This window comes from Alligator mississippiensis, chromosome 7 (assembly GCF_030867095.1).
Source record: "Alligator mississippiensis isolate rAllMis1 chromosome 7, rAllMis1, whole genome shotgun sequence".
NCBI lineage: Eukaryota > Metazoa > Chordata > Crocodylia > Alligatoridae > Alligator > Alligator mississippiensis.
Genome location: NC_081830.1, coordinates 9,341,981 through 9,413,841, shown reverse-complemented (window position 1 = coordinate 9,413,841; position 71,861 = coordinate 9,341,981). Strand labels below are relative to the sequence as shown.

The window sequence follows — 71,861 nt, the reverse complement described above, 5'->3', positions numbered from 1 at the left end:
GCTGGAAGTTAAAGCCAAAGATACTGAACATAGAAAATTGCCATAAAAACTGGGGGTTCCTGCTCAGGGAAGGGGCAGTAGCTTCTCCAAAATCACCTTTCATCACCACTCCCAGCCAATCTGGGCAGCATGGCCAGTACTCCCCACACCCCAATCCCAATTTATTAAAACATGAGACTTTCTTCAGTTTATTTCCTCTTATTTCTTTTTTGATTCTTCTTTTTTTTTTTTTTTTACTTTTTATTTTATTCAGTGGGTGACTTCCTTCATTTTCCCACCCATCCTCCATCTCCATTTCCTTTCCACATCCCATTTCATTACTCACCCCATCCCATTAACCTTCTGCTTCCCATATTCCCATTCGTGCCCTTGAAGCCCATCGCTGTAACACCCCCCACCTAAAGCAGGGATAGAAGCTTGTCCTGGCTCACCCCCCATGCAGCATGGGGTAGTGGAGGGCAGCAGGGATCATCCTCCTGCCCAGCAGCACCCGGTGAGCACCGGCACTTTTCTTTAAAGTACTGAGCTGGGGCAGGGGCGGGGGGCAGTCGTGGCGGGGGGGGGGGTCTGGGGTAATGGGTGGGGGTCAAGGGAGGGGCTGGAGGAGTGGGGGGGTTTGGGATGTTGGCAGGGGTCCCCCTATGGTCCACTCCCCCAGGCCCCCTTCCCCCACCTGTAGTACTTACCAACTCAGAGTCAGATTCAGACATTCAGAGAGCTTCAAAGATTCAGAGAGCTTTGAATTGATTTGGACCTTTAAATTGGTCCCCTGATTCAATTCAGATTCGGAGATTTGGCCACTAAATCAGGCCAAATCTCCTCCGAATCGACTCACCACCTGAAGCTTTGCACAGCCCTAATAAGTGCCTCCCAGGTATTTAAAAACTGTTATGAAATAGTCCCCCGTCTTCTCTTTGCTAGACTAAATACCCTGAGTTCTTTCAGCCTCAGCTCATAAGTCATGCTTCCCAGGCCTCTAATCATATTTTGTTGCTTTCTGCTGGATTTCTTTTCAATCTGTCCACATCTTTCTTGAAGTGTGGGCCCAAAACTGGATGCAATACTCCAGGTGAGGCCTTGGATAAGCATCAAATAGAGTGTAAGAATAAAGGCAGAGGAATAAAGAAGGTGGTGTGGCAGACTGCAGAGGCAATAAACAGAAAAAAAAAAAAAAAAAGACTTCTTCCAGCTGTATAAGTGATCTCCTTGGCATTTAAACACTTTCTGTAATTCTATTATCCATGCAGCATGGGCATGTAAGTGTACATGTGTATACTGTGCATGCTCAGTAGGCTACACTGTGTATTAGGGCTGTGCGAGGCTCGGGACAGAGCTTCGGACTGACTGTGTCTGCCTTGGGGCTTGGGAAACACTACTGCAGGCCTGCTAAGCTCCTGTGTTACCAGTTACCAATCAATCATGATTCACTCAGGGACCAGCTCAATACACAGGACCTAGCTGATGTAGCCAGTTAATTGACATCAATTAGCACCTCCAGAACCAGGCTAAGGAGAGGACAGAATCAATAAAGACAATCAACTGCCCCAAGACAGACAGTCAGCCTCACAAGCACCCATGGCATGAGTTTGTCTGTCAGCAGCTAGGGGTGCAGGGCCCCAGAACACCTGCACCGATCTCCTTGACAGCTGGCAGGCTTCGTGGCCTCAGCAGGGCCTAGCAGCCAGACCTGCAGTGGTTTCCCACCCCTCTGCCCCAAGACAGACACAGTGGCACAAGCACGCATGTCACAAGTTTTGCCTGCTGTGACTAGAGGTGCAAAACCCAGAACCCCTGTACCTATCTCCTTGACAGCTGACAGGCTTCATGGCCACAGCAGGGGCTAGCATCCCTGCAGCTTTCACCCTGCTGCGTCTTAACACACACACAGTGTCACCCATGTCATGAGTTTTGCTTGTCCGCAGCTTGAGGTGCAGTTCCCCCAAACCCCTGTACTTATCTCCTTGAAATGTGGCAGGCTTTGTGGCCTCAGAAGGGGCTAGCACACCTGCAGTTTTGACCCCACTGTGACTTTAACACGTACACATGACACAAGTTTTGCTTTCAGGATTTTGGGGTGATGTTTCTCCAAACCCCCTACATGTACCTGCTTGAAACTTGGCAGCCTTTGTTACCTCAGCAAAGGCTACTATAGCTGCAGTTTGACCCTGCTGTGGCTTAACACATACACATGACATGAGTTTTTCTCTCATGATTTTGGGGTGCAGTTTCTCTGAACTACCTGCACCTATCTTCTTGAAACATAGTATGCTTCATGCTCTCAGAGGGGGCTACCATTTCTGCAAGGTTCATCCAGATCTGGCTGGAAACGACAAAGTTATAGCCTGTTTTGACCTTCCCCGTTATATCCTGTGGGTGAAACATTGAAACAGGGTCAAAATGGCAAAACGTTTCAATGGAACAGAACAGATCAACTGTTTCGACTCGAAACAGAAGTTGAAACAGAGCACTGTTTTGCTGAAATGTCGAAACACTGGTCAAAATGAAACACTGCTGTTTCACACAGCCCTAGCGAGTGCCTCAGCCCCTCAGGACAGCACAGCTCCATCCTGCTCCACGCTGTGCTCTGCGCCCGTGGTGCGGCTGGGCCTGGCTGTGGGTGTGGGTGCTGCTGGTCACCAATGCTGCGCTCCAGCTGGGGCTCCTTCAGGGTGCCCCGAGGGGCCACTGCAACTGAGCCGGAGTTCAGCTGAGGAACCATGCCTCTTGTACTGCCTGCCCAGCCCCCCGGGGCCAGTGTTGCAAGGCCCGGCTGGGCCAGCACAGAGCTTTGCTGCCAGGGACAGCCCCTCATGAGGTTAAGGAACATCTAAGGCCCAACCCCTACCATGGAAAAAGCTTCCTTTTAATAAGGGGGAGGGCTCCCAGCTAAGTGCCCAGCACAGCTCCCAGCGCCCACAGTCACACCCTTTCCCAGCCGGCCCTGGACCCACACAGGGCTGCAGCCCAGCCCCTCTCCCCACCTGCCCCCCTCATGGGGCAGCTCTGCACCTGCCATGCAGGGGACTGAGGCTTGCTGTATGAATATAGGGGGGAGGGAAGGCTGCTGCTCTCAGATTGACTCTGCCCCTGGCACAATCAGGAGAGCGAGCTGGGGTGGGGGTGGGGAAGTGCTGTGTGTGCAGTGTGGGGCTGGCAGTGTCTAGTGCATCCCTCCTCCTTCCCATCCCCTGGGTAAGAGATGAAGTGCAGGAATGCGCCAGGGGAGATGCCACTACTGTGCCCACCCAGAGTGCACTCCATCCCCATAATCTGCCTGCCCTCCGTACCCGCTACGACCTTTCTAAGTAACACCTGCTGCACCCTGCCATCCTCACTTGCCCTGACTCAGGAGGGGTCACTGCATCCTAGGATGCTGGAGGACCGCAACTCAGGATAAGTACTACAGAAGCTGCCTAAAATTACCATGTAACAAAACTCTAACAATAACACTACAGGTCAGGCACTATTCTCTCCCTTTTGCAGAGCTCCTTTTGAACCTGAGACTCCAGCATACTCACTGGAAAAACTTAATGACTGCAGTAAAGAGGCAAGTTTCTGCCCCAGTTGCAACAAGAGCCCAGGCCATAACCTAGGACCCCCTTTTTTTACAAGCCAGAAGTCACCTTACTAAGCCACACACACTCTGTCTTGCTTTTCTTTTCCTCTGGACATGTAAATGCCAAAAATGCCTGGTAGATAACTACAAAAGAATAGAGAACTTACCACCTCTTACAACCTATCCCCACATTTCACTGAGTATGCATGAAAGAATTTCAGAGAAGGGGGGAGAGGTAAGGAATTAATTTTATTAATTAAAAATTAAACATATATATATATATATATATGTTTAATTTTTAATTAAACACACACACACACACACACACACACACACTCCCTCACACACGCATGACTTAATCATTGGGCCCTTTTTATCGCAGGGATGTGATTTAAAGAATGGGTAAACAATTGAATTCCCTGCCAAGAGAGGCAAAGATTCAAAGCCCGTCACTTGGAAGCTGAGAAGATTCAATGTGGTAAATGGCCCCAAACTAGAATAAAAAATGAAGGCAGGAAACAAAATTTTGTTTAAATCCATTAGGATTTACAGTGAGCTTTTTCAAATTGAACTAAAGGAAGATGTCAAGTCACACTGTCTTCTGGAAAGACTTGGGCACCACTGTATCTAAGGTTTTTTTTCTTTTTTTTTGTTTAACTGAGTAACTTTGTGGGAGACCAAAACTATTCCAGTAGGATGAATAGGTTAATTCAGAGGTGTTCAACCTTTGGGCCCTGTGGCTTGCATTAGTAGTGCAGGGCCATTCTGTAGGTCACACTGGGCCCTGTATGCCAGGATTGGGCTTGTGCAGAGGAGGATCCAGAGGGGGTGTAGCGGCATGGATACAACCCCCTTTTGGATTACACCTCACCACAGTAGACTCTAGGGACTTTTAAAAGTCCCTAAAGCAGGTGAAAATCTGTCTTCCTTTCTCTTTTCTGCTCAAAGGTATAGTCCCTCTCCACTCCTTTCCCCCACTTTCCTGTGTGCCTTTCCCCACTGTCCTGGGGACAGGGAGGCATCAAAGCCCTTCCTGCCCACTGTGAGGGGGCTCCGCTCAGCTGGGGATGGGAACAACTGCATCATGGATTGCTGAGGGGTTCCCCTTCTCCTCTTCCTGGCCAGGCAGGTGGGAGGAACTACTCTCCAGCTGTCCTGTTGCCACTGTCTCTACAGTGGGGATGGGGGAAAGAAAGGAAGGGAGGGGGCATGACTCTAAACAGGAAGGGGAAGGAGTGGGGCTGGGGGTGGTATTCACCTTCTTTAGGACTTTAAGAAAGTCCCTAAAAGCTCCCATTGAACTATCTACCTGTACTGGTAGGGGTGGAGGAGGTTGGGAGCAGGAGGTAAAACCACTTCTGCCATGGGGGTTGTTACTCCTGGACCCACTTTGAGAAATCCTGGATCCACACTTGGTCCTGTGCTGCTTCACTTTGGCTCCGTACCAGGATTGGATGAGGCCCACATCACCTCTGCTTGGACCGTTGATCAGCCACATGTCCCCCGTATTCAACCCTTCATGCCAGGATTGGATCCTACACACTCGATCTAACACACAGGGCCATGCTTTCAGGCTTGCAGGAATCACTGAGGTCCTGGACATTTGGCAGCAGAAAGGCAGCCACTGTTCCCCCACTGTCACTTTTTTGGAGCCACAGGGAGCCTTGTGAGCCAGATGACATAGCTTCTGAGGTCAAATCTAGCTCATGTGCTTAGGGTCAAATACTTTTGCTTTAATTTAAAATGTGGATAAACATCTTTTGAAGACACCATGATATTTCATTTAGATTTTTTTATAAATGGTGTATTTCAATTCAGAAATGCCAAACTGTTTTGTTTCAGTATTTCCTTAAATGCTTCCCCCCTCCCCCCCCACCTTTAGTTTTGAAATATCATTTTTCTTTTTTTGTTTAAAACAAAATGGTCCAACTAGAATCAATAAAGATTTCCTTTGAAATAAATGTATTTTTTCTCCTCAGTTCTGCCAACATATATAAAAAATCTATTACGTACCATTAGTATTTCTTTGGAAATCCTAGCTTACTTCCTCACCAAAATTTTTAGCACAACTTTCCAGAAGGCTCCCTTTACTTCTTTGTTCCTTAGGCTATATATGATAGGGTTAAACATCGGGGTGATAACTGTGTAGATCAGAGAAAGAGATTTATGGAAGTTTGGGGACTGCTTAGCCGATGGTGCCACATACATAACAATGATGGTCCCATAATACAGGCTTACCACCAGGAGGTGAGACGCGCAAGTGGAGAAGGCCTTTTGCCTCCCAGTCGAAGACGCAATTCTCAGGATGGCTGACAGGATATAAATGTAAGACACAACAATGAAGAGGAAAGGGGCCAGGGTTACAAGGGAGCAGGTGACAAGGACAATCTTTTCTGCCAGAGGGCTTTTAGAGCAGGACAATTTCAGCAGCTCCTCCATGTCGCAAAAGAAATTATTAATTTCATTGGGGCCACAGAAATGTAATTGGGGAAGCATTCCTACCACAAAGGCTGTGGCTAAGAAGCCCAAGAGCCATGAGGTAGACACCAGCTGGGAGCAAATCCTTAGGTTCATCACAATCTTATAGGTGAGTGGGTTGCATATGGCCAAGTAGCGGTCATAAGCCATGACCGCCAGAAGGAAGCACTCTATGCAAGCTAAGGAGCTGAATAAAAATAACTGAGAGATACATTCCCCAAAGGAAATACTCCTGTCCTCTGTCAGAAACCCAGCCAGCAATCTGGGAGCAATGACTGAGGTGTAGCAGGCATCCAGGAAAGATAAGTTCCCCAAGAAGAAGTACATGGGGGTGTGAAGATGCTGATCAGCCACAACCAGCACAAGCAGTAGGATATTCCCAACTACAGTCACAGTGTAGATCAATAAGAACAACACAAAAAGAAGATTTTGAAGCTCATTCAGGTTCCCAAATCCCAGGAGGATGAATTTGATGATGGATGTTTGATTTTTCCATTGTACATGGGCCATGTGCTCTCTGAAAAAGAGGAGACAAGCAAGGTGCACAGCTTTGCAAATGAATTCATACTGATAGAGAGAACAAACATTTGCTTTCTCTTAATCTGCTATCAAGGCTATTAAAGTCAAAAAAGTTGCAAGGAATGTAATTTGCTGTATATAAAGAACAGGAATAAAGTATATTAAAATACATATGGAGTGGAATTCTACTTTCTATTGTGTTTCTAAATAAGAGCTTTCTAGACACGTAAGTGGCATTTTTTGTACTTATGCATAAATGTCTATTCTATTTCCCCTGCACTATCAATGAGTAAGAGTTTACACATAGACTGAGCATTGGCATTAGGCAACACACCATCCAGACAGGTACACAACTATGAGTATATGTTAATTGTAGACACACACCTATGTCTAAGCCCCCCAAAATTCTAGCCAGCCAGATTCCTAAAACTAGCAGGCATTGAACTCTGGAGGAGTAAAGTATTTCTGTCTATTAATACCAGAAGCTGAGGGCTGTAGGTCTTTTTGTTAAGCTAGATAGTAATTAAGCAAGGCTCTGAAAAGGAGCTTGGGAAGAACAGGCCTCACTGACCTCTGAATGGTTTGATAAGAGATGTATAAAAATGAATACATACTAATGACTAGGGAGAATGGTGTAGTAGGAGCAAAGTAAAATTAATGAGGTCAGGTGCTGAGATAATGGAAAAACTAAAGGGGCCAGGTATGAACTTGCCAAAGAGAAGTAAAAATGGATATCTTGGCAAAAAGATAGATAAGCATTAGCACAAAAATGTGGCTATTTGGGGTATGAATATAGGTGCCACAAGACTTGTTTGTTTGTAGTGGTCTAGGGGAGCACAATTTTGCATGGTATTCCTCCTATTTTGTCTTGGGCAGTTTTGCTGATGTGGGCTGACTGCTAAACAGACTAGCTAGTGTACTGTCCAAGTGACAATAAACCTTGTCTAGCTTTTCACCAGCAAACATTAATTGGAGTTGTTCTTTCTGCATTGCACCTGGACTCCAGGTGCTCCTCAGAGTACACAGACCCCAGCTTCCTGAACACCACAAACAACAGTGAGCAAGAGGCCACCCTAGTTTAATCACTGCTTAGCATAACCAAAGGCTTTAGATTACTAGTTTACAAAGAGGCAGTATGCTTAGGAGAAGCCAGTGACCATACATTCATGAGGCCAGGTATTCCCATCCTTGCATTTGACTTACTGTGGGTTTGGGGGAAATCGCCTTCCAGCTGCTCTTACCCATGAGGGTTTGGAAGTTGTATCCTGATTTTGCAGCTCAGGACTCTCATCCCAAGTTTAGCCATCCCCAATCCATGCTCTAGCCCTCTTTTTGAAGCTGTCTCCCAGGGAAACCAAGAAGGGGAGGAAAAAGTAGGGCCAAAAAGAAAAAGTAATGGTTGGGTTATGCCAAACCTGTGGTATGGTGGTAAGAATGCTTTGCTAGGAAGTCAGAATGACACCATCAGACACCTGCTCTCCTCCTGGTTGGAGGTAGGGGGTGGTAAAAGCTGGGTCTCCAGCTTCCTGGATGGATATTTATGTGTGCATAGCACAAAGGGAGCTCTTCAATGCAACATGTAGAACAAGATCCAGTTTCTGGAAGCCCAGATAATTCAGGCTAGAAATAAGTAACATGTACTTACTTATAAATGAGTTAATAAACTACTGGAAAACTTACCGAAAGGTGCTGTCAAATTCCATCACTTGGAAAAAACAAATCAAGAGAGGGTGTTTTCTTTGTAAAAGATGCACTATATTTCAGGCACAAGGCATAAACTTGAGGCAGCAAAAAAGGCTGGAACTCTGTGGCTAATACTATGCAAGATGTCAGAGTAGATTATTATAACATTTCCTTCCATTTTCAAAAACTATTATACAATGACTCAATATATATTCTCTACCTTGCAGATCACTTTATGCTAGTTTACAAAGAGGCAGTATATTTAAAAGGAGAAGCCAGTAACTAGACATTCATAAGACCAGCCATCTATTCCAATCTTTGCATCTGACTTGCTGTGTGTTCTTGGGGAAATCACTTTCCAGGCTGTCTCTGAATTTCCCTAACTGTAAAATGGAAACAGCTGCTTTTGTAACTTATGAAAGAATGAGACAACTCTAAAAAAAAACCACAGGTGCCTAAGTCCACTGTCTTAAACAGCATGTCCAGCTGGATTCAGCTGACCTGCGAAACCTCTCTTTTGGAACTTGTGAAGAGCACTGAAACAGTGACTCAATGCAGCCTTTTACAGGTTTGCAATTACTCCACTATGGAAGCAGCAATCAACATATATTAAGACACATGTGGCTTAGCTCAGCAAACACTCAGATTGGTAAAATAAGGACTCTAAAGTAGACAACTGTGCTTATCAAGATGCCAACAGGTCTGAGAGACAATAATATGTATACATAGCTCATGTTTTTTCCCCTCTCTTGTGAGCTTCTCAGGCAAAAAAAAAAAGTCTTTGACCACTTTAAAACTCTTTATAACTGTTTTTAGCCTGTTGACCTTCCTGTCTGGTGTTTTCAGCCAGAACACTGAACCCTAGGACATTGGAGATAAATCTTAGAAAGGAACTGACATTTGGGAGACTGTCAAATATCAGAACATGTTCTATCTTTAAGCATCTGCTTTGCAGCCTACCTGCTGCCCACTTCTGTCGGAATTAATTCTCTTGTAACTATATTGCAAATGGTGCAATAGCAATCAATTATACAGACAGAACATATTATAATAGTATAACAATAAAGATAGCTCCCAAGTCCATTGCAGCCTTCACCAGCTGTTCATTCAAATGCTCAGTTTGGAACTCGGTTGCTGGTTTGCAGCGATGCTGGCAATTTTAGATAATGTTCCTACCCACTTATGTGCTTTTCTCTCCTCATTGACTAAAGAAGGCTGTTGTTTTCTTCTTGGCCCTATCATTGGTTGCTTTATATTGGTTTGGTTGCCCAAACATAAAGACAAAAATAGCTACCCCCTGTATCATTACATAATCCCAAAGTAACAAATGAACCCCAGGAGGGTTATTAGTTTGGCAAAATTTCACTGGCAAATAATTCTCCAGAAAAAGGCTCCAGTATTCAGGACTGTCTGAAGATGGACTCTATTTTCACATTGTGTCATGTTACACTGAAGTGACTCTAGTGAAAAAGACACACAATTGAGCTCAAACCATTTGTGCTTCTCTTTATGTGAATGTTTCAGGAGACAGGATGAAAGGAAGACATATGAAGAAGTCCTGAAAGATCAATGGTAGTTTTTGCTTTTCCCACTCACAATTTGAGAGTCTATTTCATCCTGCGGTAAAACAGAATCACCGTACCCGTGTCCCTGCCACCTGTAAAATAGAGACCACCAAACCACACACAACTCAAACATGAGTGATAACTATCACTTAGTAGGCTTTTTCACCATGTGGAGCGGAAGTGCAAAGCAAAATTGCAGAGGCCCTTCTCATCAAAAGCAGCAGCCCTCTTCCTGAGACACATGCCCAGGAAGTGGGATGCACAAGTTCTAGGGCTCCTCCCTCTGCTGCAGATTGCATCTGCAGCCTTGGCTTCCCTCTGAAGTATTCTAACTACCAGGCCACAGGCTAGACTTCATCCACAATGTCCTACATGCCTCCTATCAAAGATCTCCAACCTGTCAGACCTGGACAGGTTGGACAAATGGGCAGAAAACAACAGAATGCAATTCAACAAGGAGAAATGCAAAGTGCTGCACATAGGGAGGAAAAATGTCCAGCACACCTACTGCCTAGGGAATGACCTGCTTGGTGGCATGGAAGTGGAAAGGGATCTTGGAGTCCTAGCGGACTCCAAGATGAACACGAGTCGTCAGTGTGACGAAGCCATCAGAAAAGCTAATGGCACTTTATCGTGCATCAGCAGATGCATGACGAACAGATCCAAGGAGGTGATACTTCCCCTCTATCGGGCGCTGGTCAGACCGCAGTTGGAGTACTGTGTGCAGTTTTGGGCGCCGCACTTCAAGAGGGATGCGGATAACCTGGAGAGGGTCCAGAGAAGGGCCACTCGTATGGTCAAGGGCCTGCAGACTAAGCCCTACGAGGAGAGACTAGAGAAACTGGACCTTTTCAGTCTCCGCAAGAGGAGGTTGAGAGGCGACCTTGTGGCTGCCTATAAGTTCATCACGGGGGCACAGAAGGGAATTGGTGAGGTTTTATTCACCAAGGCACCCCCGGGGGTTACAAGAAATAATGGCCACAAGCTAGCAGAGAGCAGATTTAGATTGGACATTAGGAAGAACTTCTTCACAGTTCGAGTGGCCAAGGTCTGGAACGGGCTCCCAAGGGAGGTGGTGCTCTCCCTTGCCCTGGGGGTCTTCAAGAGGAGGTTGGATATGCATCTAGCTGGGGTCATCTAGACCCAGCACTCTTTCCTGCCTATGCAGGGGGTCGGACTTGATGATCTATTGAGGTCCCTTCTGACCCTAGCATCTATGAATCTATGGTTGACTGGTCAGCCAAGACAGGAAGATATGTGGAGCCATGGGGCAAAATGCAAACTTGAGGGCGAGTGTCCCAAGTACCACCTAAAGGTAGAAGGTCATCCTTTTCCATGGGCATCTAATAGATGTTAATAATGATTTTCACCTGAACAAAATGTTGAGACTTACCCAAGTTTATGGGAGTACCTGGGTGATTATATTTCACCATGCAGTTACTGGACCGGTAAGGAGGTGCCAGGAGCAGTAGGAAAGTAAGAAACAACTGGCTAACCAGAGGGTCCCCCCTTCATCCCTTCCTGACCCCATAACTCTCATGGCTCTGCTGGGAAAAGCAGAAGCAGGAGCACTCCAGGAGAGTGGAGGTCAAGTGCACAAGAGAACATTACCCACCATGGGCAGGTGTGGGGTAGGGGAAAAACTGCAGGTCAAAGCAGCTGCCATGAGACAGGGCAGTGTAGTACGCTCCCTATCAGTGAGGGCTCTCCTGAAAATCCTGCCTCCACTCTCCCAGAGTGCCCCCACCCCTAGAGGCACAGGGGGACATAGTGCTTCTGGTGCCCTGCTACTGGCAGGGAAGAGAGTAGTGGCAGATGGCACAGAAGAGCGCTCACTGACGGTTCACACCACTCCATGCATCCCCATAATGAAACAGAGCCGTGGGATGCAACTGCTGCTATTAGGCCCCCCAGCTGGAGAAGACGTTGCAGCACATAACTGCAGTGATTTTGGAGAACTGTAGCTGGGGAGTGTGGTAGAGGGCTGTACACCTGTCTATGGCAAAAGAACTCCATTTCTGGAGCATTTCAAGATGCAGGTGCACTGTGAAGCACTTCAAATGTTACATTTGTCCTACCTTTATCTATGTTCTCCTATGCTAACTCCTAGGAAAGAAGAGGTCATTTTACCAAGGCTAACATCACCCTGGATAAAGGTGTCAATGTGCATCTTAATATGTCTGCCTCTAATTTCATCCTGAGTAAGCTGCTCAATTCAAACACGCTATTGCCTCCTCCCTGCCCGCTCACTTTTATTCTCTAGTCTCTGCATATTTACAAAAATGGCAATGTAAGAGTGCTGTAGCCATGATGGCCAGAAATTGTGTGACAGGCAAGAATTTCTTAGGGTGGTATCTTTTATTGGACCAACTGTGTAGTTAGAGATGCTTTTGAATACAAGACAGGTCCTTGATGAAGTATGTTTCGCATTTGAAAGCTTGTCTAGCCTTATCCCAGGTCAAATAAAAAGATATCACCCTAAGAAATCCTTGCCTCTCACATACTTAGATAATATCATTAGCTGCTATTATAAGCATCCCTGAACCTGTCAGCAGATCCAAGCGTGCCAGAAAGTGGCTACATGACATTTTTCAGCACTAGATGTGTTTGGAGTAGGAGTGAGTGGGTGGGGCATGTTTGCCATGGTGATTTTTCTTTCAATCAGGTGCACTGTACTTATATCATAGGCTCCACTCTCATCTCTCCCATTGGCCAGTACTGTGATGTTTGGTAAGCTGGTTCATCTCTTTGAACAGAGTTGTGTTATTATTAGTCACCAATGTATAGAGGCTGTCTTGTTTGTCTTATTTCTCTTGAAAAGAAAAAATCTAGACAATTGAGGAGCAATTCAAATATTAATACTGAATCATAAGCTCATGGAGGTTTCAGAGAGATACTACATGGAAAAAATATCTCTTTTATGGTTCTGAATTACAGTAGAAATTCTGAGAGTGTCTTATACTTTGCATGCTTTATTTCTTCAGAGATACCTCTGAAGGAAACCTACTCCAGCCAAGAGTTCACCCAAGAAGTTTTTAAAGTAGATTCAAACACAGAACCTCTGAAGACTGCAGAAGGCAAATGATTTCTGCTTAAGGTATATTATCTAACTTATTTTGACTGTTGCTTTTAAAAGTGGCCTGAAATTTCTTAAATTTTCAATTCCACTTGATTATCTGGATCAACTAATTGATTTATGTACCTACCCACATTTCCCTTGGCTTTTCTATATTGTTCCCTCCCCAGGCTTTAATCTTCTCTTTCTGCCTCTCATTATACAATGCTACTTTCAAGGCACTGATAGTCATGTACCTATATGATTACACAGACAGCTTCTACTACAATGGTCTTTGAATGGGAACAGGAAAACAACACCACTGTGACTCGTTTCATTATCTTGGGACTTTGTAGAAACCCACTGTGTCAGATGCTGCTTTTCCTGATGTGTTTCATTCTTTATACATTCACCCTGCTTGGAAATAGCCTCATCCTGCTCATCACAATGACTGAACCAGCTCTTCACAGTGCCATGTATTTCTTCCTGGGGAACTTGTCCTTCCTGGAGATCTGCTACAGCTCAGTTACCCTCCCCAAGATGCTGGCTGTCTTCCTCACTGGCGATAACACCATTTCCTTCATGGGCTGTGCAGCCCAAATGTACTTTTTCCTCCTTTTGGGCTCTGCTGAGTGCTATCTCTTGGCTGCCATGGCATATGACCGCTATGTGGCCATATGTTACCCACTGCGATATACACAAATTATGGATAGGAGGTCTTGCATCTGGCTGGTAGTTAGTTCATGGCTGAGTGGGATCCCTGTTGCTTTCACTCAAACTAGCTTGGTCTTTACCTCACTATTCTGTGGCCCTAATGAAGTTGACCATTTCTTCTGTGACCTGGCTCCAGTGCAGGGACTAATTTGTACTGATATATCCCAAAATGAAATTTCCAACATGGTGATTACCATAGTCTTCCTTGCCACTCCATTCACCTTAATCCTTGTCTCCTACTTCCACATCATATCCACTATCCTGCAGATGCCCTCTGCAAACAGTAGCCATAAAGCTTTTTCTACTTGTTCCTCACACCTTGTGGCTGTGACACTCTTCTACGGCTCTGGCATTGTGATGTATTTACACCCCAGATCCAGCCACGCTTTGGAGCATGGCAAGGTTGTATCCCTCTTCTATACTGTGGTTACTCCCTGCCTAAACCCTATCATATACAGCCTTAGAAACAAAGAGATAAAAGAGGCCTTGAGGAGGAGGATGGCCAGAAAAAGGACTTCTCAGGTGGCATAAAGGCTCGGTCTTTGGCCTTCTCTGCAGTGCAGAGCCTCTGCAACTCTAGGAGGAAAAAATAATGGTCTGGAAGTATGCACCAGAGGTCTGTGCTGATCCAGCTTTGCTGGTAGAGCTAATGTAGCTGCACTGCCTCCCTGGATGACATAAACTAAAATTATATATATATATATATATATTATATATATCTAAACCCCAGTTATAAGGGTTAGATATAAGCAGTATAAGCAAAGGGCATAAAAGCACTTTCCTTCCACACAGAGTTTGTAAGAGAACAAATATATTAAATACTCAGATGGTTCATATATTATAGTAATGGAAGCCATATAAATGAAGTATCTAGCTAGCAAGAAAGAAATATAAATGGGTTAAATGTGTCTCTCCCTTTCCCTCCTCCCTATCCTCCTCCCTATCCCTGTCCCCCGGGAGAGTCCCTGAGGCCACCATGGACAGAGGGCACACTGCCAGCCTGTCTCATCCACCGCACTGGAGACAGGTGTGGGCCTCAGCATCCTACCTCCAAGCTGATGACATGCTGACATCTGACACCTAAGAGAGAGCCTCAGAGTGAAGATTGCATCCTGGCCATATGTATCCTGACTCTGATGACAGTTCTAGCATTTGGAAGATATATAGAATTGCTTGATTGTTTGTATTGCTTCTTTTCTGCTGTTACTGTGTATCAATAAATTTGCCTATTATCAAATAGAAAGGTTGTGGTCCGTCTGAGGCATCTGGGTCCTAAATCCAGAGCCTTCCTTATGCCCAGAGATCTCCAAGCACTATTTAGTCCAGACATGCACTGTACCTTATCCCTCCAAATCCCCACCCCCCCTTCCCCGCAGTATTGCTATGCAGACCTACTTATTCCAGGTGTTCTTGTCTTCCTCCAATTTTGAACATTTTTTGGGAAGGATATCCAGTGTCCACTTTTACACCCCCTCCATTTCAGCACAGCAACCCAAAACCCTAAGCACCTTCACTCCAAAGGTATGCCTCCCCCCACTATCCCAGAAATGCCACTGCTAGACCTTTAGGACCCTATAAGTCCAGAATACTCCCCTGCCTCTGCCCCCACCCTCCCAACATACACACACTCCCCATTATCTCAATGCCCATCTGGACCTGCAGCCTCCCCTTATTGAACTACAGTGAAATTTTCCCCCACCAGTTACTCAGTCTTAAAAACATGCTGACACATGTAGCAGAAAAGAGGGCAGGGGAAAACAGCAAAGCCCAGGAACATGGGAAATAGCAATAGTAGAACATAGGCATGGCTATGCTTAGATCATTCCCCAACCAGTAGCTGTCCAACCTCTTCTTGAACACTTCCAGTGATGAAGAGTCCACAACTCCCCTAGACAGTCTTTCCCACTGCCACACTATTCTAACAGTGAAGACGTTTTTCTGTATATCCAATCTATGTTAACTTTGCTGCAACTTCAAGCCATTGGTCGATAGCCTCCTCTTTGCAACAAGAGAGAAAAGGTGCTTTGTCTCTTCTTTATGACAGCCCTTCAGGTATTAGAAGCCTGCTATCGTGTCCCCTTTTAAGTGTCTTTTCTGCAAGCTGAACATGCCTAGCTCTTTCAGCTTACCCTCATATGACTTGCACTCCAAGTTTTTTTATCATTTTAATTGCCTACCTCTGGACACCTAACTTCTCCACGTCCTTTTTAAAATGCGGAGCCCAGAACTCCACACAGTTTGGCTAAACCCATGTCAAATAGGGCACTTGTCCTAGCCAGTGTCAAGTAGGGTGCTTGAACACATGATGGGGGTTTAGTCCTCAGGAGTGCATTCTATGTCCCCTAAATTGACATGATGAGTTGTTAACTGAAATGGTAGGTTTTATTTTGTGTCACCGTATATATGTCATTGTCCTGGTGGCCGCAGTTGCCTGCTGAAAGCAGAAGTAGTGAAGGGCCCAATCTTTTTTTTTTTTCTTCAGTGGAGCCTACCCACATTTCCTATGGCCAGGGGAGCATTAATCTGTCAGCTCACCACTCCTGCCGGCTGTGGGAGAGGTAGGCAGGCTCTCCCCACAAAAAAGGGATCGAGCATCTCATCATTTGTGCCAGCAGGCACTTGCAGCCAGCAGGATGCCTGAGGCCACCCGAGAATGGGCTGGCTTACTGCAGGGGCAGCACGGGGTGGGGGGCCAGGTGGCAGGAGGGCAACAGAGTGTGTTGGGGGTGGGAGAAGGTGGTAGGGATGGTGTGCAAGATGCTGAATGCCCAGGCAGGCTCCAGGGAAATTGGATTGGACACCTGTGAGCTAGAGTAGCATATGCTCAGCTGGCAGACTGCATGGCTGGCCCCGGGAGGTACTGCCACTGTGGAGGAAAGGACCAGGGCCCCCCAAAGCTCAGGGAGGGGGCTGGACTCGATGATTTTCTGAGGTCCCTTCCAGCCCTAATGTCTGTGAAATCTGTGAATGGTTGGCCTGGGGGCAGATCACACCCTGGCCCTGGGCCAGGCAGGAAGGCTCTGCAACAGGAAGGATTGGGCCCTTTGCTGCTTCTGCTTTAAAGCAGAAGCAATGAAGGGCCCGATCCTTTTTTTTCAGTGGAGCCTGCCTGCCTCTTCTGTAGCTGGGGGGTGAGCTGACTAATGGTTGCTATGTCCCAAGTTGCAATATTGCAAACTAAACCACACTGGGATATCATTTAATTTGCAATAATGCAAACTCATTTTAAACCCCCAAAACTCACATGCATGTAATATGATGCCATTAAGCCACACACAGGGACATTTTCATCATGTGTACATTGTGACGTCGTCACATATACAAAAGCCCATAGAGACAGATTATCACCTCCCATGTCTTGTACCTAATGCTTCTAGTGATGCATCCCAAAACTGCATTTGACTTTTTTGTGGCTGCATCACATTACAGCCATAGTGAGTCTGTGACCTACCAAGCCTCTAACATCCTTTTCCATAGTGCTTCCATCCCGCTAAGGGTTACTCATTTTATATTTGTGTTTTTGATTACTCTTCCTAAGGTATAGCACCTTATATTTATCCACACTGAATGTCATCCTGTTGTCGTAGTTTCAGTCATGCTAGGCCTTAGTTATACTAAGCTATAGTTAAACTAAGGCACTGCAAAAGACCTTGGGAGTAGTAGGATTAACTGACCATTGGATAAACTGATAAAAGATGTGGTGATCAAAAATGTTGGAAATGCCTTAATTTGGCAGATGGGAGCTGAATTTGGCAAGGAATGAGCTTCAGGTATGTAGATTTGGCAAAAAGCCAAGTAAAAAACAAAGGACATTTGGACAGAGAGAATGAGGTAAGAGTTGGTACAAGGTGGTGGTCACACAAGTAGAAATACAGGGGTTGGGATACTTATCCCACTCAGTGGATCTCCAATCTATCAAGATCCATCTGAATTGTGCTCCCACCATCCAATGTGCTCACAATCCTTCCCAGTTTTGTGTCGTCTGCAAACTTGTTTCTATGACAGCATATAGTGGTGAAGGAATAATGGTGAGGTTGTACATCAGGGCTGAAGTTTGCTTAGAGTTCTGGGTAGGGACTATTTAGAATACCGGGGTGGCATGCAACTCTGTGCCAAGGGGTTTAGGGATGCAGTTTTGTAGTCGTTGGAGTGGAATAGGGAAGGGGCCTCATATCAGGTCTGAGGTGAATTGGCATAATCAGTCTGGCACTAAGAGTGAAATAGTGTGGAAGGAGGAAGGCATAGGTCAGGGCTAAGGTACTTTGGCCTTACTGAAGGAGAACAGAACTATACAATCCAGGGATCTGCAGCTCTGGCCTAAGAATTACTAACATAACCTGATGCCATCAGCTGGTGGTACTCTTTTGTCAACAGATTCAGCTGTGGTCTCTAGTCAGAGTTCTGCAGATTGGGTTATTTCTGGACATTGTTATCACTGCTGCTAATCCATTCCCAAAAGTGTCCTCTTTCCAAAGCAAGACACAAGTGATGCAATCTGTTTTTCTGTTCAGTAATTTCAAGCTATCCAGGAGGCACAATTACAACTAGTTTTTAATTAGGCTGTAATTTGCCCAGGGCTTTGTTAGCAACAGACAACAGAAACCTGAGAGACCAAGAGAATCCTTCAACTCCCAAACAGGAAAAGCCACTAGGAATCGCATGCAAACTTTGCTGGAGTTACTAGAGTTTTAGCAACTGCATTACCTGACAGGGATAGACACTTTCAACTACACAGGTGTGATAGGATTTCTCTGAACTCAGTACCCTGGTTTACTGCTGATATCTTACCAGAACCCCAGTTAGATTCAACCCCTGCTGTATCTTGTCCTAATCAACCATAGATCAATATTCAACTATTATGTAAGAGTGACCCCACTACCATGGACTTTCCCACTCCACCAAGTTGGTCTGTGTTCAGTCATGCTAATTTCATGGACTAGCTCAGCTTCCCCTAGCCTAATGCATACAGCTCTGGCCTAGTCACCCCACACTAACCAGCTGTCCACCACATGATAAGCACATGCCCATGTTAAGCCAATGATAAGGCCTAGTCTACCCATGGTAACCCATTGCACTAATCTACTCCGCTTGAACTCCCAGAGCCTTGCCCCATTCAAGTGCACTTCAGACTATCCCATCACACTAACCTGTCCACCATGCATTGGCTTTGCTTAATACACCAATACCAACCAAATACCACGGCCTGATCTACCTACTAAACCGTCATCGCAGACTGGCCCTTGCGGGCTAACCCATGGCCTTTGTTGGTCATCCCATACTATCCAGTTACCTTAGCCTAGTCTGCTCCACACTAGCTCACTTCTCTGCCATGGTTAATTCTTCTGGCTTACTTCACCTATCCTAATCCACTGTCCTCATCTGATCAGCATTGTGGAAAGAGCATATCTGGTCTATTCGTAATACCATTGACACTGACTTGGTTGACCCATTGCACCCTGGCCTACTCCACTCTATATGAAGACAGTTCTAAGGTCTAGTGTACCCACAGTAATACTCCACTATCATCCTGCTCTACCTATACTAGCCCACAGCCTTGGCATGCTCTGTCCAATCATAATTCACTATCCAGGCCTGGTTCACATGCCCTAACTCACTGCACTGGCCACATCCATCCATGCTAATCAGTTGTTCCAGGATGTTCCACCCACACTAAATCACCCATTGCTCCAACCATGCTAAACCATAGACTCACTGTGATGAACAGCATATTAACCAATTTAGCTGGTCTGAACCATCCATGTTGTCCTGCTCCACTTGACTTTAACTTGATACCTAATCCATATACTACAGTGACCTCATTTACTGGTACTAATGTACGTGTCTTGGCCTATTCTACTCATGGGTGGGTCTGCTCTATCCAAACTAAGCAACAGCTCCATCTACTCCAGTTACACTAGCTCACTAACTTCGTTTGCTGCATCCTATGTGGCACAGATCCCCCAAGGGAAGACTTCCTTGGGACCCCCAAATTCACACAGTCCTTAGATTACCCTCTGTCCCCAAAGCCAGGCCAGGTATAACTGCTAGAGTGGGTGAACCCAGACTTTTGGTTCCTGACCCTCTGATTATTCATGGACCCCTCAGAGAGGTGCCTTCTGACCTGGCTTAGCTCCTGGCAAGGGGCTTTACCTCTTCAAGTGAAGATAGCATGCCCAAGTCGTACATAATTAAGTAGGCAGCTCTTCTTAAGCCAAAGAGCAGTTAATGACAATATGGCAAGCAGAGCCATTGGGCCATAAGGCCTAGACCAGCTCCTAAGCATAGTCTGAGCCTTGGCTGGGCTCTTTCCAGCCTCCCAGATCTTTTTTTTTTCCATCCCCTTTTTTCCCCTTATTTCAGGAAGACCCTTTTTCAGGACAGTTTTTTTGTGCAAAGTCTTCTTTGAAGTTTGTCTCAGGCACCAGAAACAGAATGGGCCTGAATTCACAGGTGTTCCATTCGTTTTTCTATACAGTGGTTCACATTTTCTTGGTGGTTCACTCCCCCGTAGCTGAAAACCAGGTCTGTTTCAAAACACTAATAACCCATTCTTTTCCAGTGTACAAAGCTAGTCAGGGCAATGGAGGCACTCAACATTATTGTAACATACAAACATTTAACTAAAAAAGATTACAAATAGCATCATCATCTGTCACACACAACTAAAATATTGCTCTAGTAAGGTCCACTTATGCTAACTCAGTCTGCTCCTAACTCACTTTCTGGGTCTTCCCAGTTGAACCCACTGTCTTGAAATGATCTACTTCAAACTAACCTCCAGCCTTGTTCCTATGGCTCCATACTAACAGACTGCCCAACAAGCTCCATCCAAATTAGATTTCTGTACTGAGTCCCAAGTCAGTCCATACACAGCATTAATGCGCTTTAACACCTTTACATGTAGATGCCTGCCTAAACCCACTTAAGATAATGTGCATTAAATTTAGGTGTACGTGTAGACATGCCCAGAAAGTTCATCAAAGTCAATAACCATGGAATCAGCAAACCCTGGCAGGTTTGTTGCTTGTCACTCCATGTTTGTTCTTACTGAAGAATCCCACAGCCAGTCTGGTCAAGAAGACACTTACATAGCTATATAACTGCAGTTGTTAGCACTTATTCATAGAGTGGATACTATTTCCACCTATGGCAGGTTAAGTGGGTGGGCACAGGTACAAGTGTAGCAAGCAGCACTCCCACCTTTTAGCCCAATAGCCAATTTCATAGGGCACTTGCCCAGGGAATGGCAGGGGAATGGCATAGGGCACTTGCCTGAGTTAATGGCTGCCTTCACCCAGTGGGTTTGGCAGCTTCTCCCACTTTGGTGCCAAGAGGTCTAACCTCTAGGCCCTGGGTTAAGTGTAGCACAAAGCTTTCCCATTATACGTCCTCTTAAAGCTGGTCAGGGTAGTGTGGCCCACTGAGATGTATGCTGCTATGGAATGGAAGTGGATATCACCCATGGCTCAAATGAGGGAGAAATTATTCCACAACTGTGTATACATTTTATCCAATTAATATAAATGAAAGGTTCCAGAAATCCCTATGCCTGGAGGAGGATGCGCCATCCACCATTTTGACCAGTGTCCAAGGTTTCAAAGCATTCCTTGGGGGTGTGACAGATCCAGGACCAATTATATCATCTACCTGAAAGCATTTGAATGCACAGTTCTCGCCTCCCTGCAAAACCTTTGGCTGTAAGTGCAGGAAGTCTGCAAAGTGGGGAAGGTCATTCACTTCTGTTGAAGTGTGCCATTTTTAATGGGAGGATCACTAGGGCAACAAAAGAGACCTCCCCCCCACCCTTCCCCCATGTGTTATTAGTGACAGGTGCCCTTGACTAGAAAGGTGAAACCTGTTTCAAAGGAGGTTCATGATCAAAATTTCTGATGCATTAATTATATATTGTATTTTTCTTAGCCCAGAGGAAAAAAAATCTCTTTATATTTGTGTGGCAAATTCGCATACGCAGTTATGATACTATGGTTACTTGTCTATCAGACTGGAGGTTTTTTTGGATGATATGAGAAGTTGTCCAGGCTCTGAAAGATAGATGGGGTGAAGATCAGGCCTTCATGGCAACAAATTACAACTCTTTCCTCAGATAATGCTTGGACAAGTGACTGTTAATCGATACCATTTAATTTGATAATCAAATCTGATTGACAGACATTTAGATTAGGCTTTCTCTGAAGTTAGCAGCAGGTTGTATATTGTGGAGTAGCTTTCATCCTTTGATGTATTTACAAGCAGCAATGTAATTGCTAATTCCCTTGCATGCTCAGAACCATAGATGCTCCAGGGGTTTATATCCCAGAGGTAATGGCACAGTATAGAAACAGCAGCCAGAATCGCTGAGATTCACTAGCAGGTTTGTAGGAGATGGAGTCATAGGACTCGCATAGACCATCTGTATTGTAAGTGGGTTTTAGCATAATGATCTTACCCAGTAATGCAAAGAGGGCAGCAATCATAAACCATTTTGGGTAGGAATTTTTGTTTTCAAGCATTGTAACCACGAACTCACCATCTAGAAGTATCCTCAGATTATTTCAAGAATTGAAAGGATGATAGACCATTTTCTCTCTCTCTCCCCCCCCTTCCCCTTCTATATGTCTGTCTCTCATCACTTTGTCCTATCAAAATAGTTTTCATCATCTATCATTATAAACCTTTGTAATTTGGAGGACTTGACTCATACCTATATTTTTAGTGAGTCATTTTAAAGATACTTAAAATAAGATCTATTTTAGTGGGTACTTTGAAAGGCACTAACATCAGATTGAAGTCATCATTCCTTCATATTGTCATTTAAGATCTTAATTTCTCTCTAACGTTTTGTCTCTTATCTGTGCATTTAATTCTTGTTCATGGAATTCACCCTTTCAAAAGTATGGTTTAAGGGAAGAAAGTTATGTTGAATGGGTGGGTGGTCTGTGAATGCTAGTATTGTATGTAGAAATGTCCCTGGCAGGGTATGTCTGCTATATGCATAGAGATGAATGGTTTACCACAGCGGGTAATTCCAATCTAGCAGAAAAGAGAGAGTTACATTATTGTAATGGTTACATAAAAGCTTACAGTTAAAACTGATTAAGGGGCAATGCCAGTACAATAGCTTCTAAGAACTTGAAGAGAAGAGATCAGTCTGAGAAGCCAACAAACTGACCATCTCATGTACACCTTGACACAGAAAGACTTGGGCTTGTTTGCTGTTTGCATAAAACGGCGCTGTGTCCTTGTTTAGAGGAAAGTTATCTCAAGACTGTTTGATGTTTTAAATCTAATGTTGTAACCACAGGCTTACCTTCCAGAAGTATCCTCAGTTAAATTATTTCAAGAATAGAAAGAAAAGATGAAGTAATTTATTCTCTCTCTCCTTCTACAGCTCTGTCTCTCATCTCACAGAGTAGAACCAGACATCACCAAACTTAAGCTGGTTAAATGTTGTGGGACACATCCCACCACAGCTGATTTGCTTTATTGGGTGATACACATTATCTATTGTCCAACATCAAGCAGGGACCCAATGCATGCATGCATCCCAATGCATATTTCTTTTGTATGGGGATTTCACATGTCCTTCACTTCCCTGTACTTCCTTGCCAGGGACAGCGCTGGGTCCTGTGTGGAGCCCCTCCATGTGACTAATCATCCTTGTTGCCCTTCTCTATAGCTTCTGTAGTCCTACATCTTTTTTGAGGTGTGGGGACCAGAACTGGGAACAGTATTCAACGTGTGGGTGCATCATGGATTTATAAAGGGGCATGATGATGCTTTCTGTTTTGTTTACCATTCCCTTCTTAATAATCTCCAACATTTTGTTTGCCTTTTTGATGGCTGCTGAGTGCTAAACTGATGTTTTTAGCAAACTATTCACAATAACTCTCTGATTTCTTTTTTGCATGGTAACAGATAATGTAGAGCCTACCCTAGCGTAGATATAGTTTGGTTTATTTTGCCCATGAACATCACTTTACATTTATCGACACTGAATTTCATCTGCCATTTAGTTGTCCATTTGCTCATTTGTTAAATCCTTCAGTAATCCCGTACAGTCTGCCTTGGTCTAATCTATGAGTGGATGTTTCTAATTTCTAATCCATGAGTGGCTATTTCATGTAATCCTATGACTGCCTAATTTAGCTAAGGCAGACAAGGTTCCTTGGGTGAATTTGATATCTTTTATTAGACCAACCCAAACAGTTGGAGAATAGTTATTAAGCAAGCTTTCGAGTTCAAAAACCCTTTGTCAGGCTAAGGAAGTTTCAGCAGTTGGTGTGTGCTCTTAGCTAAGAGCATTTGATGTGGGACTTGCCCATGGCTTTTTGGGAGTCCACATATACTATGTCAACTGGATTGCTCCCATCTACTTGCTCATTGCCAGCCTGAAAGAACTCGGGTCCACTGATGATGAGGCACGATTTCCCTTTGACAAAGCTATGGTGATTACTCCCCAGAAAGCCATGTTCATCCATGTGCCTCAAAATTATTTTATTATTATTATTATTGTTGTTGTTACCAATTTTCCAGGAACAGAACTTAAGAAGTTAGGCTCGCTGGTCTGTAGTTCCCTACATCCATTCTAGAGCCATTTTAAATATGGCAGTCACATTCTAGTTATCCAAAAGAAAAGCCCATCAAATTTGCACTGAGATCAGATGTGTCGTGTGAAACTGTTTACTGGTACTGAAGCTTACTCATGGCAATCTGACAATTGACTCTATTAAAAGTCAGCTCACATCAGTTCACCCTTTGCCATTGAGGGCGGATTAGTGTTCTCCCAGCTACCTGTCTTCAGATTTTTGAAGGGCCTGGCTAAGATTTTTACATAAGCAAGAAATCCAGTCCGGTAGTAGGTTCTGAAATTAGTCCTCATGTCCATGGGAAATCCAAACACCCTTGATTATTCCTATAGATTGTTTTCTTAAGATTTTTGTTGTCTCTAATGCTTTCACCCTCCTCATTGCACGTCATTCTCATGAATGGAATTTACCCTTTCAAGAATGTGGTGTAGGGTAGAAGTCCTAACAAATGTGTGGGAGATTTGTGGTGTCTGTTTGCAGAGGAAGGGATATTTAACTAAAGTGGGGAATAGAGCCTGTCCATCTAAGAGAGAGAGAGAGAGAAGTGACCTACTCTAAGGGTTGCTTAAAAGCTTACTCTTAGAGACAATACCAGAACAAGTAGATTCATCACAGGGGAATGAATCTGAGAAAAAAACAAACTGAGCATTGTACATGCACACAGATGCACAGGACTTAGTAGTTGCATGTAGAAAAATGGAACAGCCTGCTTGCTTGTAGAATGGAGCAACCTTTCTTGTAGTGATGCATCATATAGACTGAGTCAAAGCTATTTCCTATTTCAGTCTATGTTCCCTCAGTGCTTTGTTCCAACCAATAGATAAATCAATAAATAGAAAGCATTTGATTTTTAAGAAGTCTTGATCATCATTGCTAGTCACCAGTTCCTGAAGAAAGGCTATAGTTCTCCAAACTGAATGTGGCTTCCCATAAGATAGGCACTTAGCGCCCTAAACCATGGGTTACAGTTGCAATCCAAGAGTATGGAAGTCATAAAATTCTACCCTTAAAAGTAAGGGCCAGAACGCAGAACGTACTTGTAGTTGGGTTGTCTCAAGGCAACCTTTTGAAAGAGTTCCCAACTCACATTTTGAGACTCATAAACAGAATCCTTTAACTGCTCTTGTGTACAATTCAAGTTCACTATATTAGTCTGGGTTTTTTTTCATCTGATAGGTGCTTTGTATGCCATGCCAACCCTTGTTTTATCTGAGGTGTTTATATTTTAAGGAAAAAATATGGAAGAAAATCTAACCAAAGTGACTGAGTTCATCTTTCTGGGCTTCTCAGACCTCCAGCGCCTCCAACTCCTTCTGTTTGTCTTCGTCTTACTCATCTACCTCATCATCCTGATAGGAAATAGCCTCATCATTGCTGTCACAGTGGCTGACATAAAACTCCACACCCCCATGTATTTCTTCCTCAGGAATCTATCTGCCTTGGAGATCTGCTACACCACTGTTACTGTACCCAAGATCTTGTCTGACTTCCTGTCAGAGCGACATACCATCTCCTTCCTTGGTTGTGTAGCCCAAATGTATTTCTTCATCCTCTTTGGCGTCTCAGAGTGCTGCTTGCTGGTTGTGATGTGCTATGATCGATATGCTGCTATTTGTAACCCCATGCGTTACCCCCTCATCATGAACAGAAAGGTCTGTGCTAGGATGGCAGCTGTGGTTTGGACTGTAGGCAATGTGGTGGCATGTGAACAAGTAGCAGCCATATTCTCCTTGCCTTTCCATGGGTCAAATGTCATCAACCATTTCTTCTGTGATGTTCTCCCAGTACTCAGGCTGGCAAGCACAGAAACATCCTTGAACGAGCTCATCACTACCATGCTTAGTGTGGTGTTAATTCTCATCCCTTTCCTCCTGATCATCGCCTCCTACATCCGTATAATGTCCACTGTCCTGAAGATGCATTCTGCTGAAGGGAGGCACAAAGCTTTCTCCACTTGTTCCTCACACCTCATCTCAGTCACCTTGTTTTATGGCAGTACTCTGGTCACCTATCTGAGGCCCAGCTCTGAAGGGTCTACAAACACTGACCGAGCCCTCTCCCTGTTCTACACGGTTGTTACCCCAACCTTCAACCCAATCATTTACAGCCTGAGGAACAAGGAAGTGAAGACAGCTCTGAAGAAACTTGTGGGCAGGAGTATCGGTTTGCAAGTTTCATAATTGTTTTTATATTATTTCATTTTTTTCTTGGGCTTGAAGCTGTACTGCAGGTATCTTAGCTGGGGTTGATACCTAGAAATCCAAGCCTCCTTTGCATTCTGCGACATACTTAACAAGTCTATTATTCTATAAATTCAAAAGCTGGAAATTCTTATGCTCTTGAATCTCCCAGTTTCCATGGACTGTTTGGGCTTCAGTTCTTGTCTATGGGAGTTAACTATTGTATTCCTTTTTGCTATTATATTCCATTTCCAGGGGATGATGGGCAGGGGGGAAGAGGAGAGAGATTTTCCATGGCACAGCACAGATAGATGTTAGCATCCAATTTTCATTTATGATCAGTGGGATTAGACACTTGTACTATGGTTCAAAAAAATTCCTGAATTCTGCTTTTGGCCATTTTTAGCTTAACTGCCGAAACCCTTATTGATTGATCATGAAAATCCACCCTCGGATGAAAAACAAGGAGCAATATCATTGTTCTTTTTTTGGACGTTCAGTTTCAACTGACAAGAGATACTGGCAGCCTGTATCAGATAGCTGCATATATATCCATGCAGGGGGTGTCTACACAAGAGGCTTTACTGTGCAGTAGACTAATTTACTGCACAATAAAGGATCCCTATCTACTAGGGCTCTGCTAAATTTCACCACCAGTTGTGATTTGCCACTTTTTTGACCCTTTTCAAGGTCAAAACAGCAAAATCAAAATGGAACAGATATAGTTGAAACAGCCTCAAAACAAAACAAGGCAAGTCAAAATGTTTCGCTCTTTCGATGCTATTTCAACGTTTTGCCCATAGGCTATAATGAGGAAGACAAAAAGGCCTATAACTTTGTCATTTCTGGCCTGATTTGGATGAAACTTGCAGGAATGGTATTCCCTTCTGAGGGCATGAAGCCTGCTGTGCTTCAAGGAGATAGGTGCAGGGGGTTCACAGAAACTGCACTCCAAAATCTTGAAAGCAAAACTCCTGTCATGTGTATTTGTTAAGCCACAGTGGGGTCAAAACTGCAGGCATGCTAGCCCCTCCTCTGGCCACAAAGTCTGCCTCTGTGCTGACAAGAAGGGAGTTCCCCAGCCTATAGGTATGCTGCTGGTTCTTCCTCCCCAGGTGCAGCACCCTGCACTTGTCAGTATTGAATCCCATCCTGTTCTCATCCGCCCACCCCTGTAACCTGTCCAGATCTAGTTGTAGCCTGTCCCTCCCTTCTAGCATGCCCACTTCTTCCCACATCTTAGTGTCATCCGTGGATTTGAATAAGGTGCTTTCCACCCCCTTGTCCAAGTTGCTGATGAAGATGTTGAACAGTGCAGGCCCGAGGATTGTGCCCTGGGGGACCCCACTGCCCATATCCCTCCAGGTCAAAAATGACCCATCCACCACACTCTCTGGGTGCCGTCCTCCAGCCAATTTGTGACCCATCTGACCATGTAGGCATCAACCCCACAATCTCCTAATTTTTTTAATGAGAATGGGGTGAGAAACAGTGTTGAAGGCCTTCCTAAAGTCCAGAAAAACTACGTCCACTGCTACCCCTGCGTCTAAGGATTTTGTGACCTGGTCATAGAAGGCCACCAGGTCTGACAGGACCTGCCCTTAATGAACCCATGTTGGTTGCCCCTAAGTATAATCTCCCCTGCTGGTCCCTCGCAGATGTGCTCCTGGATAATTTTGTCAAAGAGCTTCCCCAGGACCAAGGTAAGACTAACGGGCCTATAGTTTCCTGGGTCTTCCTTCTGTCCTTTTTTGAAAATGGGAACCACATTGGCCCTTTTCCAGTTCTCTGGCACCTGGCCAGAGCACCATGAGTACTTGTAAAGCAGTGCCAGGGGTCCCGCAACGATCTTTGCCAATTCCCTCAGCACCCTGGGGTGGAGATCATCTGGACCTGCTGATTTAAACATGTCCAGCCCCACCAGAAGTTCCCTAACTAGGTCCTCTCTGACCCTAGGCCTGGGCACACCTCCCTTGGGACCTACGGGGGTCCCGGTGTGGGGGTGACCTGGTCCCTGCTCAGAAAAATGTAGGCAAAGAATGCGTTAAAGAGGTCAGCTTTATCATCTGGTGCAACCACCAGATTGCCAAGTGTGTCCTGGAGGGGCTCCATGTTACCCGGTGCCTTCTTTATACTCCCTATGTATTTAAAAAAGGACTTCTTGTTATCTTTGATCTTGGTCACTAGTCCTAGTTCTGTCTCCACCTTAGCCTTCCTAACAGCCCCCCTACAGTCTTGAGCAATGGGGGTATAATCCTCCTTGGTGAGGGCCCCTCTCTTCCACCAGATGTATGCCTCCTTTTTGGCTTTCAGGCGTTCCTGAATGCCCTTGGTGAGCCATAGGGACTTTTGCGCACTCTTGCCCCCTTTGATTCGCGTTGGGACTGTCACCTTTTGGGCTCCAAGGATAGTCTCCTTAAGGAACAAACACTCATCTTGGACTCCCAACTCCCCTACCCTCTTGGACCTCAGTGCCCCCCCAACTAATCTCGTTAAATCATTGAAATCAGCCCTCCTGAAGTCAAGGGCTGCTGCCTTGCTGCAGGCCTTTGACATCCTATGCTGGATGGTGAATTCCAGTAGGTGATGATCACTGTCGCCCAGGTGGTCGAGAACCCGCAGTCCCTTCACCAAGTCATTGCCTGTAGCCAGGTCCAGCAAGGCATTTCTTCTGGTGGGACTGTGCACCTCCTGTGTTAGATGGAGGTCCTGTAGCTTGGCTATGAACCTATGTGAGTGGTCAGACTTGGCTGACTGCTCTTCCGAGCAGATGTCCGGGTAGTTTAGGTCCCCCATGATGACCACGTCCCTTGACTTAACTGCCTGTGCAAGCTGACCTGAGAATTCCCGGTCCAGCTCTTCCCCCTGGTTGGGTGGCCAATAGTAGACACCCACCATTAATTCCCTTTTCCCATGACCCCCTTGTATTCTAACCCAGAGCACTTCAGTCTTCCCCTCCTCTGACCCAGTGCTCTTTGTTGAGGACGTGTATTGCTTTTTGATGTAGAGCGCCACACCCCTGCCTTTCCTCCCCGTTCTATCCTGCCTGTACAGTCTGTAGCCCTTGATGTTTACTGCCGAATCATGGGTTGGATCCCACCAGGTTTCAGTGAGCCCCACTATGTCCGGGTTTGTGTTAGCTAGCAGGAGGACAAGTTCCTCCTGCTTGTTCCCCATACTATGAGCATTAGTGTAGAGGCATTTAAGACCTCCTATGGGTGCTTGCACCACCCCCTTGATCCCAGGACTATCCAGACCCCTGTCACTTACTTAGGTACTTCTTGTGCTCATCACCTGTCTTGGCTGGGAAAAGTTCTCATGTCCCCCTGTGGCCCCACCCCTTGGCGAAGCTAGTTCAAAGTACACCGTATGAGATCAGCCAACCTGGAAGAGAAGACATGCTTGTCTTTAGAGGAGAGGTGAAACCCATCTCACCTAAGCATGCTCCCTGTGTGAAAATGTGGGTCATTTTCAAGGAACCCGAGGCCTGCCTGGTAGCACCAAATCCAAAGCCGCCAGTTGACCACTTTGATGCAGGCCTCATGGCACCATCCACACCTACTTACCAGGAGAATAGAGGAGAATACCACCTGCACTCCTATCTCCTTGAGCTTGGCCCCCAGAGCCTTGTAGTCCTTCATAATGTGGTCTGGACTGCTCCCCACCGCGTCATTTGTTCCCACATGGATTAGGACCGTGGGGTACTGGTCCAAGGGTTGAATGAGGTCTGGGACCATGTCTGTAACATCTTAAATCTGAGCCCCAGGCAGGCAGCAGACCTCACGTGCCATGGTGTTGGGTTGGCAGATGGGACCCTCTCTTCCCCTCAGGATGGAGTCTCTGATGATGAGGACTTGGTGTTTCTTCCTCATGGTGTTCCATCCTTGTTCAGACCGTGCCGTGCATAGAGTGGCACCGTCCCCCCGGAGGCATTCACTTTGACCTTCTCCTCTAAGGCTTCCAAGGCCTTGAATCTGTTCCCCAGTTGTGCCTGGGGCACTGCCACCACACTAGCCCAAGCAGTCCTGGTTCTGGTGGTCACCTTCTGCCATTCCTCTGCTGTGTGTCCTTCCCAGGAGGTCTGTCTGCTGGAAAACTGATCCTGCAGAGAATGGAAATACATGTCAATTTTGTCCTCCATGTCCCTGATCCCCCGAAGCCTGCTCACCTCACCCTGGATTTCCCTCACCTTCTCCTCCAGGGCTCAAAGTTGGACACAAGAGGGACAAGCAAGGGAGCCTCCAGACCCCTCTTCCACCTGTGGTGTCCAGGTCCCCAACAGGCAGCCTCCACAGACAGTGGGGCAGGGGGCCGCTGACCCCACCATGAGCTCCATCTGGGTGGAGGCCTCAGAGGAGCCCAGGGTAGGTGGCACCACCGGGGCAGGGACCCCAGCAGCTGCCTTCCACATCCTTACCACTGGGATGCAGTCCCTAGCAGCCACTTCCCGCATTCCTACCATGTCTGTGGAGCTGTGAATCTTTCTCTCTCTCTTGCTGGAGACTCCTTCCTACCTACTGCTGCACACCCACCTTGCGCAAACACTGGCGCAAATGCCAGCGCGCCATTTCAGAGCTCTGTTCGTATGCGCTGCCCATGCAAACCACTGCTCCCCTCAGCCAATCAGGCCAGTCTGGGCTTCCTTGGAAGCACCTGCTGGCTGCTCCACCCCCTACCCACTGGGGAGTAATGTATCCTGGGGTTCCTGGGGGTGTCCAGAGCCAAAGCCCCAGGGAACAGCCCCAGGAGTCCCCTCTCCCCTCAGGGAAGCGCCCCCCCCCCCAATCCTGCTCCCCTAGCCTGCACACTGCCCATGCACAGCTCAGAAGCACAGCTCCCTGCTGGCTCACTTAAGAGCAACCTCAAAGCAGTAAGGGTGCACCAGTGTCTGTTCAGGTGGCTGAAAGGTGCGCTCCACCAGCACATGGTTCTGTATCAGGCACCTGTTGAAATGTGGTTGGCAGGGGTCCAGCTAGCTGGTGTAGGCCATATAAGCCAGGGGAGAAATGGGTAGGTGGGGTCCCAGATGAGGAGGGGTAGGACTGTACATCACCCAGCTGGAGGTGCAGCACACCTGGCACAAAGCACCTGTTCTTCACCAGGGCAGGCAGGATGGAGTTGTAAAAGATGCAAGCATAATAGGCAGTGCCAAACCAGCAGGCACTGATGTTGGTGAAGGCACCCCAGTGGTCCATGACAGCTTACAACATGACTGAGTGGAAGCCCCACCAGCTGTAATATGGGCAGTCACCATGGAGCAGGCAGGTGACAAGGATATGTGTTTGATCCAGGGCCCCGGTGCACTGTGAGAAACCTGGGCACATCTAAAGGGGGTCATAGACCCAGAGCACAGTGTGCCCCAGCACACCCTGGAGGGTACCACAGACCTTTAGAATGGCCTCCCCAGTGGCCACCTTGCCTATCCCAAAGAGGAGGTTGACATAGCACATGCTGGTAGGTGTGGCCAGTTTGAGCAGGGCAATAGCTAGCCAGGTATCCACAGAGAGGGGCAACTGCATGGTGGTGGACTGCCACGCCAGGTGTGGGTGGACCTGATTGCTGAGCTCCTGGAATCTGGTCCAGGTCATCTGGAAGGAGTCCAGCCTCTGTTGATCATACCAGGTGTGCTGGACAATGTGGAGCCACCAGTGGTGGCTGGTAGGGTGGGCCCACAGGTGGCCAGGCTGAAATCCCGGGAGCTCATAGATGGCGCCCATGGAGGTATCCATGTGCACATCATTTCTGTCCCTGCTGGGGTCTGGGTGGCAGCCCAGGTGCTGGGTGGCATCAGCACGGGGACAAGAGGCCTCAGATGCAGTGGCGAGCCTGGCCATGTGGCCACACAGCATGGGGGAGCAGACAAGGCCAGGGCTGACTGTGGCCAGGCAGCAGTCACTATGGCAGGGAAGCACAGCAAGCAGGGTGGCAAACAGAAGCCTGGGGAACAGGTCTTCACTGCCAGGGTGTGGGGGTGGGACAGCTCTTGCACGGTGAGCACAAGCTATGCAGACAGAGTAGCAGAGGGCTGTGCCAGCATGCTGCAGACTGCTCTGGGCCAGAAAATGTCCTCATGGGGCTGCCTTTTAAAGAGTACCCCTAGCACCCAGCCAATTGTGGCCAGAGCCTCCAGCTCCTCCTGGCTGCTACAGGAGCAGGGCCAGAGGAGGCCTGGAGCAGACTCCTTCCCACAAGCAGCAAATCTGTTCCCAAATGGCTGCATGTATAGACTCCTGCCCAGGGCTGGTTTACTGCACAGTAAATTACTGCATAGTAAACCCAAATAACATTAATTGCACATGTAGATGCACCCACAATCTATCTTCATTATAGATTAACAATAGGAAAACAATGCAAGAATGACTCCATAACCCAATGACTAATGCACTTATCTAGGAGGAGAAAGACTGGAGCTCCATGCCCTCCTCCAAAAAATGGCTTTCATTCAAAAAGGAAACAGTTGCAACGGGGGGGACTGAGGGTGCATAAGACCAGAATACCATGAATCTGTGTCAATAGGGACCTCCTGGTTGAGATGGAAGACAAATTCAAATCCAAACAGGTGGAGGTGGTCTGATCCTCACTCTGCCATATTGAAGTAAGTACCACAGATTTGCTGCTATTTGTCCCTGGGGAACATTTGTCTGGATGCACCCTAAGTGGCCAAAAAATGGTCATTTAGACAACCAGGAAAGAACAGAATGTTACCTTATATGCCTATCCCCCTTTGAATGTAGGGTTAATGTCTAAGGCAAAATATAATCAATGGATACAGACAAATATTGGAGCACAAGAACACAATGGGGTACTAAGCTTAAAGACCTCGCTGAATGAGCACTCTGCTGTTGTCATGCAATTATGTAGGGTTTATGTACTTGGTTGCCATTAGCAAACTCTGGGTTGGACAGAGGCAAAGAAAACTGAAACCAATGCAACTTACACTATGTAAAGTTTTCTTTGATTCTTTCAGAGTTAATTCAGCACAGAATTGTATAAAACTACACACACACACACACACACACACACATTTTGTACTGGTGTAAATACGTCATCTCTCCAAGCCGTAAATTACTTTAATGGCCATATACCAGCTTACATCAGGTGTAAAACATGCCACTGCCCTTCACTGGATATATATTTGGCCTGGTAATTTGGTCTGGATATATATCTGGTCTAGTAATTTGGTCTGGTACCAATGTCTGGTAATTTAAGATTTATTCACATTAGATGTGTGCATTTGTTTGTTTCTTTGCTGGGTTTTTGTGGTGTCAAATTGCAGTGATCTAACTTGAAGGCTGTACTTGTATATACCTTCTTCACTGAAAACATCTCAATGTCTTAATGTTTAAAAAATTATTTTATGCCTCCAAGATAAAGTATCATATTAAAGATCAACAGAGTCATGTGGTTTATTGTCAATATATTTCAAGATGTGTAGATTGCATGATTTTTCACCAAAATCAACTATACAATCCCACAGGGGGGGGAAAAAAAGAGTCAAAACAGACAAAAAACCCCCCAAGGACTAGACAAATCATTGTAACGAGTGTTAAGGCTTACTTTAGGAATGTGTATGTATTTATAATAAAAACAAAAGATAATTATGGTCAAATAATAATTATATCACCAATAAAATAAAAGAAATAATAAATGATGGACAAATATATCTATTTGATAGCTAAAAAAGGAAAACATCTGAAGGACTGATTCTCATTTATAGTGATATTCAGTCTGAAATATTATTACAGTAATTTGTAGGCATTAAAATTGGTGCAACTGTAATTCATGGTCACTCTAAGTCCAGGTAAAAAGTTATTTAAATAAACAAGTCCACAGTCTCTTTAGCTCACAATCATTGAAGACTACAGTGTCTTCTGATTATTTTCCTCAGGGCCTCCTTGAAGTCTTTGTTCCTCAGGCTATAAATGACAGGGTTCAGGACAGGGGTGACCACTGTGTAGAACAAAGAGATAACCTTATTGAGCTCTGAGGACAGGTTACAGGTGGGATGGACATACATGGAGATCATTGTGCCATAGTAAATGGCAACCACAGCAAGGTGTGAGCCACAGGTGGAGAAGGTCTTCCTTCTTCCTGAGGCAGAGGGGATCTGAAGGATGCTTAGAATGATAAAGATGTATGAGACTAGTGTCAGCAGGAAGCAGCTGATGAGGATGAGGATGGAGAGGATAAAGATGAAGACCTCAGTGATGGATGTGTCCGAGCAGGAGAGCTTGAGCAATGGAGAGATGTCACAGAAAAAGTGGTTGATTTGATTGGGGCCACAGAAATCTAACCTGGAGATTAACAAGGAGGGTAAAAGCCCAGTGAAGATACCAGTCACCCAAGATACCACAGCCAGACGGGTACAAGATGCAGTGCTCATGATCACTGTGTAATGCAGTGGGTCACACACAGCAAGGTACCTGTCATATGCCATCACTGCAAGGAGGAAGCACTCCGTGGCCCCTAGGAAGACAAAGCAGTAGAGTTGTGCAATACATCCAGCAAAAGAAATGGTATTCTTCTTCTTCATCAGGAAGCTGGCCAGCATCTTTGGCACAATGGTGCTTGTGTACCAGATCTCCAAGAAGGAGAGGTTCTTGAGGAAGGAATACATGGGTGAGTGGAGCTGGGACTCAAGCCTCACAACAAAGATAATGATGATGTTTCCTGCAATGGTTAAGATGTAGATAACCAAAAACATCATAAAAAGCAGCATCTGCCAGCGAGGGGAACTATGGAACCCAAGGAGCTGGAATTCTGTAACCCTAGTGCCGTTGTCCATCTTGCTGGGAGGAGCCAGGATTTACCTGCAGATATCGTCATCATTATCAGTATCATAATAAATAAAGATAGCCATAGTTCATGCTCAGAATTGGGGGTCAACCTCACCAAAACTACTAACTCTTCCTTCCTTCCTTCCTCATTCTCTACCTATCCATATATTGACTTTCCAGTGGGTGCATCTACATGTGCCCCTACAGTGCCATTGTAACTGCATCATCACCTTTTGGAAGTACTAAATGACAGTGCAGTAACAGCCTGTACTGCACTGTGCTGGTGGTGCATGGTTATCTTTAGCTGCTGTGTCGCTACCTGTCCTTTAAAATGTTTGTCTACCAGACTAAGAGTACACTATCAACCAATGATATTATGAAGAATGTACCTTACCATAAATTTGAATAAAGTATAGATATCCGTCTATCTAATATCATACTCTTTCTATCTATAGCATCTCATCATCACATATTCTTACATATTTCTAGATCTCTTTCTCTCTCTGTGTCTTCATTCATCTATTCACAGAAAAGCGGTGGGATATTCAAAGATGTTCAAAAGGTTGACTATCAATGGAAGCTGAATTCCTAATTTTTTCCTCATCCTTTAAGAAATCCCAACCTAGCTTTCCAGAGTTACTGTTTTTCGGTACTCATATAACAATACAATTACTTAGAGAATTATCTTTTACAGCAAGCTACCAACTCAGATATTAATACTGTGTTTGAGATTTCCTAAGTTCCATGAGCTGTATGAATGTCCATTAAACTTACAGAAACAAAACTTTATCTGAAAAGTTAGGTCTTCAGATATGGAAGCACATAACTAACTTCAGATAACAGAGTTCAGCATTTTTTTAAATTTTGCTAAAAGAAAGATAATACTTCAAAGACTTTTAGTACATACATGCATATGTGTGTGTATACACACATGCACACACACATGCACACACACACATGCAAATTTGAAGCCGCCTTCAAAATTCCTTTGCATCTCATCTTTGTTGCAAAGTAGTAATTAAATCACATTAACTGTTTTTCAGGGATTCAGTCATGGTAAGATAGAATCACTCTTAGGGAAATTAATTAATGCAAAAAGTGTGTAAGGGAGCTGGTGGGTGGAGGGAAATCCAGGCTACTCCTCACCCTCGTTGTTTTTTTATGACTCTAAGTGTAAAGCAGGCAGTGTGTTACAGAAGTAGATGTAGTAATGGATTGTCAGGTCTCAAGCAGGGTGGAATAGCACAATAGTGAATCATCTAAGTCTGTGTAGACATCTAATTGATGAGATAGAATCTGATCCTTAGTCACAAACTTTCATAGGTACAAACACACTAATGTAACATTGCAGAGCAAACTGCACATATGGCCTCAAACATACTTACAGTCATAGACACGCACACAAAAGCTCATTCATGTACAGTTACACATGTTCACACAGTCTTACCTGCCTGCATACATGGAAACACTTCCATCCACCTGACAACACACACAAATGAACTTATACACAGGTATACACATATACAGACAAATAAATGCAAACATGCTTAGATTCACATAATCATAAATGATCTGTCTTATACACTCAATAATTCTGGAATGCTCACTCAAGATCTTACTCACACCTGCACACACACACAGAAGTGCACCACTTATAAGGTAAAAATTCATATTGCATAAACATCCACACAGAAATATTCTCAAAGGCACACAGATATCCCCATCACAAAAGAAGACTTACATATGCATTCACTGTAGTTCTTCATTTAATCTAGGATAAAACAGTATGGATGGAAATGTTTTTTCATCAGTAATTGCCTATAGTAGCAAAGACTCTACCACTGTCACAATTAATAACAATGAGGCTGACGCATCTATGGTTTTCAGCCCTCTCTCCCATAGCTGCATTCACATTGTAGTGTTACCTGTCTATCTGTCTGTCTGTCTTTATGCACCTCAGTAAGCATAGCCATTCTGAATAGGCATAACACTGTTTGCTTAACAATTTTCTTTTTCACATAGCTACTTTCCTAACTTATTTAACATACTGAGGTTTGAAATTAGGCTCCCATCCTCATGTAAACATAATAGCCCAATAATTACTCTAATAATTTATTTGGTTCCCTCTGAGCTACAAAAAATGCCAGAATCTGTAAAGCAGTGATCAAAATCTTTAATCATATTTTAGACCATGTTTTGAATCCAAAACATTCACCTTGATGTAATAACTATTCTAAGTATGGCACCATAGACAGACTCCCCCAAATCACCTTCGTAATGATCACTCTTCAGCTTTCTTCAGGTTAGCACACCCGAAGAATGGCTCTGAGTTGCATCGAACCTTGATTTCAGCCCCCAGTTAGCTTTTATGATAACTAGTCTCTGTTGTACTATCAGAATTCCCAAGGCAGAAATACTTAAAGCAAGAGCTCAGCTGCTCCCTTTTAATAAAAAATAGATGTAGCAGGTGAAATACAGGGTAGAAATGAGCATAATGCTAGATCCAAAACCAGTTCAATGCCTCAGTATTTTAACACAAGCTCTTTAAAAAACATCATGCAGGAGGTTGCTAATCATGAATGACTCATGCCTCCTGAGGCCGAAGGGGGCACGGTGACTGCCTACGGGTGGCAGCAGGGGTGTCAGTGGTGGTGGTGTGGAGCCAGCGAAAAGGGACTGCCTGCAGGTGGCCATGGTGATGTTGACGCTGAGGGCGGGTTGAGTGGGGACCACCCGCAGATGACCACAGTGATGTCCGTGGCGAGGGCAGGCTGAGTGGGGACCGCCTGCAGGCAGCTGTGGCAGTGTTGGCAGCAAGGGGTGGGGGTGAGTGGCAACTGCCTACGGATGCCAGCAGCAGCAGCAGCCAATCTCGAGGGGGCATGTGCCCCCCCATACCTCCCTTATATGTCACCTAGGATACTGATCTAAACTTCATCCCTTCCTGATTATATAGCTGCATTTCACAGCTTTTATACCTTGTGTGAGTTCTGTAGAATTAATACAGACTTTCCATCTTGCCGGGCATGTCTAAACATGAATTTACATCTGCCTAAATTTAATATGCCTTAGCCTAAGCTGCATTAAGGTGGTTTAGGCATGTGTCTACATGCGTACTACTTAAGATGCCTTAACACAGCTTGCTGGGGGAATGTGTTGGCAGCCTGCCCAGGGCAGCACCCTGGACAGCTCCCAGAAGCCTGCAGAAGCACCGCTGGGTGATGCAGCCCAGAGCTGGCCAAGCGGGTGGGAGCCTCTATTTCCCCGAGCTGTGATTGTCCCAACCCTCCCCAGTGTCAGACGAGAGCAGGCCAGAACTGAGCCTGCGGGGCCCCACACTACCATCGGGAACCTCCAGGAAGAAGAGGCAGTGGGTGCTGTTCTTCAAAGCTTAGATGCTGGGGCAGTGGTTTCATCAGCAGCAGTACCTGTCAGGTTGCTGACCAACTTGGGACTAAGTTTGCAGAGGGCAGCATGAGGGCTTCTGTCAAAGCACAAGGGAAATCTCAGCCCCCACCCTGCAGGGGAAGGGGGCAGTGCAACATGGGCAGGGCCCTTGTTAGTGGCTCCCCCGTGCCTCTTCCTCAGGCATTCTGCCCCTGCAGGACTGCATTGCCTGACCAGCAAACCTGCCCTATCTGCCTGCCTGGGATTCAGGTGCCCTTAGATTCCCACACTGGGACTTCCACCCCAGACATCAGGTGGACTGGGACTGTGTCTGCCCCCAGCACCTGGCACAGCTTTCCCTGGTGTGCCCTGCCAGCTCTGGAGCGGGCACAGAGGAAGAGAACATGCCCATTAATTACCACTGCTGTCTGTAGCCAAGCCTGGTTCTAGGTAGCCCCTGATTGTAAAGGGGCAGGAGTGGCTCTGGAGATCCCCTGGCTCAGCTGGAGACAGTGGCAGCAGTGGGCAGGAGAGGGGGGACATGGGAGAGGATGGTTGAGCATCTGTACAGTTGAGTACCAAAGGGGGAGGTGACAGGAGAGAAGATACCTGCTTGAGGGACTTAAAAAATATCCCCCACTTCTGCTCCTTTGGTGTGGTCTGTCCAACTTGGTGTAAGGGAGGGAGGCTGGGATTTGGGGTTCAGCCACTTCTTTAGCACAGGAATGCTACTCCTACACCCTTTTTCCAAAATCTTGCATCTGCCCATAGGGAGAATCACTATTTACATATTTTGTTTCTATTTTCAGATTTTACTTTTTATTTGGAGAGCAGTTCAAAAAGCCTAAGAAAATACATTTTAATAAGTTGGCTTTAGGGTCCCCCTTTTTTTTTCTTCCCAGTTTGGAAAGAGTGAGATACAGGCAGTCCTTGGACTTACAATGAAATTGGTTCCTGAAAACCACATCTTAATTCAAATCATTGTAACTCGGAACCAATTTTCTCATAAGAAACAATGTTATAAATGGGGGATTGGCTCCTGAACCAAGGCCCAATACCCTATTTTCACTAAAAGTACCCCAGAATTTTGTACTTGATCAGTTATAGATGAGTAATATAGCTACATTAATGTATTTATATTGTAAATAGCAATCATATTGATTTGGAAGGACTTCTTTGATGTGACTTCGCTGGACTTTTTGAAAGGATCTTGGTTGGACTTTTTGAAGGGTTCTTGGCTGAAGTCTTCTCAGGAGTCTTGACTGCAGGTTTTTCTGGAGTCTTGGCTGCTTTCTTAAAGAAAGTGTCCAAGGAAGCTTGGACAGATGTTCTCCAAGGAGATGAGCGACACAGCAAACTTGTTCACTGGTGTGGCATTGCATCAGATCAAGCATTGTAAAGTCAAAACTGATGTCATAAAGTTGAAAGAGGGTGTCAATTTATAAATATTGTAATTTCAAAATGTTGTAACTTGAAATGTTGTAAGTAGAGGACTGCCTGTATTATGAAAAAAAAAATAGACTTTCCAAAATTCATTGATTGTTAATGTTTCCCTTTGGGAAACTCAAAGGTTTCATTATAAAATTTTGAAAGGGAAATTTCTTGTTAAAATTCCTGTGGAGACACATTTTAATTTTCCAGTGAATTGTATTAGAAAACTGCAGTGACAAATTAGGAGGCTTCCACAATGGGTTTCAAAAGAGGTCAGCCTTTCAAGATAATTCAAGTTGTGACATTTTCTAATGAAGCCACTAGATGGTAGCAACAGTGTATGCGTGGGGAATGTGGATTACTCCCATATCCTCCATTCATCAAAAGCTGTTTCAGATCTCACTACTCCACAGAGAAGAGATAGGTAATAGTAAAGGACATATCTGTGGGGCCAGTAGGAGAACATATAAGAAGAAACCTGACTTTGGAGACATTTGGATTATAGACTAATAAAATGCAATGCCTTACAAGAAAATTCCCTCATCACTAAACTATAATGACCATGTTCTTTAATGAAAATAGCCCTGAATGCTGGACTCATTTCTCTCAGGGTGTTAGGCATTGTCATAGCATGGTGGATCAAACCTCTGGCACTTATATGGTGTCTCTAGATGCACAGTTAGAAAATAAAAACAACATAAAAAACATGTTCAAGACATGGACTTTTCCCCCACCCCTGTACCTGTGGTATATTAATAGGTGGGGGGGGGGCATGACTGGTTGTAGGAAGTAGTTAGGTGTGCATAGGTAAGAAAGGCACCAGAGAGAGATGACTGAGGAGATTAGCTACAGTTAGGCTTGCTGTAGAGACCAGGGAAGGAGGCATGGGCTAGATTAGGAACCAGAAGGTCATCTGAGATCCTGCTAGCCAGACTTTGCCTATGGATGAGCTCAAACTCTAGCTGTCCACAATGTGCCTGATAGTGGGGAAAGGACAATTTGGTCATCCAGAGCAACAGAATTTTAAACCCCCTCTCCTTCCCCTCTGCTTTAGTGCGCAGGCCTGGGACCAACATCTGGCCATGTCTCCACCCCCTCTGCTCAAGTGGGGAGTGGGTAAAAACTTGGCACAAGCTGCTGCACCTCTACCAGGCAGACCCTGACTAAAGTCCTGGGTTGGGGGAGGGGGCTTAAAGCCTCATTCTGCCTGCCTGGCCCAAGAATCTGGCCACCCCACTTCTTCCACTCCAGTGGCAAGTGGGGGGAAAGCATGGCAGCAAATGCTCTGCCCCTAGCCAACAGACTTGGCTGCAGTCTGGAGCCAGGTTTCCTACCCCATCCCCTTCTCAGCCAGCCAGAGCAATGATAGTGCTCTGGCTAGTGAGTAGAGGGGCAGGGCCAACCCTCCTCTCTGTAGCAGACAGCCCAGCCCAGGGCTGCAAAGCATCCTGGGATGCTGGGGGACTGATAGTTAACTTGAACCAGGAAGGGCTCTAAATTGACTTGACCTAAATCAGTTAAGTCTGATACTACATTCAACCAGGTTTGTCTTAAACTGCTTTCAAAACGGCCAAAACTGGTTTATAGATTCATAGATGTTAGAGTCGGAAGGGACCTCAATAGATCATCGAGTCCGACCCCCTGCATAAGCAGGAAAGAGTGCTGGGTCTAGATGACCCCAGCTAGATACTCATCTAACCGCCTCTTGAAGACCCCCAGGGTAGGGGAGAGCACCACCTCCCTTGGGAGCCCGTTCCAGACCTTGGCCACTCGAACTGTGAAGAAGTTCTTCCTAATGTCCAATCTAAATCTGCTCTCTGCTAGCTTGTGGCCATTGTTTCTTGTAACCCCCGGGGGCACCTTGGTGAATAAATACTCACCAATTCCCTTCTGTGCCCCCGTGATGAACTTATAGGCAGCCACAAGGTCGCCTCTCAACCTTCTCTTGCGGAGGCTGAAAAGGTCCAGTTTCTCTAGTCTCTCCTCGTAGGGCTTGGTCTGCAGGCCCTTGACCATACGAGTTGCCCTTCTCTGGACCCTCTCCAGGTTATCCGCATCCTTCTTGAAGTGTGGCGCCCAGAATTGCACGCAGTACTCCAACTGCGGTCTGACCAGCGCCCAACAGAGGGGAAGTATCACCTCCTTGGACCTATTCGTCATGCATCTGCTGTTGCACGATAAAGTGCCATTGGCTTTTCTGATGGCTTCGTCACACTGCCGGCTCATGTTCATCTTGGAGTCCACTAGGACTCCAAGATCCCTTTCCACCTCTGTGCCACCCAGCAGGTCATTCCCTAGGCTGTAGGTGTGCTGGACATTTCTCCTCCCTAGGTGCAGCACTTTGCATTTCTCCTTGTTGATCTGCATCCTGTTGTTTTCTGCCCACTTGTCCAACCTATCCAGGTCTGGTCCAACCTATCCAGGTCTGTGTGCACTGAACTTCTGATCTGTTACAGGTTCAAACTAATTTCTGATCACTTAAATCTGTTTATGTGCAATTTCTGTCCCTAGCCATAGAGGGAAACCAAAGAAGCTTGGAAAGTTTGTACTAGGAACTCAAATACTGATAGGAGATACGTTTCTTGTCTATTAAAATAATAATGAAGGGGTCATAAAATCCAAGGGAGGGAGGAATGCTTTCATAGTGAAGGGCAGTGTAGCTATAAGAGGAAGTGGGCATATAAAGGAAAGCACTCTATTTAGGCTGGAAATCTGAAGCAAGTTTCTAATCAGGGGTTTGTGGTACTGGGATGACCTCTCACAAGGAGCAGTGAGAAGAAAAAGAAGCCTTTTTAAGATGGAGTGTTATCATTTTATTAAAGGGTTAATATGCTGTGATAGAAAACTCAGTCCTATGTGCTCCATACCTATTACCAATACTACTTTGCATTATATAAGAATCTGATCCTCTGATCCTCTTGTGTGTATAATTTTGTAACACTGACAATGTTATAAGGCATAGCTTGGGTTGATGAGGTCATTCCCACCACCCCCCTCCCACACCAGAGCATGAGTAACAAATGCTCTAGGGTAAAATATCTCAATGGATGTTAACATAGGTATAAGTATAAAGCATCATTAGTACAGAACATGCTGTGAATCTTGTCGCATTCATCACATCAGTTTCTCTTGCAAGTAAGTATATCTAATTTGTTTTTCTCTGAAAAAGTTTTCAAATGTCTATTAAAAACCAGAGAACCTTTAAAATGCAATTATGCAAAATGCAACTAAACAGCCCTATAAAAAAATTAAGTAAAATTGGACTGGGACTGACAATAACAGCGAACGAGTGTATATGATTGCCTGAAAATCTCTGAAAACTAATATTTTGATATTTTGAGGCAAAGCTTCTCAAAGAGGGGCATTTTAAGGCAAAAAGCTACTGAAAAAAATAGCTTATGGTATTCTAAAGAAAATTAATAAAAAAAGGAATGCAACAGTCTTTTTCTTTATGTGATTCTTTTCTCTGAAAAGCCATTTCATTCAGCAACCCCCACCCTCCCAGTTTTTATTAATACAGTTCAGTCATCTCTAATTTCATCATGCATACTGACAGATTTAGTATGTGTGGACATAATTATACAGGCTAGAGTTTAACTGGAATAAATCTGTTAGAGCTAAACTGAACTTGTATTAGATCCCTACTTACTGCAAAACCACATACAGTGCTTTATGTCAGCTAAGGATCAGGTCTCAGACACAAGTTTTGTTATATAAATTTTCCCACTTAAATTTATATTTTTCTTTGTTTTTTGAACATGGAGATCTTGTTTGAGTCTCTGTGTGTGCGACAAGGAAACTGTTATATTTAATTGGACAATTTTATAATTAGGATAGATGTTAGAAAAGCTTTCAAGCATGAAGTTCAGTAATCACTGGGTTCAACAAATGCAGGCATACAGTGAAGGAGAAGAACTAAACAATAAGTCTTATTGTGGAGCAGTTGGCAACCTCTGCAAACCCTTTGGTCCTCTCTAGCTGTTGTTCCATAACCAAGGGACTATCTTCCAATTCCCTCAGTCTCCTGTTAAGGAGCATTTCTAAATTATTACTTCTGTCACTACACAAAGTGCCCTTCTTCAGGTCTGCGATACAAGGCTGTTTGCAGATGTGGGGGAAACCCCCCTCCAAAACTGGCACTTTATTTTCAGCTCGGTGTACACCTGCGTTGACTGCAGTGCATGCCAACAAGAGGCATTGCATTAGTTTGACCCGGCTTGCCCAAAGTCTGTATTAATTGGGTACTTCAGCAGGGCTTTTTGGCGCTTTTATCTAATACCTAATTGAATTGGCTATTTGATGAAAATGCCAAAAAGCATCCTATCTATACAGACACTGGGGAGCTGGGTCAAACTAGAGCACTTCCACTTCTGGTAAAGGACTGTTTTGGTTTTTTTTGTTTTTTCACATCTGTCAATACCCTTAAAAATATTACCAAAAAAGATAGACCACTAAAATGGGTAAGGGAAAACAGATCTCTTCTTATAAAAGAAAACTAAAGGAGCTTGACTCAGTTTAGGAAAAGTGAGACTGAGAGGAGATATAAGCACCTTATGCAATTACATAAATAGGAAGAATGTGAAGGAAGGTGATGGGCACACAAGATTCTTTGGGTAAATCTGATTTTTTTTTTATTCAACCAACTAAATAGTTGTAAAATTTATTCTTTGCAAGCTTATGGGTACAAATACCCTTCTTCAGGCAGAATCTCCCTGTGCCTGAAGAAGGTTGTTTGTACCTGAAAGCTTGCAAAGAACAATTTTATCCAACTATTTAGTTGGTCTAATAAAAGATATCACAATTACCAAAAGAACCTTGTCCGCCTACGTCCCTAGGCCAAAACAACGACAACCAACACCCCTGAAAGGAAGGTGATGAGATTTTTAGACAAAAAAACAAGATCAGCACAAGATTAAATGGACTGGATAACAGAAGATATGCAAAGTGGCTGGGCAAGAAATCTACATACTATTAAGATCAAATTGGATAATTTTATTAAAGGAATGATATGATAGGACAAGAATTTCTGCCTCCTCAAGCAGAATATGAGACATGCAGTCATGTAATTGCTGTCACCAGGTCCAGCTATAAAGATAGCATGGTTGTATGGAGGGAATCTGGTAACCACATGGTTGCTAGTTGAAGCCAAGAAAGACATTTTCCCCCTTCATGAGTGCTACTGGCATCTGTGGGTTTTCGTATTTTTGTTTGCGTCTTGTTTTGCTTTGTTTTTTGGGTTTTTTTTCCCTTTCTTGAGAGATTGGGATTTTAGGCTGGGAGGTGAGGGAGGTTGATTGATGTATACTGTTTCTCCCACTGGTACTACAAGACACAAGGTTCCTTGTAAGAGGGTCTTATTTTCCCTCTTTGGGTCAGACCAATGATCAGATTCAGGTCTGATGAAGGAATGTGGATCTTAAATCAGATCAGCATGGACTGGAGGAAATGGAGGTTTGCCTTCCTGTGTAACATGAGGCAAAATGCCCTTTTCCTATCATCTGAGCATTAACTTACTTCCTTATTGCTGAAAGTAGTAGACCTTTGGCCATGCCCTTGTCTCCCTTGTCTTGATGCCTCAAGAAGCCACTTCCAATCTTATGTACCTATGTTAATACTCATTTCTTCCTCTTTCTCTCTGTATCTGTTTCCATTCACACTCATCTAACTGTTGACCAATTGATTGACTGAATTATCTATCTATTGCTGCCTGTGTGCCTGTCTGTCAACTATGTTTCAGTTTGTTTTCATTCTGTCTCAGAGAGGTTTCTGGTGGCCTGGTCCAAGGTCATTGTACCCTATACAAAATCTCCCATTCACTTCAAAAGATTTTGGATATGTATATGAGAACCATTCATTCTAGCTGAAGGTAAAACAGATTGAGATTGGAACAGCAGGGTTGACTGCCTTCTCTATTAAATTTCACAAGCTCAAGTATAGCAGTGAGTAGGTCACTTAACTTCCCTGTGCTTTATTTCCCCAAGGGGATATTGAGCTGTACTTCTTTTGTCTTTTGGATTCAGTCTGAGGAATGAAAAACACTGTGTAAAGGCTAAGTATTACTACAAGAACTCTGTTATCACAGTGTCTGAGTGTCTCCAACACTCCCCTAAAAAATCCTATGTTGTAGTAGTAGGTTTCAAGAAAAATATTCAAATAAATCTTTTTTTAACATATAACCTACACCTTTTCTTCCAGAACCAGCTGGGGAAGACTTGGGTGCACACTATATGCAAGGAAAAGGGCTCCATGGGCCTGAAAATGTGTATGGGGAAGGGACACAGTGGTGGCAGTGTTAAATGCCACAGTTCTGGGACCCATGGCAATTAATGCTGCCACTGTTCCCTCCTCTCCCTCACCCCATGTCAAATTTCTGGACTTGTGGGGAGCTCTCCTCCCCAGCCACACATTAAACTGGGATGTTGTATGGGGTTGGTCTATGACTGGACTTGGTGCACTGGATACAACTCAGCAAATTACCCCAGACTCAACACGTGGACCCTGAGCCAGTGCACAATCTGCGACTCAGTGTGTGGCCTCCTATTCAGTGCACACACTCAGACCCATCATGCTGTCCCAGAGCTGGTGTGCTGAATCAAGCCCCAGCACACAGACCGAGGTTCAGCATGCTGGATTGAGTCCTGCCACATGGCCCTGGTGCAGCCATCCTGGATTGGGCCCCGCTGCACAGCATGTCAGATTGGGCAAAACCCAGTGGGTAGCCCCTAGCCCTAGTGAGCTGCACCCATCCCTAATGTGTGGCCCCAGCCTCAGTGCATGGCCCCCAGCCTGAGGGACCCCAGAACTCTGGTACTTACCCAACCTCCAAAGTAATATATATATATTTCCTTCTTGGGCCTTTTGAAAAATATGTTATGTGATATAGTTAGGGATGTGTTATATGCAAGAAAATTTGGTTCATATTTAATTTTATATGCTTATTGGTACTACTTAAATTGGTTTAACGATTTTATTTATTACCCACCTCTTCACATGGCAGCAATACCCATTCAAGTTAACACATGGATATAAGAAATCAAACCACCTTGGTGGAGTTCATAGTCTTGGGATTTGCTAGCCTTCAGCAAATCCAGCTGTTGATTTTCACTGGACTTTTGCTTATTTACCTCTTCACACTCCTGGGGAACATCTTCATTATGATTGTTTCTTTTCTGGACCAAAATCTTCATACCCCCATGTATTTTTTCCTTGGCAACCTCTCCTTCCTGGATATCTGCTATACTACCACCACCATCCCTCAGATGTTGGTTCACCTCCTCTCAAAAAGGACCAACATTTCTTACATGGGCTGCGTGGTGCAGCTGTACTTCTTCTTCTCCTTTGTGGGCACAGAATGCCTCCTGCTGGCAGCAATGGCCTTCGATCGCTACGTTGCAATTTGCAACCCGCTACGTTACACGGTAGTCATAAGGAAAAGCATTTGCTTGCTGCTAGCAGCTGCTTCTTGGTTAAGTGGTTTCCTGAACTCTGCAGTACACACCACCTTTACCTTCCAGCTACCCTTCTGTGGGAACAACCGCTTGGACTACTTCTACTGCGATATCCCACCACTGCTTGAGCTGTCGTGTGGGGACACCTCTCTGAACAAAATCCTGCTACTCTCCATTGGTCTCTTCATTGCCTGGACACCCTTTTTCTGCATCCTTCTGTCATACACCTATATTCTCTCAACCATCCTGAAAATCCCTTCCTCGCAAGGGAAGAGGAAAGCATTCTCCACCTGTTCATCCCATCTCACTGTGGTCATCCTCTACTATGGAAGCTCTATCTTCACTTACCTGAGACCCAGTTCAAGCTACACACCAGGCAGTGCCAAGCAGATCTCAGTGTTGTATAGTACCCTGACACCAATGTTAAACCCCATCATTTATACCCTGCGGAACAAAGATGTGAAGGAAGCCTTGAGAAAACTCATATGTCAGCTGTGAATTAATGTTTTCTCTCTGTTACTCCTTTATTTCTTGGACTGTTGTTATTCCTCTCCCTTGTCATCATCTACTTAACAATTATCAGAGTAGTTTTTCCCAGTCTGTTTTTCTTCCTGTACTGATGATGCTGTTTCTTCTTCCCCTTGAACAAATCAAAGATGTTGACAATCAGATTGTGCTGTCTCTGTTTCTTTTCTTCATGATTGCAATCTCCATCTTTTTCTGCATCATTCTCTACCATCTTTTGCTCGTCTTCTTCCTTAAAATAATTATTTTCATTGCCTAATTCTTCTTTCTTTATCATCTCTGCTTTTTCTGTTGCTGCTAGTTTTTCTCCATTTTACCCTTCTCTTTTAGTCTTCTCCCTCCTCCTCCTTCCTCTTCACCAAACAATTATAAATATATTATAGTGTGAAAACATTAACAATAGCAAACTAAAATTTAGATTTTTCCTGGTGTTACATTTTGAGGGATGGTGAGAATAAAGTTATCTATCAAGGTCTGTGTGTGTGCATCTACATATATATGTATGTATCATTGGGTATGCTACTTTTTAGAGCAAGGATCCTCACCAAAATGCAACTAAACAGCTCTACAAAAAAATTAAGTAAAATTGGACTGGGAACTGACAATAACATCAAACGAGTTTATATGATTGCCTGAAAATCTCTGAAAACTGTAATATTTTGATATTTTGAGGCAAAGCTTCTAAAAGAGGGACATTTTAAGGCAAAAAGCTACTGAAAAAAACAGCTTATGGTATTTGAGGTGCTCTGAGATACTTTAAAGGATGCTGTGGAGTGGTGTGCAAACATGATTTGCAAGATAAACCCAGAGATTTGAAATAGAAATCTATACCTGTAGTCTTTCTGAGTTCTTTGCAACAGAAAAACTGTTCCATTATTTTTCTGTACTAAAAAAGTAGGAAAAAAAGAGCTGGCAGTTTTCAAGGAGTTCCTTGAGTCTATCCCAGGGTGCCTTGAGTCTGAAAAAGGATGAAAATCACTTTACTGGGCTATTAGTGGAAGAGGCATGAGGACTTTCCTGTTTGCTCAGCATCAAGTACTCACTAGATGTGGATTTTTTGTGACTTAAGTTTAAAAGTGTACAATTTTATGCATATTATTCAGAAATTCTTTTCCTTTCTGGGTCCTAGTACAAGACTCTGAGCATGAAAACTAACTACACAAGTGGAAACAGCATCCAAATTGTATGAAAGTTTCATTAAGGCCTGGAAAGTGAGGAAGAATTTGGTACTTCATCTGTCCCTCAATAGTTTAACATGCACATATCTCTCTACTATACCTTTCCTTATGGGTAGGAGTTCAGAAGTGCTATTTTCCTCATTTTGAAACTGCAAGAGTTGAGCCATAGAGGTCCTAATATTTAAAGGGCTGTAGGCACATAAAGATGGATATAAATACCCACCAGGTTCTGAAAAGTGCCCTAGTTGCTAAAGTGCTACTAATTTATCTTTGAAGATCTCAGCCTCATTTTTCATATCATTTTTTTACTTTTGTTCTGTTGTTCCTACTTGTCATATTAAAATGAACTATTCTACAGTATCTGCCCTATATGAAAGACTCATACTAATAACATTTTCTTGTTGAATAATTAATGTCAATGCAAACATAATGATTTCCCTCCTCTCCTATCCCATGAAATGGTAAGCTTCTAGGATTTCAGAAACCATCACATACAGATCAAGTATGCCTGTAGATTTCAAAGTATATCAGACTCTTCCGTCTGCATTTTTTTGCAAAGAATGCCTCAAAAAATCAGTGAGGTAAATAACTAATGTGTCTATTCCCTGTTTTTTAATCTGATTGATAACATAATTTCAAAAAGGATTTTTCCCCATTTGTTTATTTCTTATGACTCTCTTGGGTAAGCCATCCTTTTATCCACCTTTCAAATTAGTCAAACCAAGACACACAGAGAGAAGAGAAGATCTTCTATTGCTACCATAAATCTGTTGGAATATTTTTGTGGAAGTTGTTGGTGGTGATGTAATCTAGAAGACAACATATTTTAGGGTGGGATTTTTAAAAATAGTCAGTGGGAATGGGAACAAAAGTATCATGGAAAATCATTAAAATGATTGTCTCAATTAAAGATTTTTTTTTGCAAAAATCTGGCTGATCTAATAAAAGATATCCCCTCTACCACAAGTTCTGATTCCTTTTGCCTCTAAACCAATACAGCTACAACCTGAAAACCTGACACATGGAAAATATCGGATTTGTGGTCCTAACTCACGCACTTCTGAAAATGCCATTATTGATCCCCAGGTCTACTTCCATCTTTATGTAAAAGTTGATCCCCAGGCCTACTTCTATCCATTTCTAAAAGTTTTTATGCATTGACTGGAATTTTCTGGAGTTAAGAACCAAGAAGGTCAGTGTAACTGTTCATTAAATCTAGTGCCATACCCTTAATATACATCTGCCAGATGCCACAACTGATGGTGAAGTAAAAGAAGAGAGAGTTACAGAAGATACGCTTTTGCTGGAATATAGGTTATGGATTTGTGAGCTCCAACTCTATGCCCCCCGCATCTGAGGACATCCCACCCACCTGCTTGTGCTAACCCTTTCTTTCTTTACCTGCCACACCTTGATATTAGGCCTGTGCAAGGCTTCAGACCGTGTGTCGGATCTGGAGAAGATTCAGATGCTTTGGACAGCAAAGCATCATTTCCATATTGAAGTGCTGGCTTTTTTAGGCTTCAGCCAAATCAAAGTGGAAAACCGATCCAGAGCTCCGGATTGGACCACTGGCATCTGAAGCACCCGGTTCTGAAGCCAAATCGAATAGATGCCTATTCGCACAGGCCTACTTGATATTATCTATCTGCTAATTAGGGAGGCTTCCCCCAGAATCTGTAATTGGGCTTAGTGAGTCCTAGCTTGGATCATCTAATACACACATCACATCTGAAACTGGGAAACCACTCCTTAGGTGTCCTTTCATGTCTATGATCCAGAATGCTCGCAAGCCCCCAGGTATCATCTGAGCTGCCTCACTGCTGCCTTTTCAGCCTGGATGCGTAAGAGCAGGAGTGGATAGATGGGGCAGGTTCAGGGTGAGGCAGTAGGAGGGTTCACCTCAGATACATCGAAGAAGTTGTGTAGACATAACTTAAAAGAGTTTAAAGGCCCTTGAGTATCTCTAACTATCAGGGAAATCTGGTACTGGAACAGCCTTCAAAAGAAGTAGTGGGATCCTAGTTTTAAATTGAACTTTATTATTTTTATTAGTGGTATAATATGCTGTGGTGGCCTGTGATAGTGAGGACTTGAACTCACTAATTTAGTCCTATGTGTTCTACACCTATGACTTGTGCTGACTTGCACCACGGGATGTTCTGACTCTTACACAAAACCATTATTTATTCATAATTTTATAATACTGACCATGTGCAGGAAACTGTTTGGACTGATTATGTCATCCTTCCCACTGCCTCACAAGAGCGGGATTTAGAAAAGATGCTCTAGGGAAAAATATCCCAATGGATGTAAGCATAGATAAATATAGGCATAAAGCAGTGATAATACACCATTGTGAATTTTGCTGAATTCATTACATCAGTTTCTCTCACTGGTAAGTAAAGTTGATTACTTTTTTTCTGTAAAAATGTTTTCCTTCTCCTATTGAAAACCCAAATCCCCCAGAACTGAATTTTCAACCAAAAGCTACTCTTCTCTCTTCAAACACTTTCTCCGATTAATTGACAATAATTTTACTGATCTATTTAGTAAAGTTTAGTATTTCTGGAAATAATTGCCCAGGGTAGTTTTTAACTGAAATCAATCGTTTATAGCTCAACTGAATTTGATGCATCACATACCTTGGTAGTAAGCATGCACCTACAGTGATTTACATCGGGTAAGGATCTGGCCTTGGGTATGAGTTTTTTAGTATAATGTCACCTATTTAATCCTGGGCTGCTGCTGCTGCTTGTTGTTCTTTAAAGCTATTTAATTCAATTCTATTTTAATGTATTAAGGATTCTGGCTAAAAGCCATGCTCTTGAAAACAACATAACAGACATACAGCCGTAATATAAATTTAAACATAAATAACACAAATGCAAATATGATAATAAAATAGGGCCAGCCATTATAATAACATTATTTCTACTCCTAGAATTAACATAATCAAGTACAAATATAGTGATAAATCAGATCATGAATCTATAAACATGTTTGCATAGGTCCACAATTGAAAGAGTAAAAAACAAATATAGTGATAAAGGTTATCAGTCACATCAACACTAAAGGATGTTTAGCTCTGATCACTTCAGCCTCGTAAGCAAAAATTGCAAGACAGTTTACTAGCTATGAAGCTGTTTGCTGGAGGAGCCATATTAATTTCTCTCTATTTATAGAGAAGTATGTCAAATTCTGCAAGAAAGGTGATAATTATTTTCTCATAGTTTCATCGCTGGTAGGGTTGGAAGGGACCTGAGCAGATCATCAAGTCTGACCCCCTGCCATGGCAGGAAAGAGCACTGGGGTCAAATGACCCTGGCAAGGTGTTCATCTAACCTCCTCTTAAAGACCCCCAGGGTAGGAGCCAGCACCACTTCTCTTGGAAGTTGGTTTCAGATCCTAGCCGCCCTGACAGTGAAGTAGCGCCTCCTGATGTCTAGCCTGAATCTACCCTCTGCCAGCTTGTGACCGTTATTTCTTGTCACTCCTGGGAGTGCTCGGGGCAACAGGGACTCTCCCAGTGCCTGCTGGTCCTCTCTGACTAGTTTGTAACAGGCCACTAGTTCCCCCCTTCAACCTTCTCTTGTGGAGACTGAACAGGTTCAGGTCCCGTAGCCTCTCCTTGTAGGGTCTGCCCTGCTGCCCCCTGATCATGTGAGTGGTCCTTCTCTGGACCTGCTCCCAGTTTTCTACATCCCTCTTGAAGTGCAGCACCCAGAACTGGCTTTCCATCTTCAAGACATGGAAAAAAGAGTTTCTGTACAAACTGGTCAGCCTCACCTCAGTCTCTGGAAAGATTGTGGAGCACATCCTGAACGAATCCATTTCTAAGCACTTGGAGGAGGAGAAGGTGATTAGTCAGCATGGGTTCACCAAGGTCATGTTTGACCAACCTGATTGCTTTCTATGACAAGATGACTGATTCTGTGGATGTGGGAAGAGCAGTGGATATGATACATCTTGACTTTAGCAGGGCTTTTGATATGGTCTCCCACAACATTCCTGCAGGCAAGCTAAGGAAGTACGGGTTAGATGAATGGACTGTAAGGTGAACAGAAAACTTGCTGGGTTGTGGGGCTCAGAGGGTAGTAATTAAAAACTTATGTCTAGTTGGTAACCAGGATCAAGTGGAGTGGTCTAGGGGTTGGTCCTGGGGCTGGTTTTATTCAATATCTTCATCAATGACCTGGAAGATAGGATGGAGTGCACCCTTAGCAAGTTTGCAGACGACACCAAGCTGGGGGCAATAGTGGATACACTGAAGGGTAGGGATAGGCTTCAGAGAGACCTTGACAAATTGGAGGATTGGCCCAAAAAGCTTTGCCAGGGCTGAGATAGTTGGGGTTGGTTTGATCAGGGGGTTGGACTAAATTATGTCCTGACGTCCCTTTCCACCCTAATTTTCTACTGTTCTAATTCTAAATGTGTCAGAGCTAATCATTCCTTAACTTAAAAAAAAAATCCCCATATATATGTGTGTGTGTGTGTGTGTATATGTACATGTATGTATATATGTGTATGTATATGTATGTGTGTGTACATATACATATATATATATATACCTATCTATCTAGACAGACAGAGAGAGAGAGAGGCATTTCATTTTAATCATGGAAAATGTGGATTTGGAGTTACTTTTTTATATCCAAAAATTGTTTAGGTTTTTTTAATCAGAAAAACCCAAGATCCCTGCTCATCACCTCTCACCTATTCATAAGGTTCTCTCACTTTTATCCTGCTTCTAAAGTTGTTCTGTCTGTGAAGTTTTCTTTCCTATCACCATTTTCTTCGACTGTATTTCCCTTAACCTATTTGAATGATGCTTAGCATATGACAATTTAGACTGAGAAAGCATTATAAGGTGTCCTAAAGATCTACATCTACATCCTACTCAGTATGTTCCAGTTTCTTTCTTTCTGTCTCAATGCAGTGCTAGTGACCTGAATGAAGAACCTGAATGAAGACCTTATGAAAGACTTGCATTCACTTCAAACAGTTTTGGGAAAGTAAAGAGCCATGACTCCTGGCTGAAGGGACAGTTGATTGTAATCAGGAGATGAGATGCTCAAAGACTTGCTCACAGACCCATGCTGTGGCAACAAGCCAATCACTTCAGTTCTCTCTGTCTGGTTTCCCCATGAGAATACTGAGCTCTACTACTTTTATACTTTAGCTTGAGTCTGCGATCGCAATCATTGTGTAAGGTCTAGGTATTATTGTATATCACCTTCATCATCACACTATCTGAGTGTTTAAGATATGCCCCCCTCCCACTAGAAATCCTCTACGTTATGGTTTAATATACTTCAAGCTGACCATTCTAATACATATTTATCCAATCCAAAATTAGTATCAAGGGTTTATTTGCCCTCAAATCATTTGATACATATTTTATGAAATTCATCTTCCCATGGCAGAAATATAATGAAAGTTAACACATGGATATAAGAAACCAAACCACCTTGGTGGAGTTCATCATCCTGGGGATCAGCCTTCCACAAGTGCAACTCTTGCTTTTCAGTGCCTTTTTGTTTGCTTACCTCTTCACACTCCTGGGGAACATCTTCATTATCACTATTACCTTGCTGGAAGAAAAACTTCATACCCCCATGTATTTTTTCCTTGGCAACCTTGCTTTCCTGGATATCTGCTATACCACCACCACCATCCCTCAAATGTTGGTTCACCTCCTCTCAAAAAGGACCAACATTTCTTACATGGGCTGTGTGATGCAGCTCTACTTTTTCTTCTCCTTTGTGGGCACAGAATGCCTCCTGCTGGCAGCAATGGCTTTCGATCGCTATGTTGCAATTTGCAACCCGCTACGTTACACCGTAGTTGTCAGCAAAAGCATTTGCTTCCAGCTGGCAGCTGCTTCCTGGTTAAGTGGTTTCCTGAACTCTGCAGTACACACCACCTTTGCCTTCCAGCTACCCTTCTGTGGGAACAACCGCTTGGACTACTTCTACTGCGATATCCCACCACTGCTTGAGCTGTCATGTGGGGACACCTCTCTCAACAAAATCCTGCTCCTCACCATTGGTCTCTTCATTGCCTGGACACCCTTTTTCTGCATCCTTCTGTCATACACATATATCCTCTCAACTGTACTGAAAATCCCTTCCTCCCAAGGGAAGAGGAGAGCATTCTCCACCTGTTCCTCCCATCTCACTGTAGTCATCCTCTACTATGTAAGTTGTATTTTCACCTACCTAAGACCCAGTTCAAGCTACACACCCAGTACTGCCAGGGTAGTCTCAGCATTATATAGTATCTTGACACCAATGTTAAACCCCATCATTTATACTCTGCGGAACAAAGATGTAAAGACAGCTTTGAGAAATGTGCTGGAGAGCATGTGAACAAATGTCATACATTTCTTTTCCTTCCTCTGGTGCTGCTATTCTTCTTCTCCCTTGCCATCAAAGAGGATCACCATTTATTGTTGAGATCCAGCTGTAAATACCTTCCCTCCCCACCCCCACAATCTAATTTCCAAAGACTATATAGAGGGGCGATGCAAGTAGCCCTGGCCACTGCAAAATCATTCTCCCTGGCAATATCTCAGAACCTCTGGAAAACCCGGAGCTTTTATCCATTATCATAGTATATTTCCCCTTTCTGGCTGTCATCTTCTATTAATGAATATTCTACTTCCTATTCTTCATCCTTATTATTGTCATCATCATCATTTAGTTTTTCATTAGTTTGTTGTCTATTATTATTATTTCTCTCCATTTCAATTAACAATCTCTACCTGTTGCTACTGTGCTTTCCACCACCTTATCTTAGTTAGCTTCTTCCTTAACCATATCTTTTTTACTGCCATGTACTTCTCCTTTCTTTATCATCCCTGCTTTTTTTCTGATCCTGCTATATTTTTCTCCATTTTATCTCCTGTTCTTCTTAATCTTCCTCCTCCTGTCTCTCCTCAACCCTACGTTTATAACTATATTATACTGTGGAACCACAAAGAACAGCTAATTGAAATTAATAGATTCATAGATACTAGGGTCAGAAGGGACCTCTTTGGATCAAGTCCGACTCCCTGCCCTTGGCAGGTAAAAGTGCTGTGGGGCTGGATTTTTTTTTTTTTTTGAGGGGGTAACACAATGTATTTGGTATGTATTTATGTATAGGTATGCATGTATTAAGTATCACTGTTTTCTACAAGAGTATGTTAAATTATAGAAATGTTGAGCTGCTTTGAACAGAAGGTAAGAACACTAATGGAGAAATTGTCAAAGTTAGATTAGGGTGCTATGAATCTACTTTAAGTGTTCTCTATTTGGTGTGCATCTATTTCTTATCATTTCTTTTTGATCCATAAATTTCCTTTCCAGTGATACTACTTCCCTGCACATAATAGGATAAAAAGGTAATAGTTCTACCTAACATTGTCCTCTGTTGCAGTCATGAAAATGGGCCCTTTGTGCCTCACAGCTTGTCTACTATGTCTCCAGACTACACAGGTGGTTCAATAAAAACATGATTAAGCATATCCTGCTCTTCGTTTGCCTTTTTTGTTTGAATATTTATTTTTATCAAAGGTTGGGAGTAATTTTCCCCAGGCATTGCTTTCTGTGGAGTCCCACGTAAATAGTTAACTGCACCAGTCAGAAAACTTGGCTGTGATTTTCATAAGGACTTACAAGTTGGAATTTGAAAACATGGTCCTGCAAGACTAAAACTGGTCAAAAATATTTCCACTCCTTTGCCCCTTGCCTCCTCACTCAGTAATACAGATGAGGAAGTGATTCTTCTGCTCTGCTTGGCATTAGTGAGACCACATTAATGAGACCTCAGCTGGAGTATTGTGTCCAGCTTTGGGTTGGGTTGGGTTGGTCTAATAAAAAATATCAAATTCACCCAAGGAACCTTGTCTGCTAGCTCCGGGTGATGCACTTTAACACGGAGATGGTAAAGCTTGAGGGAGTCCAGAGAAGAGCCACCCATATGATCAAAGACTTGCACAGCAAGCTATATGAGGAAAGGCTGAGGGACCTGGGACTCTTCAGCCTAAAAAAGAGGAAGCTGAGAGGGGGCTTGGTAGCAGCTTATGGCTACATCGGGGGGTACATGAAGGGCTTGGTGAACAACCGTTCACCAGGGCACCCGTGGGGAAAACCAGGAGTAATGGCCACAAACTCCTGAAAGACCATGCAGGCTCAATATTAGGAAAAACTTCACAGTCAGGGTGTCCAGATTGTGGAATAAGCTCCCTCCAGAGGTGAGGCAATCACCTACCCTAGAAATCTTCAAGAGGAGTCTGGACGGTTACCTCCCTGGGGTCACCTGACCCCAGTTGTCTTTCCTGCTTGGTGCACAGAGCTGGACCCGATAATCTTCCGGGGTCCTTTCCAGCCTTACAATCAATGAATTTAAGAATCTATGAGAAATAGCAACACTGTATTTTCCAGAAATTATAGCTGTGCAGTCCACTTAATAGTGGTCTTGTTCTAGAATGACCCCATGTTTTTCAAGTACATCATCCCCATGAGCCAGAAATCAATGGTTCTCAGCAACATGGTGACCAAAATCTGTGAAGGGTATCTATGTCAAAGCTTATCACTTACAGCATGTACATTTACAGTATGAAGTATGCTATGTTACAGGAATGTAAATGCCAGGAAAGCCCTACAATTTCAAAATGCCCTACCCTTTATTAATGTTCCTAAAAACAGTGATTAAAAATACCAAAAGGCTAGAAAGGGGTCCAGGCCATGCTAACTCCAGGACTCAGCATTTAGAGGGAAGATGATGATCCACTTTCAAATCTTCTCTATGTTGATAGGTCCTTGAAACTTCAGGTGGCATTGTATTCCATCCCTAATCATCTAAGTGCGTCCAGTTTTGGTAGTTTACAGAGCATTTTTGATTAACAAAGTACCAAAAATGTCAAAAGAGCTACTAATGCACAGGCTGGAATTGTTTTACTGGCCACATAGCTCTTTTCACAGGGAGGAACATTTGCAACTACATGCACAAACTGGGCATGCACGGTTTCCAGTGAGTGACATACACAACCCTTGTGAATGCTTAGTTGCTTTAAATGCTAGATGCCCCAAAATGCAGTCAACCAAAACAAAGGATTGCCTCAGTTAGCCTCAGAAATGGAAAAGGGTGCATTCCCTCACCTCCTCACATAGCTCAGTGGTTCAAAGGTCAGGGGCCCAATCCTGACCGTATCCCCCTTTTCAAAGACCTAGATCTCTTGTTGCCTCTGTGTATATAACATATCTGGTAAAAAGTTCATGAACACTCAGGACCTGACCAAGTTCAGATATGAACTTCAAAGGGTCACAGATTCTGTAGTCAATTTGGTCTGTGGAGCAAATCCAGCACAGACTGGCCCTATGCCAATGCCACTCATATGCTCTGCTGGGTGTGATGAGTTTGACACCCTTGGACTAAAAACCAGAGCATGATATTGAACCTTTCCACTGGGGCTTCCAAAAGGTAAAGTCTACTTCTGCTCTCAAGTGAGTTCCCTGGCCTGTGGGCTATAAGACTTGTTTTTCTCTCTCTCTGGCATAATGTATATATTACGTATATGAATATATATAATAAGTATATCAATCCTTGGTTAGGAAGGCCAAGGCAGAGACGGAACTAGGGCTAGCGACCAGAATTAAGGATAACAAAAAGTCCTTTTCCAAATACATAGGGAGTAAGAAGAAGGTAATGTGGGGGCCCAACAAGACAGGCTTGGTAATCTGGTGATTGCAGGAAAGGAAAAAGCTGATCTCTTCAACGAGTTTTTTGCCTCCATATTTCTAAGCACGGACCAGGACAACTCCCCCACTAGGATTACAGACAGGCTCAGGGGACACGACAACATGCCTAGGGTCAGGAGTTAGTAACTCTTGGAGGGGCTGGACATGTATAAATCAGCAGGTCCAGATGCTCTTCATCCGTGGGTCCTGAGGGAATTGGTGGAGGTCATAGAAGGGCCCCTGGCATGGCTGTATGAGTGCTCATGGTGCTCTGGCCAGGTCCCAGAGGACTGGAAAAGGGCCAATATTGTCCCCATTTGCAAGAAGGAGAGAAAGGAGGACCCAGGTAACCATAGGCCAGTTAGTCTCACCTCGGTCCTTGGGAAGACCTTTGAGAAAATTATCAAAAAATACATCTGCAGGGGCCCAGCATGGGAGGTAATGCTCAGGGGCAGCCAACATGGGTTTATACTGCCTGACTAACCTTGTTTCCTTTTATGACCAGGTCACAAAGTCCTTGGATGCGGGTGTTGAGGTGGATGTCATCTACCTGAACTTCAAGAAGGTGTTTGACACTGTTTCTCACCTCATTCTCATAAAATAAAAACTAGGTGACTGTGGCATTGATGCCTATGCAGTCAGATGGGTGGCAAATTGGCTCGATGGCTGCACCCAGAGAGTGGTGGTGGATGGGTTGTTTTCGACCTGGAGGGATGTGGGTAGTGGAGTTCCCCAGGGCTTGGTCCTCAGGCCTGTGCTATTCAATATCTTTATCAGCAACGTGGGGGTGGGCATGGAAAGCACACTATTCAAATTCGCTGATGACGCAAAGATGTGGGGAGAAGTGGGAACACTGGAGGGGAAGGACAGAATCCAGCTAGATCTAGACAGGTTACAGAGGTGGTGTTACCAAATTTGCCCATTACTTTGGGGTGTGCTCATTTATTAGGGATAGTTTCTAGGGTCTTGGTGATTCTATATGATTCTTGTGTTACTATATGGAGCTGTATTTCTCTCTTCTGCAAGCCCTCACCCCCAGTGGAGCTATCTTGCAGGACTCAATCTCAATGGGACTGGGTTCCTCCAGTCACCAAATCAGTCATACACACAAACACACACAAATTAACGTGACACGCCTGATCTGGCCGGGCTGATCAGCATGGACAGGCTGACACCCTCATATGCCAAGAATCAGTTCATAAGAGCAACAATAAAATGCAGTCAAACACAAGCACACAGGTAAACAGAATCCCTCTGAATCCGGCTGGGTGTCCAGCTGACACCCTCATGGGCCAGCATTCAGTTCATAAGGGCACGTCTGAGTCAAACTGGGTCAATCAGCCTGTACAAGCTGATCCCCTTATGTGTTTCAAACTCAGCACATCCCAATCTTTGGCCTCTTGATGAGCAGACCCCACAATAATTTAGGCTTCACAGGGATCTTTAGCATAGGTAAAAGAAGCGTTGCTGCAGAGCACAGAAGGAAAAAGAAGCAGAGAAGGAAAAATATACCCAATTACTACCAGTTTGCCTATAAAAGTTATTTATTGCTAAGCATATGAAATATATAATAGTACTAGTAGTAATAGACATGCAAAAGAAAAACAAACACAAACAATGACAATACTACCCTGGTTTCACTAAGTATTTGGGGAAACTTAGCTCAAGATTAACTGATACAGGTCAGGTTCAGAAGTTTATGCCTAGAAAGAAGAGAGAACGCTGGGAATCTCACCGAGTCCACGGTACCCAGGCTGCAAAGCTGACAGGCACAGTCCGCAGCACAATCCTCGAAGAGAGAGACGATCTGCTCCTCCAGCATCCCAAGAACAACAGGGGATGGCGTCAGCACAGGAGCCCTCTTCTTCCTCTTTCCTTCTCCTTCCTCCTGCTTCTTCTTCTTCCTTCTTTTTTCTCCTTTTTTTAAGCACACACACTTACAGATTTTTATACCCTCAGTTCAGCTGCTTTGAAGCACCCTCAGTAGTGTAAATCATTGTCTTTTCTATTGACAAGGGGTTATCTGGTTTGGACCATCTCAGGAAACTGATTGATAATCAGGAAACACTTAAGATTAGGGAGTAACCCAAATACTTGGGAGCCAGCTTGAGATTCCTATGGATGGCAGATATCCTGATGGGATATCTCGTGGTTTCTTCAGGAACAATAGATAGCTTGCAGTATCAGGATTTTGGATTTTTACTTGTTGTGCACAAGCCTGAGCTTAGCATGACTTTTCCAGATTTTACTATAGTCTTTTAACAGACTTAAAGCAATTATTGGGGTGCTCATAACCTTTTGTGGAGAGGACTCCCACCAGTCGTCTCGGGAAAGATACGACAACACCTGGGATTAGGGCTCCAGCAGGCTGGATGCTGTGATGAACCCTTAACCATTGTTCAAATGTTGCCCGTACCCCCTCGGACTCGGTCTCTTGCCTCAGCATTCCCTAACCCGGCAACCGAGTTTTAGTCAATCAAGTTTAAATAGGCCTCCCATACTGGGACCGGGGAACGTGCGGCCCGAGATGCCTATTAAACTTAGAGCTGTGTGTGTGTGTCTGGGGGGAGAAAAGTCCTTAGCAAATCCAGATTAGAACTGGTCTAATAAATGCTGAGCTGGGTGTGTGTGAACGTGGGTTGATTAACATTTGAAGCACAGATTCCCCATCATGCAGCGCTCTCCTGCTTCTCTGGTCCCAGAATTCACTGCAGTCTCTGCTTCAGGCTTTCTGTTTTCCCTCTCTCATGTAAATGAATGGTCATCTGGTTCCATCTCAGATGCAGATGAGACCGAGGGCAGTTGTTCACTCTTATCACCCTTATCTGGAGAGTTTTAGGTGCGTCTCTCACTGCATCTTAATCAGTTTCGTTTATGTAGAGGAGGGGAGGGGGGGGGGGGAGTCCTTTGTGAGTCAGACAGACTGCATCCTGTGCCAGGGTTGCCCAAGAATACGGAGCTGAGGCGTAACAGTGGGCAGATGAGAATAGAATGGAACTCAATGCAGATGAGTGCAGGGTGCTGCACCTAGGGAGAAGGAACCTGCAACACACCTACAGGCTGGGGAACACCCTTCTTGTCAATGCAGTGGCTGAAAGGGATCTTGGAGTCATTGCTGACTCCAGCATGGACATAAGCCGTCAATGAGAGGTAGCGATCAGTAAGGCTAACTATATCTTGTCATTCATCTACAGATGCATCACAAGCAGGTCCAGGGAGGTGATCTTTTCCCCCTATACAGTGCTGGTCAGGCTGCAGTTGGAGTACTGCATCCAGTTCTGGGTGCCGTGCTTCAAGAAGGATGTGGCTAGCACTGAGAGGGTCCAGAGGAGGGCCACTCACATGGTCAGGGGAAAGCAGGCCAGGCCCTATGAAGATAGAATAAAGGGCCTGAATCTATTCAGCCTCCACAAGAGGAAACTGAGAGGGGATCTGGTGGCCATCTACAAACTCACCAGGAGGGAGCAGCGGAAAATAGGTGAGGCTATGTTCCCCTGGGCACCACCTGGGATAACAAGGAATAACGGCCACAAATTGATTGAAAGCAGGTTTAGGCTTGATATCAGGAGGCATTACTTTACAGTTAGGGCTGCCAGGCTCTGGAATGGGCTCCCAAGGGAGGTGGTGCTCTCCTCTACCTTGGGGGTCTTCAAGAGGAGGTTGGATAGATATCTGGATGGGGTATTATAATCCCAGAACTCATTCCTGCCCAGGGCAGGGGGTTGGACTTGAAGATCCCTTCTGACCCTAGAAACCATGAAAATATGAATGTATATTTAAGTATATTATATACACCTGAACAGATTCAAAAGGTGATGGGAATGTTCTGGCAGGGGAGAGACCTGGCTTCCAGACTCTTCTGTAAAGCCCCAACTATTTCCTCCCAGCAAAGGCTTTGTCTAGCTGGGTATTAAAATCCGCCAAGGATGGAGATTCCACAACCTCTCTGAGTAACCTGTTCCAGTGTTTTATCCCCTTCCTCAATGAGAGCGTTTCTTAATATCTAACCTAAATTTTCCTCGTTCCGACTTGAAACCATTGCTTCTTGTTCTGTCATCTGCCACAGCAAAAAATAAAGCTGAGAAAAGCCCCAGGACTCACCACTCCTGCAGCAGCCTCAGGGCTTTGGAGGCTCATGCAGAGCCCCTACGTGGTGCAGGGCAATGAGGGGCAGCAAGGATCACACCTGCTGGCAGGAGCGATGAGTGTGTGTGTGTGTGTGTGGGGGGGGGGGGGGGTTCTTAAAGGGCCGGAGCTGGCCCATGTGGGGCACCCATGCAGGGGGCTGGGGGAGGGAGGGGAAGTCAGGGGGCTCATGCAGAGCCCTCCATGCAGCATGGGGCAGTGGGGGACAGCAGGGATCACCCCTTGCCCAGCAGCACCTGGTGAGCCGAGGCTTTTTTTTCCCCCAAGTGTTGGGAACTGGGGCAGCCATTGACAGGCTGGGAGAGGGGCAGGGGATGGGCCTGGCCTGGCTGATTCAGAGATTCAGAGATTCGGCAGCAGCTGAATCTCCAAATCAGATTCAGCTGAATCGAATCAGGACAGTGATTCGAATCACTGTCCCCCAAATCGGCTGAATCCAAATCTGAAGTGAATACTAGCCTCTTTGCATAGGCCTACAGTCTAGCTATATCCTCATTGGACCCCCTTCAGGTAGTTGAAGGCTGCTATTAAACCCCTCCTCAGTCTTCTGTTATCTAAACTAAATAAGCACAGTTCCCTCAGCCTGTCCTCATAGAGAAAAACTAGATTAAAAAAACTAGAGAAAGGAACAATGACAATGCCCAGGTAGGAAGGGAACAAAGAAAAGTAGGAAAAGGAAAAGGGCTGGGAACAGACATTTTGACTGGGATGAGGCACCTAAAGGCTGGAAACTGTGACTGAAATAAAACAGCAAGGGTTGAATTATAAGACAAAACTGGTAAAATTGTGGTCTGGAGGGTAAATTAGGGAACAGAGTTTAAACAATTTATCACATTACCTCCAAAATCCAGAATGAAACCTATGATCCTGAGTGTCACTCTTCACTTTCTGTCCACCAGGATCTGTGCAGGATTTGTGAGTGTCACATGCCCTTCTGGAAGCTGATCCTCATTTTATGGGACTCCAACATGAGAACTCTGGTTAGACCACTCATCCAGAAAGAATAACACCTTAGTTCAATTTCCCCTCCTGCCTAAAGAGACCTGAACTGGCCTACATGTCATCCTTCATGAGTCAGTGCCTTTATTAGGAAGGTACAGGCTATTCTGGAATGTAATTGTTCATAATCTGTTCAATGACAGCTTTCTCACTTAATAACTTACTTGACTATTTTCCATTGTGGGGTCTAGAAATCAAATCTCCATCCACACAAATAAGTATGGTGGTCTTTAGACTAAAGACATGAGTCTCTAAGCTAATTTTCTCTTTCTCGGGCCAATAAATTGCTAATTACTCCATGCACAATGGAATAGTTTCAGCAAGAATCAAATAGAAAAACCTATAGGCTAGCAGTTAGGATACTTTCATGGACAGGAGGAGGTGTGAATTTAGGCCCTAAAAATGGAGGAGGTAACAAGGCTGGATCTTCTATATCCTGGGTGATTGATATGTACTTTAAGCTGTTGGACTGGGGGCAGAGGGCTTTCCCTTCCTCTTCATCTACTAGTTTATATGATATTAAACAGTCCCAAAGCATGTTTATCTGATTTGCCCTGGTTGTCAAGATACACAGGGGAAGGCCTAACATGTAAGAGCTCAGGAATGAGCTACACACCTAGATATACTATCAAGGTATAGATAATTTTGTGAATCCTTATGATTAAGTAGGTTGAGCACCACCCGTTTTAAGGCAGGATTATTCCTGTCTAAAATATCTGATTCAAATGTTTGTCTCTTCTACTCTTAAACACTGCCAAGGATAGAGATCCCACAACCTATATGGGTAGCCTGTTCCAGTGTTTAACCAGCCTCATAGAAAGAAAGTTCTTCCTCAATTACCCTTCCTACAATTTAAGGCCACTGCTCCTTGGCTTGTTGCCTGTAGCCACAGGGCATTTTTACATGTGCTCTGGGCTGGGGGGCTCTATTAGAGCAGCTCTGAGAGCTTTTCTAATTAAAGTGCCTGGAGTGTCTCATGTATCAGTGCCCTCATGCTTCAAAATAGCAGTGGTCGTCCTTTAGCTACAGCTCTGGAGCCTAGGATTGGTAGACCATTGAGGCAGATCACTGAGTAATCCTCTTGATACCTCTTCCCAATTAGATATTGAGCCATTGAGTGTCATTGGGGCTGGTCAACTGGTAACCTGTTAACATGTGGCCCATGGGCTCCTGTCTATATGCTAGGAGGTGGTAGACAGGATCTATGTCTTCTGCTCCCTGCTCCTGTGCAGGGTGGCACAGCAGAGGGAGCTAAGTTGCCCATGCTGCACCCGTAGTAGGGGAGTGTGATGGGCTGCATGCATTGCACACATGGAACAGGAGGGAGCCAGGATGCTTATGCTGTGTGCTGCAGATGGGCTACCTAAGCAATGTGTATGGCTGCTGGGATGGGGAGGGTTGTGCACATGGTTGTGGGGAGCCAGTCCCTGCCTGATGCATGTAGCCAGGAGGAGGAGCTGGGCTGCATGCAGTGAAAGGGAGTTGGGCTGTTCACATGGCTTGGGAGAGCTGAGCTGTATAAACAGAAGGGGTGATTTGAAGGGCAATCCCCAGACTGTGTAGCCCCTAGGTCTATCCTTTGTGTTGCATGTGGCTCCCAGCTGCCCAGAAATTGGACAGTCCTGGAATATGATGATTCAGCCTGTTACGTAGATACTTTGCACTACTTCCACAGACTGCATTTCCTGAGCTCACTAATAAGCATGTCATGGGAGACAGCATCCAAAACCATGCAAAGATAAAAATCATGGAAGGAAATCAGGTTTGTCAGGCATCACCTGCTCTTTATGAATCCATGTTGATAAATCAAAAATCCAGTACACTGACATTATGTTCAGTTGACTGCAAACATTTGCCAATAAAATGAATTTTATTTAGTAAATTATATTTCATACAAAAATATGAGTTCAATCCTCCTTGGCTGAGAAGCTGTAATAAATGATATGAGAATCTATAAGATTTTAAGCTATTTGACATGTCCCAGAATGGTACTCAGCATATAAAAATGTTATACACTGTTAAATGGGTTAGGTCAGTGGAGGCCAACCTTCTTCATAAGAGTGCCACAAATTAAGTCCCACGTCCTCCATGAGTACCACTCAGATCCCCTGCCCAATCTGCTTTTCTGCTTTGCTCTCTACCCTGTGCTCCCTACCCAATCCTCTCTTCTGCTTTCTGCTCCTTGCCATATTTGCATTGAGCTGCCTTCCCTCTCCCTAATCTGCTTTGTGCCATGCACAGAAGGTGCACATGCCACTTGTGGCACTCATGCCACAGGTTGGTTACCCTTATGCTAGGTAACTCAGTAAGAAATGACACCAGCATGGGAAGAATACTGATACAGTCAGGTACTTTAAGAATAAAATATGTGATTTCTGTATAGAAAGATGTAACATTTGTTCCATAACAAATGACAGCAAAATAAACTGTTAAAGCCACATGGTTCTGTAACAATACACATGTAAGAAAACCCTTGCTACTTTAACCTTTAGGGCAAAGGTGTCAACCCTTTGACCCATATGCTGGATCCAGCCCATGGCAGACTACCAGAAGTTGAGAAGTGTGGTTTGCACCAGAATTGGGATCCCTGGACCCTGATGGATATGGCCACGGGCAGCAGGATCCTAGATGTGTACTACCACCCAAACTCAGCTCCATGCCACCATCCAAATACAGCCTCATGCAGCTGTCCAGCCCTGGGCCCACATTGCCAACCGAAGGTGGCTCCATGCTGCTGCCTGGCCCTACCCCCATGCTGCTGCCCCAACATGGCTCTATTCTGCCTCACAAACATGGCCTCACCACAGCTGCAGCTGATCCCATGAATCTGGCCCAGGAGGAGCCCCTGTGATCCAGATCTAGCCTAAGGAATTACATTGATGCATGATCCTGGATCAGTGTAACTCCGTCCTGGTCCTGGACCAATGTAACAGCTGATACAAACTCTAGAAGAATAGCTTCCCCCCCACCTCCTTTTATAACTCAACAAACGCTTGCCCTTTCCCCTGTTTTTCCCTTGGGTCTGTGTCATCCTTCCTTCATCCCATTCAATGTCATTTTAATCTTCCCTGTTTTCCATACAGGGTTTTCCTTAATGCCTCCTTCACCTCCTTGTTCCTGAGACTGTAGATGATGGGATTTAGGAGTGGAGTGACCAAACAGTAGAACACAGCTATCACCTTATCCAGGTTGAAGGAGAACTTTCTGGTGGGCCGGCCATACATGAACAAAACCGTGCCATAGAAGATGGTGATCACAGTCAGATGTGAGGCACAGGTAGAGAAGGCCTTCTTTTGTCCTGCAGCTGAGGGGATTTGAAGGATTGTGGTGATGATGCTTCCATAAGAAGCCATGGTCAGTGCAAAGGAGGCCACAACCACTGAGGAGCAGATGAAGAAGCTGAGCATCTCATTGAGGTGGGTATCAACACAAGCCAGCCGCAGCACTGGTAGAATATCACAGAAGAAGTGGTCAACCACATTAGGGCCACAAAAGTTGAGCTTGGAGATGAGAATTACTGGTACCAATGGAAGAAGAAAGCTGATGATCCAGGACCAGGAAGTGAGATTGATACACACTATGCTGCTCATGATGGCAGTGTACCTTAAAGGGTGGCATATGGCTACGTAGCGATCATAAGCCATGGCTGCAAGGATGAAGCACTCAGTGGCACCCAGTGCAAGGAAGAAATAAAGCTGAGAGATGCAGCCATTGAAAGAAATCACTTTCCTGTCTGCCAGGAGATCAGTAAGCATCTTGGGTACAGTAACCGAGGTGTACCAGATCTCAAGAAAGGAAAAGTTGCCCAGGAAATAGTACATGGGTGTGTGGAGGCTGGGATCAATCCTGGTGATGAAGATAATGACTGTGTTTCCCACTAAGGTCACTGAATACATGAGTAAGACCAGCAAAAAAACTGGGAGCCACAGCTTCTGGAGGCTGGGGAAACCAGCAGTGATGAATTCTGTCACAATGCTTTGGTTTGACCATTCCATCTGTCTCCAGTTCATTCGAAAGAGAAAAAAAAAGACAAGAATTATTGTCACAAATGTTCTGAAATTGTTAGAGATGTCTCATCTCTGGGAAAAAGGTGGCATTTAGGAACTAGAGCAGGGGACCTGAGTAGTTTGACTGAAGTATTCCTGGGTTTTATTCCCAACCTAGTGGAAAGAAGCAGTGGCATGAGGTCTGAATATCAGGCCTCTTGAGTTCTATTCTCAGCTGTGAGAAAATGAGTGAGATGTAGTGTGTTAGAACGAAAATGAACAAGAAAAGACCAAACTCAATAGTGCTGAACTCTATGCCCAGCTCTAAAAAGGGAGTGGGATGCAGTAGGGTACAATGGTGTGGCTGGGTGCCAAGGGGCACTTACACACATGCAGAGAGCCTGCTCCAACATGGAAATCCAGCGTGCCAGACAAGACTTGATTAACTGATTAAACTGATGTGCTCTGGCAGCCTCACGCATGTATATCAGCAGCACAAAGCACCTCTGCTCTGAGCAAATTGCTGCAGTGTGCTTTGAACTAAAATATGTTTCATGTCCTTTAGTTCAAAGCACACTGCTGCCCTTTTCTCAGCATGGGGATGCACTGCACCACTGATACACATGATGCATGGGTGCTATTAATTAGCAGAGCTCACTACTTAAAAGTGCTTGGCACTACCATTGGAAGCATATGTAAAAATGCCCAAGTTACCTATATTCTATATTTAGCTTTAGAAGTAGAGTCTAGCCATTAGATGAGGGAAATTATGCCTGGGTTTTAGTCCCAGGTCTGAGCTGAGACTGTGATCTAAACGTTCGCACATAAAGGTTGTTGTAGATTTGCTGTCGTTAGATGCCTGTAAACTCCAAGCGTCATCAAAACACAATACAAACACTCAGGGTCGTCATAACTGAACATTTATATTTTTAAATAATTTTGCCTTTTGTTTCCACATTTTTAAATTTCTCAAGGGAATAAATCTATTGAATATATTTTTGTGCATTATCAGCAGTTTCTTAATCCTGTTTATCCCAACCTAGATATTACAAATGTTTATGTTTTTTAAAACAAGAAATTACTCCAGGGAACAGAATTTGGGAACTATTCCAGTTTTATCATTGAGACAAGGAGTACTTAGGGTGATATCTTTTATTGGACCAACTATATAGCTGGAAGAGTTATACAAGCTTTTGAATGGAAAATATTGTCTAACTCTATTACAACTACATAGTTGGTTCAATAAAATTTATCATCCTGAGAAATCTTTGCATCTAGCATAATTTCTGGACCATTATGGCTACAACATTACTCTTATGCTACAAGTTTTATCACTGGACTCAAGTGTTCCCAAATGTGTTATACAAATGTAAACACACTGCTTCACTCAATGTTCGATACTCCTTCATCCAAAAAAGGTTATTTCAGAAATCTGTACCAGTAAGGAACAGTGTACACAGCTGAACCCATGTGTCAAGTGGGGGGTGATATCTCATAGTAAATTAGATTGTGGCTTTACATTACATTAACTAGGAAATACTAGTTCTTGATATAGACATCCTCAGATCACAGTGAGATATTAATTACTCCAGCTCGTCATCTACACAAACCCTCAATGTGAATTAATTTAAAGCAGATTAGGTACCCTACTTAGGGCTTTGTTACTCTTTATACTGTCAGTCACACAACTGTTGATCAGTGCTAGTGCTAGCTTACAGTTTGAAGCAGTCACACCCTTAGTCTAAAAACCTTCTCTAGACTGCAAACAGACACAGCTGTGACTTGCCACTAGAGGCCTGGTTTGCGGAGGCAGGACTAGGAGCTGGAGCTGTGAGTTGCCACTACAGGGATGGTAAACCAGGACAGGCTTCTATCCTTACTCTGTAAGAGGGGTGGGAGAGATCCAGAGATACTGGAGGACTTCAACTTGAGTAGCACATCTGTGGGGAGTGGCCACACCTTAATGGAATAAGAGATGCCCAGAAATAATCCTGCCCTGGAGTGGTATAACTCTGAGCTGAGTCATGAGTATTAAAACCACTTTAAGGTGTTAATACGTGGACAATCCTGAGGTTAAGAGCTCCAGGAGCTGCTGAAAAATACTGTGTAACAAGGCCCTTAAAATATTTGGATAGTGACATTAATTATGACCCACTGAATTTGTCCCAATTAATTCAGCTAAATCAAACAAAAACTATTTTAATTCTGTATGAAAGTGTCTTCAAAAAGTTCAGTCCAATTTAACTAAAACATGTGAAATCCATGACTCCACTGAATTAATATTCACATCCCTGAGTCAAATCCCTGAATCTCTTGAATGTCTTCTTTTAAATGCAGCAGTATCCACATACTCACATTCACACGATCAGTTCAAGTTAGACCATTTGAGCCCACATCTGTGCTTCAATAATTGCCCAGGAAAACAACAGAACAGCCTTTGGCAAATGCTAGTGAAGAAATGATCTAGGAGACCTTCTTGTTCTAAGAAATAAAGAAAAATGTAAGAGGAGACAATAAAGGATCCTTACAACATGTTCTCAACAGTGCTTAAATCAAGTGGCAGCTCTGCCATCTAAGAAGGGAGAGTCTGCTTTCTCTAAGGGTCATTTATATCATATGAGTCTATTTTGGATCCACAACATCCCTGAAGGTGTGATCCCCAAGGCATCCTGCATGAAATTTTAGAATAGTACAAAGTCATTAGACTGTTAGCTATAAGAATGAGAGGGATCCTGTTTGGGATCATGGTTGTTATAGCACAACTCACTGAAAGAGAGGTCTCTCAAATAATGTATACTCAAATGAACATCTGTAATACCATAATGTCTTGGAGAATTAGTTGTAGACCAGGTCATCTATAAGAAAAGAGGGAACAGTTTAAAGCATAGGACTGGAGGGGATCTCCCTAGCCATTAAAGCCTGTCCCCTGTGCCTGCAGGCAAACATTTGTCCCAAAGGGTCCACAGCAACATCTACAAAGTACCTAATAAAGAAAGAACTTGATGTGCACCAAAGAGAGAGAGAGCAGGAGAGACAAGAACACCGGCACTATCTTTGTTACTGCAAGTAAGGTGATAGGTTAAAAAAATATACTCAGATGATTCCAGGAAGTGGGCTATGTCCCATATAATATAAGAAAGCAAAAAGAAAGAAAGCACAAAGTCTCTTGCCAATCTGCCCTAGGGAAAAAAAAATAAATCCTTACCTCAGACCTGGTAGATCAGTTTGAGCATATGAGCAAGAGCTTTTAGCAGTATATTGAAGAATGCAAGGGGTGGGGGGACGGGGAGGGAATGAGGCTCCATTTGCATTTTCTTAAGGGAAACAATAGGTTAAATAGGTGTAAAAGAGAATCAAACTCACACAAATGTCACTTACTGAGGATATTTGTCACCTGCCATGAAGCTTTTGGACATTGACAAGTAAAATCTTGTTCTAACCCCAATAAAGGACAGTGAATAAAACCAACTCTAAATGGGAAAACCATACCAAGTGTGAAAGAGTATCAATGGAGGTAAAAACTAAGAGATACCTGATATGTACATATTCAAAAAGAAGAGCTGTTCTTTGTCTTTCCTACCACTCATTAATTTATACACGGAAAATGGATGATGCAACTCTCTGTCAGCTTTGGGACTTTTTCCCTCAAATATATCCTCCTAAACCACCTGTGCAATAATTCACTAATACTCAATCACAAATACAGTTTTCAAATACAGTTATTGTGAGAGATCATATTCTGGTGTCCAATCAGCTTCAGAAAAGGCCTAAAAGAATTCAGGTTCAAAAAGAATATTTAATAACAAGAGAGAGGCTAAAGAAATACAAGCCCTTCATGTCTGAAAGAGAATATTAAAATATGATCTCACCAAGAAGTCATTAAGGGTGCCTACAGATGTTTAGGGGCTGGGCTCTAATTCATG

The 71,861-nt window shown here is 44.2% G+C and overlaps 6 protein-coding genes across 6 annotated transcripts; 4 read left to right on the top strand and 2 right to left on the bottom strand.

Annotated features, from left to right (window-relative positions):
* Positions 1-13,144: 13,144 nt before the first annotated feature.
* On the top strand, positions 13,145-14,101 carry LOC102558939 (olfactory receptor 10A7-like). Its single transcript, XM_014593703.1, has one exon. It carries the CDS (start codon positions 13,145-13,147, stop codon positions 14,099-14,101), a length of 957 nt encoding a protein of 318 aa, XP_014449189.1.
* Positions 14,102-25,394: 11,293 nt separating this feature from the next.
* On the top strand, positions 25,395-26,336 carry LOC102558711 (olfactory receptor 10A4). Its single transcript, XM_006265670.3, has one exon. The coding sequence runs from the start codon at positions 25,395-25,397 to the stop codon at positions 26,334-26,336; it is 942 nt and encodes a 313-aa protein (XP_006265732.2).
* Positions 26,337-34,185: 7,849 nt separating this feature from the next.
* LOC102558488 (olfactory receptor 11L1-like) lies at positions 34,186-35,121 on the bottom strand. The gene has a single exon (XM_006265669.3). The coding sequence runs from the start codon at positions 35,119-35,121 to the stop codon at positions 34,186-34,188; it is 936 nt and encodes a 311-aa protein (XP_006265731.3).
* An 11,829-nt stretch (positions 35,122-46,950) lies between these two features.
* On the top strand, positions 46,951-47,877 carry LOC102558259 (olfactory receptor 5V1-like). The gene has a single exon (XM_006265668.2). The coding sequence runs from the start codon at positions 46,951-46,953 to the stop codon at positions 47,875-47,877; it is 927 nt and encodes a 308-aa protein (XP_006265730.2).
* Positions 47,878-54,529: 6,652 nt separating this feature from the next.
* On the top strand, positions 54,530-55,453 carry LOC106738450 (olfactory receptor 5V1-like). The gene has a single exon (XM_019486157.1). It carries the CDS (start codon positions 54,530-54,532, stop codon positions 55,451-55,453), a length of 924 nt encoding a protein of 307 aa, XP_019341702.1.
* An 11,552-nt stretch (positions 55,454-67,005) lies between these two features.
* Positions 67,006-67,947, bottom strand: LOC102571609 (olfactory receptor 6N1). The gene has a single exon (XM_006277324.1). It carries the CDS (start codon positions 67,945-67,947, stop codon positions 67,006-67,008), a length of 942 nt encoding a protein of 313 aa, XP_006277386.1.
* Between the last annotated feature and the right edge of the window lie 3,914 nt (positions 67,948-71,861).

Excerpts from the sequence above, each read along its gene's own strand:
- LOC102558488 (XM_006265669.3), bottom strand. The coding sequence starts at position 35,121 with ATGGACAACGGCACTAGGGTTACAGAATTCCAGCTCCTTGGGTTCCAT.
- LOC102558939 (XM_014593703.1), top strand. The coding sequence starts at position 13,145 with ATGGTCTTTGAATGGGAACAGGAAAACAACACCACTGTGACTCGTTTC.
- LOC102558259 (XM_006265668.2), top strand. The coding sequence starts at position 46,951 with ATGGATATAAGAAATCAAACCACCTTGGTGGAGTTCATAGTCTTGGGA.
- LOC102571609 (XM_006277324.1), bottom strand. The coding sequence starts at position 67,947 with ATGGAATGGTCAAACCAAAGCATTGTGACAGAATTCATCACTGCTGGT.
- LOC106738450 (XM_019486157.1), top strand. The coding sequence starts at position 54,530 with ATGGATATAAGAAACCAAACCACCTTGGTGGAGTTCATCATCCTGGGG.
- LOC102558711 (XM_006265670.3), top strand. The coding sequence starts at position 25,395 with ATGGAAGAAAATCTAACCAAAGTGACTGAGTTCATCTTTCTGGGCTTC.